The 72,089-nt window shown below is 36.5% G+C and overlaps 1 protein-coding gene and 1 long non-coding RNA gene across 5 annotated transcripts; both read right to left on the bottom strand.

The window, feature by feature from the left end:
• Positions 1 to 35,961: 35,961 nt before the first annotated feature.
• On the bottom strand, positions 35,962 to 45,170 carry LOC113316875 (protein TONSOKU-like). Of its 3 annotated transcripts, none has more exons than XM_026565031.1 (20): positions 44,655 to 45,169; positions 43,371 to 44,177; positions 42,745 to 42,921; positions 42,504 to 42,595; positions 42,261 to 42,359; positions 41,711 to 42,159; positions 41,567 to 41,610; positions 41,171 to 41,431; positions 40,925 to 41,072; positions 40,018 to 40,134; positions 39,714 to 39,814; positions 39,412 to 39,535; positions 39,122 to 39,234; positions 38,516 to 38,651; positions 38,223 to 38,327; positions 38,067 to 38,133; positions 37,789 to 37,909; positions 37,541 to 37,714; positions 36,727 to 36,844; positions 35,962 to 36,622 (listed from the first exon to the last, which is right to left on the bottom strand). In XM_026565031.1, the coding sequence occupies exons 1-20, from the start codon at positions 44,925 to 44,927 to the stop codon at positions 36,066 to 36,068; spliced, it is 4,083 nt and encodes a 1,360-aa protein (XP_026420816.1). In that variant the 5' UTR covers positions 44,928 to 45,169; the 3' UTR covers positions 35,962 to 36,065. The 3 variants fall into 3 exon arrangements, with proteins under 3 accessions (XP_026420816.1, XP_026420818.1, XP_026420817.1); XM_026565032.1 differs by having other exon boundaries at positions 36,066 to 36,622; positions 38,516 to 38,627; positions 44,655 to 45,168; XM_026565033.1 differs by lacking the exon at positions 38,223 to 38,327 and having other exon boundaries at positions 44,655 to 45,170.
• Positions 45,171 to 45,381: 211 nt separating this feature from the next.
• Positions 45,382 to 47,159, bottom strand: LOC113319553. 2 transcript variants are annotated; one of them, XR_003345619.1, is made up of 3 exons: positions 46,963 to 47,159; positions 46,764 to 46,877; positions 45,382 to 45,867 (listed from the first exon to the last, which is right to left on the bottom strand). It is a non-coding gene; the product is annotated as an uncharacterized LOC113319553 (long non-coding RNA). The 2 variants fall into 2 exon arrangements; XR_003345618.1 differs by having other exon boundaries at positions 46,968 to 47,159.
• Positions 47,160 to 72,089: the final 24,930 nt, after the last annotated feature.

The raw sequence follows: 72,089 nt of genomic DNA, 5'->3' as shown, positions 1-72,089 counted from the left end.
AACCATTCCTCACAATGGTTGATCAAATGGGACTCATAGACCTAGGATTCCGTGTAGACCCTTTCACTTGGACAAACAATAAACAAGGCCAAGACAACATTTTGGAAAGACTGGATAGAGCAATGGCAACACTGTATTGGCGTACCGCCAATCCTCACACAACAGTCACGCGTCTTCCGCGAATCGCATCTTATCATTCCCCCATCCTTCTGCACACCAAAACAATGGATTGGAAAGGACAAAAAAATTACAAGTTTGAACATATGTGGCTAACCCACCCGTATCTCAAGAAAGTTGTTGAATCATCTTGGTCTCAACAGAACGATTCAGAACCAGCTCTAAATCTCCAGCTAAAGCTAATCACAACTAGACAAATTCTTATGTAATGAAACAAGGGAACCTTCGGTCATCTCCCAAATTTGATTAAAAAATCCACAACTCAAATCCAACGTGCCCAGCGTCGGTGCGCGACTACATATGGGGATGATCTGGAGTACTGGATAACACAGGAGAAAGAACTTCAAAGTCAACATCTAAACTTACTTGAATGTCATGCAACATATGGGAAGCAAACATCCAGGATACAATGGCTGCAATCCGGAGACAATAATACGACGTTCTTCCACACGAGAGCAACTATCCATCGAAGTGGCAATAATATTCAGCAACTCCAGTATCCTCAGAACAACTGGGTAAGCGAAAAGGATCAAGTAATTCAGATCATCCTCGATCATTTCACCAACCAATACAAAACTCCTCCCACAAGAATAGATGAGGCGCTATTTGCGGGAATCAAGAAAAGATTAACGCCGGCTCAATGTGACAATCTCTCAGCAGAAGTCACCATAGCAGAAATCAAACAAGCTTTGTTCTCAATAAATTCTGAAAGTGCTCCTGGACCAGATGGATACACCAGTAAATTATTTAAAGTTTTTTGGGAAACCACACAAATTCAGCTAATAGCCATGGTACATAGTTTTTTTGAATCACTGGATATTCATCCTCTCATAAATCATACAAACATTACTCTCATCTCAAAAGTGGACACACCAACAAAACCTTCACACTTTAGACCTATCAGTCTCTGCAATATCACCTACAAAGTGATATCAAAAATTCCAGTCAATCGTATAAGACCCCTACTCCCATTCCTAATAAGTCCTTACCAAAGTACTTTCGTGCCACAACGGTCTATACAACATAGTAATTGCAGGAGAACTATTTCACTACATCAGAACTTCACCGATCACCGAAGATCCTAAAATCGCTATGAAACTAGATATTGAGAAAGCCTATGACAGTCTAGATTGAGGTTTCATCAAAAAAAACTTTTCCAAAGTAAGTTTTCCAACCATATTTGTGGATTATATTATGTTATTATGTATCTCCTCAGTCACCTACTCAATCAACATCAATGGAACCCCTCATGGTTTCATAACCCCATCAAGAGGAATCACTGTCAGACAAGGAGATCCCATCTTGTCCTATATCTTTATTATATGTGCAGAAATATTATCAACAAATTTGGGAAATATGGAAGCCAAAAAGAAGATAGGGGGACGTTGCATATCACAAAAAGCTCCACCAATACTACATCTTATGTATGCAGACGATCTTCTCATCTCTTTTAAGGCATCTCAAGAAAGTAACAACAATCTCCAAAAAATACTTCAGTCATACACCTCATCAGAAGGACAATACATCAATACCACAAAATCCACAATCATTCACCACCCGAGACTTCCACCTCATCATATAGAGTCGCTCCACCAATTCTTCAACATGCCAACCATAACAACACCCCTTATATAATTGGGAGTTCAATTTAAACATGGATATCTGCACCATTACTTCAAAGGTTGGCTCGAAAGGCTCAAGGCTGGATGAAAAAATGTCTTAATCATGCAGGAATGTTAGTTCTTATTAAAACATCCTTAACTCCTACAACTAATCATCTCATGCAATCGCAAATATTCCCCCTACATGTACACAACCAGATTGATAGGATAGCAAGAAATTTTTTCTGGGGCCATGATTCCTCTGTTAAAAAACTTCACCCTTTAGGATGGATTAAAATAAAAAAATTGATTGCCCAAGGAGGGCTAGGAATTAGGAAGAGTAGCCATCACAACATATCCTTATTCATGAAACGCTTATGGGACATCCATGAAAAGTCTCACTCAATCTGCACCTAACTCTTTACCAAGAAATACCTCAATCATCAACCTATTTTCCAAGGTACAATCTCCGTTTCTAATTAAACCAGCCCTCAATGGAAACAAATGGCATCTCTAATACCTCTCTTCAAACAACTCATATTTCACCACATGGGAAACGATTTAGACACCCCAATCCAAGCTAATTGGATACCTTACCATCAAACCCTTGATCCTTCCCAATGTTATCTGATCCAAACAGTAGCATACATCATTGACCTCGTTACCCATGATTGGAGACATGACTAGGTACCCTTCCACCTTCAGCGATCCAGCATATAATAAATATCCACCTACCAAGTGACCAACCCCCATAAAGAATTATTTGGCCGCTCTCAAAATCAGGAAAATCCACAACCACATCTGGCTACAATAGTCTAATCCAACAAGATAATCTCTCTCAACTAAACCCCCTTCCAAATACCAAATTTCTATGGACCTTACGATGTCCACCAAAATTTCATCTTTTCTTGTGGAAAGCTATTAATGAAGGACTACCAACCTTCTCTCTTTTACACCGTATCAACCTCACCAACTCCAATATTTTCCCAAGATACAGAAGCGCTCCAGAATCTGTTGTACACGTTCTTATTCACTGCCAAGTTGCATTAAACACATGGGACATGATGTCCAATCATCTAACAACACATCAACCCACCAACAATCACCAAACAATTACTATCACAACTCAAACAACAATAACCCAAATCATCCAAGGTCCTCCCCATTCTTCTACCATCACATCTGTTTGTTATCTCGTTTGGTCACTTTGGACAACCAGAAATGAACTCGTCTTTAGATAAACAACCTCCACTCCATAGGAAATTTTATAGCGATCCCTACAACAACAACAATAATTTGAATGGACAAAATAGATAACCCCACCAATTCTCCCAGGGGACCCACCATCTAGGATTACTCCAAACAACCTCATAATAACAAAAACAATTTTCGTAGGATGGATCAGAACAGAACCAGATTGGATTAAAATAAACACTGATGGAGCTTCTCGAGGACACCCAGGGATGGCAGGAGCAGGGATCATTTGCAGGAACTCAGACGCGAACACTTTGATAGTTGTTGCACATCCTTTAGGTATAACGGATGCAATCACAGCAGAAACGTGGGCGACTGTACTTGCAACTAGAACGACGATGGAAAGACAGTGCAACAAGGTGTTGTCTGAAACGAACTCGAAAAATATCATGTGATTCATAAAGACCCCAACAGAAGCACCTTGGTATATTGCAGAACTGATTTTCGAAATAAAACAACATATGCACCAAATCCCTTGTTGCGATATCCAACACTCGTATCGCGAAGGAAATCAAGCGGCAGACAGTCTAGCAAACTTCGCAGCGGACGGAATCCAAACAGGAAACTTATCGACTACGGTATGGGAATGTGCAATCCCACCTTGCATCAATCAAATTATTTTAAGTGACTCTAGGGGGATCCAATTTCTTCGTGTAATAACAATTTAAGTCTTTTATTTAATGTATGCTTCAAAAAAAAAACCAAGCTTTACTTCATCATATCTTCCTTGGTTAACCATCATGCCTCTATCTAGGGAGAAGTCAGTCAAGATACTCTTATGAGGTAATTCCCGAACACTTGGTATAATAAGCATCAAGCTCTACTACATCATCTCTTCCTTGGTTAACCATCATGCCTGTACCTAGGGAGAAGTCAGTCAAGATACTCTTATGAGGTAATTCCCAAACATTTAGTATAATCAAAACCATTAGGTGCCATTTTACAGTACATGGACACATGTTTAGAATTTTTACAAACACAGACTTATTAGGTCTACTATTGATTGCTTGTTCTGGTATCAATTGAAAAGCAGAAGGTACCAAGTGCACCACCAATTTTTCGTTCGACAACCTGTATGGACAAAACCTAATAAAATTGCAAGTATGTCAACTTAGTGATCCTTGACAATATATGTATATATAGTTTATAAATCAATATCCAAGATCAACCTAGATGTGAACCTGATTGTTAAGAAGAATATTTGGACGATCTCAAAAATCAATATCCAAGATCAATCTAGTCGTATCCAATATATTCAGATCTGAATTCTGCCAAGCAAAAAACTTGTTATCTATCTTTTAAGATACAAATTTTACAAAAAGCGAATCTCGTAATTGATCTTAATTACATGGACGGACGTATCTACTAGAATTGTATACGTACTACTTATGTAAATCCTATTATAAAGATACAAAAATATAATGCTGAAAAGGAAAAACACAAGACACCGGAAGTTTTGTTAAGGAGGAACCCGCAACTGCAGAAAAACCCAGGGACCTCGTCCATATTTGAACACCAAACTGTACTAAGCCGCTACAGACACTAGCCTACTATCAAACTTCGAACTGGAATGTAGTTGAGACCGAATTCATCCTCCAAGCATTTCAGTTACAATGGCGCTCCTTATTTCTCTTGAACCTCGTAAGGCTCTACGCAGTTGTTTTCCTTAGATGATGTCCTTTACAACCTAATAGTTGCTTCAGCCTTAATGAAGACTTTTGATACCAATCTGCCTCTAACATATAAGCCTTGAATTCCCCCTAGATCAATGATCAAGGCTTGGAAATCTGTTTGTAATAGAAAAACCTAATAAACCTCACAAATTCGAAACACTTACACTCAGTTAGCTGTGAAGCATGATTGGTATCAAAAGTCTTCCATTAGGCTGAAGTAACTCTTAGGCTGTAAAGGACATCATCCAAGGGAATCAATTGTATAGAGCGTTGCGAGGTTCAAGAGACGTAAGGAGTGCGACCGTAAATGAATTTCTTGGAGGATGAATTCGGCCTCAACTACATTCCAGTTCGAAGTCTGATAGTAGGATAGTGTCTGTAGCGACTTAATACAGCTTGGTGTTCAAATCTGGACGAGGTCCCTGGGTTTTTGTGCAGTTGCGGTTTCCTCCTTTACAAAACTTCCGGTGTCTTGTGTTTTCTTTTTCCGTATTATATTTTTTATCTTTATAATAGGATTTATACAAGTAGTACGTGTTCAGTTCTAATAAATACGTCCATATAATTAAGATCAATAACGAGACGCGCTTCTTGTAGAAATCGTATTTTGAAACATAGATACTTGGCAGAATTTGGATTTGAATATATAGGATTTGACTTGATTGATCTTGAGTATTGATTTTTGAGATCGTCCAAGTACTCTTCTTAACAATCAGGCTCACGAACTTCATTGTCTAGACTTTCAGAGTGAGAAGAGGTAGAGATATAAACTCAAGGATATCATTAAGTTGGTTTACTTGCAATTGTATTAGGTTTTTTCATACAGATTGCCGAACAAAAAAGTTGGTGGTTTACTTGGTACTCTTTCCTTTTCAGAATCAATATTGATTTGCTTTATAATTCCTCTACTTTGGATATCAAATTTTTTTATTCACGCTTCCGTTCTGCATTAAGGGGAACTTGAAAAAAAATTATATTTGTGGCTCTGTGACTCTTTCTTCTACTTTTATTTTTGTTCATATTTTGAGATTTATTGGGTTTGTTTGGTTATATAGCTCCAACATTCGCCATGACAAGATTATAAGACTAATAAGTTTAACAAATTAATATCTACATATACTGATGTCATACAAGATTATAAGACTAATAAGGTTAACAAATTGATATCTACATATAGTGATATCATCGATACTATTTGAGATATTTTAGCTGAAATTTATTTAGTATAGTTTGGATTAGACCACTTGTTTTTCATTTTTAGGATACTTAACCAGTTATGTCTATCTTAATGAGGTTAGCAGTTGGTTTATGTTTTTGAACTGAGTATGTACATTGTTGTAGTACATTATTATATCTCTCTACAAATTAAAAATACTTCGAATTTGCATTTAGTCTAAGGATATTTTTTCCCTGGACTTAGAAAATTTCACGTTAAAGGCTTGATTGAATTCATCCAGGGAAAAGATATATCCATTACCCTGAAGATTCAAAGTTAACATGGTGGCAGATGCTTATAGTTACAGCTGGGTGGGTCTCTACATACCGACATCAAATCTAAGGTAATGTCCCGTTGCAGATATATGTACAAGAATTTGATCTTGCAGTGATGCACGCAATCTGATTGTTTCTGATTGCAATTATACTGTTGTTTGTTGAATATTATTAAGGTTGTAATATTGAATTCACTTATTTGAAGAGGGTGAGGGTTTGTATTTCCTTCTCCAAATGCGTATAACAAATGAACATATAATGAAATCTATGGAGTGGTGAATTTTGTGATTCACTTTTGCACACCCATTGAAATTAGTGTAAATAAACAATATATGTAATTTGATTTATGTGCGATAATATAACATTTTATCATTACTTGAGGGTGTAAATCACGTGATGTAGTTGGTCGTCAAACACAACGAACTAATTTCTAATTCAGTTTCGGTATTGTTGGTTTGAATTAGACAATTTACGGCTTTAAACGTGATATATCTTGGTGTACAAATACATATATTATTGTTATTATTACATAGGTCTTTTGGTTGTGGATAAGAAGATGCTCTTTGTATCCGGAGATAACTAGGACGACATCATTGTATGCAGCTTATTTTGCAACCAAACTTTCACGTTTTGTGCAGTTTTAGTGTAACATGTATATGTAATAACTGGAACGGAAAAAAACATTTTTTAAACTCATCTATTTGATATTTCTTTTTCATAAATTGTATTTGGTTTTCTTCCCGGTGGCCATTCCAACTCAACCAATGGTCAGCACTTGTAATTTTTTTACAAAAATGTGTCTAAAATTTTGTTGACAAAATTATCAACACACCATCAATTTTGTGATGGTAAGAATCCAGCTAATCAATTCCACAAAAACAATTATCAGATTTAACCATAAGAAGATTCATTACAACATATATCAATTTTCGTGCCATTACAACACGGGCTAAGCTCTAGTTAACTGACAATAAAACATGGGATATAATAAATTGAATGTTTGTCTTGAACCAAGAAAAATAGAAAAGATAAAAAAAGATATTGAAATACCTATGCATGATATGGAAGACATTGCTCATTGGAATCTAAATACCATAAATTTACAGTTCATTCTCTTTATGATTCTATAAGTTGTCGCAACAACAACAACAACAACACAGTTGACTAGGGGAGAATCGGGAACCTGAACATCAAGTATAAAAATATTTATCTGGAAAGAGGCCTACGTTATTCTATTAACAGGTATGAGAGTTTCAGTATTTCTCGCTGACATAGATATAAAGTGTAGCATATACAACCAGGTAGAATAATCCTTAACCACCTCTTTTTTACATGTAACTTTACAGTTCATGTACATAATCACTTAAACTTTGACATGAATTATATAAAGAATAAGTGCAACATTTTCTATGAATGGTTAAATGCTTGGTTTAGTGATGAAACAAAGGTAAAGGGCATCATAGGATGGTCATAATTATGCAGCTTAATTATCTGGCACATATTCAAGGCTAGGTGTAGATACCATATTCCAAATTAGTGTCCTTCTAAGCCAAAAGGTCTAGGAGCACCGGATAATTGAGGAGATGGCACCACCTCGACCTGCAAATATGTAATCTTACCCTCAAAGCTAAGGATCATGGCATTGACTCTCTCAAGGATCCCAACTTCAAGATTCTATCAATGAAGTACAAATTATCTCACTAGCGTCCCTTTACTTATGTCCTTAGTTTTGTAATAAGTTTATCTCTATTTGGGTGTAGTGGTTAGATTTTAAGCAACTATATTTTGGCGCCGACTAAGGGGATTTCTCAACTCAACCTTATGCAATCGGGAAAACGCTAGTTAGTCATGTGTTTTATTTATTATGGTTCTTTATCTTTCCGTTGTTATTTAAGTTTATACTCCACATATTTACTTTACCATGCTTGTCTTTGCTTCGCCTAAGTTGTTTTAAGTTGTTTTAAGTCGTTTAAAAACCTGTTATATGTGTTTTACTTACATAAGATCATTGCAAGAGATGTTGTTTTGTAAGTTATCCATTCGAGGAACACATATATGAAAACTTACTTAAAAACCACAACTAAAATCTTTATAGATAAGTTATTTAAGATTTCCAACAAAGAACTACGAGTTGTCTTGTTGATATTCGTCCAATGCAAAACATTGTATCGAGTCTGAAAACGTGTAGGCATGTCCATAAAGCGTATCCGCTCTGAATATTAGGTTGGAATAACCTTGAGAAAACAAACGTTAGCATATGTGGTCAGTATACCTGAGCCAGTCAGTGTGGTCTTTATAATTTCAATGTGTATAAATTTTGTATTTTCACGATTATCTTGAACTACGGTTTGCTGACTATCTAACCAATAGCTATGCCAGTATCTAAAAACGTTCGGAGCCCCTCAGAAAGAGAAAATATAGTTTTCGGATCTGATCATTAAAATCTACAACCAGATACTTAAACATCTCAAACGGAACCATCACGGTTCGCACAAAATCCTTCCGCCTTTAAAGCGAAACAGTCACCTATGACGATGCAAACAATGCCACGCGATCAACCCGAAATAAGCACGTAGGATATCGGAGAAAGAAGGGAAGAATACTATAGAGGAACAAATGATAAGAGATCAAAGGAAAAAAAAAAATTGCGACAACGCAGAAGCAAGCAAATATGGATACCGGTTGACATTAGAATCAGACAACAAAAAATGACTCAATTGCAGCACATGTATCCAACATCAAAATCGACGCCATGTTAGGGAGACTGTTAGAGCATTGCTCGGTCGAACTCAGAATGTTGCTATCTCAAGCTTGTTATCCCGAGGTATCGACGGTGAAAATGCGAGGGTATAAAAACCACATCCAACAATTCGTTTGGCAATCTGAGAGGGCTTACTCCAATACACTTTCTAGAGAATCAACTAGACAGTCAGACTCAATCTAGAATAAAGTATATCAAAGAGTTTAATATCTCTAACTCTTAATTCAATCCGCAATCAACAAATAGAAATTTGCAAGCCCGATTGAATATAAGAGGAATTACTTGAACAGTACCAAAGACCAATGTTCAAGTGTCAATCAATGTAAATCAACAACCAAAGGTAGGATATTCTAATTGATTGATTTTAACGCACAAACTGTGATATTTCAATTATATAACAAAATATAATGCGAAAAAGAAATAACACAGACACCAGAATTTTGTTATTGAGGAAACCGCAAATGCAGAAAAACCCCGGGACCTAGTCCAGATTGAACACCACACTGTATTAAGCCGCTACATACACTAGCCTACTACCAATTAACTTTGGACTGGACTGTAATTGAACCCTAATCAATCTCACAATGATTCAAGGTACAGTTGTACTCCTTACATCTCCGATCCCAGCAGGATACTACGCGCTTGATTCCCTTAGCTGATCTCACCCACAACTAAGAGTTGCTACGACCCAAAGTCGAAAACTTGATAAACAAATCTGTCTCACACAGAAAAGTCTATAGGATAGAATAAATCTGTCTCCAACAGAAATATCCAAGAGTTTTTGTTCTGTCTTTTGATAAATCAAGATGAACAGGAACCAATTAATAAACCGGACTTATATTCCCGAAGAACAACCTAGTATTATCAATCACCTCACAATAAACTTAATCGACTAGTGAAACAAGTTATTGTGGAATCACAAACGATGAGACGAAGGTGTTTGTGATTACTTTTCTATCTTTCCTATCAGAGATATAAATCTCAAGCCAGTTTTCCAATTGCACTCAATCACGATAGAAACAACACGATCAGATCACACAACTACAAAGAGAATTGTTGGGTCTGGCTTCACAATCCAAATGAAGTCTTTAAGTCGTTAACCTACAAGGTCTCGAGAAGAAACCTAAGGTTAAAGGAGAATCGACTCTCGTTATGAAACTAGTAACACACAGGAGGTGTGGGGATTAGGTTTCCCAGTTGCTAGAGTTCTCCTTTATATAGTTTTCAAATCAGGGTTTGCAATCCAAGTTACCTTGGTAACAAAGCATTCAATAATCATTGTTAGATAAAAAACCTGATTCAACCAAGCTAATATCTTTCAACTGTTAGATCGAACTTAGCTTGTTACACACAAATGAAATGTACCCTCATTTAGGTTTATGTAAATGTACCTAAACGTGTACACCATGTTGGTTCACAAATAGTTAACCGAGGTTAGCCATATGATTATTCTCATATCAACCTTATTCATCTTAACCATAACTAGTTAAAATGACTCAAATGAAACTAGTTAAAGAGTTGTTCAATTGCTATATTCTCATGGATTTATACAAGAACACAATTGAAGCAAAATCGGTTTGATTCACTCGAATCGATACATGAACATTATAGCCACGGTTTGCAAAGATTGCATTCCTTATTGATAAATGTTTTAGGTTCATGTACAACCGATTTGAGAAAGCAACCACTTAAGTATGCGTACGAGTATGCGTACAACCGGATTTGAGTTTGTTTTAGTTTTCAAACTCAGCAGAAATTCAAGGACGTGAACTTTCTGCCAGTATGCGTACGGGTATGCGCACTTTAGGTAACCGGATGAGTTTGGTTTTGGTTTTCAAACTCGGCAGAAATTCACGGACGTGAACTTCCGCCAGTATGCGTACGGGACGCATACTTACCCAGTCTCCTACAACTTTTTTGTATATACACAAGTATGCATACTTTAGGCTCCCAATTTTGGACTTATACACTAATGTGCGAACACACTATGCATATATCCAAAGATGGTTACAGTATTCTAAACACTTTATTTCAATCATTGAAACATTCTTCTATAATGACAATAGCCGCTTTCACACACTATTAGCATCAAAGAAATTTTCAAGATATTGAAATAATCATTATCGAAACATTCCAAGTCTTACACCAAATGATTGTATCACACAAACCATGTAAGGTGTTACTCAGCAATTTTCTCATGATATAAGATGAACTTGGTCGAAGCGAAATCTTATCAACACATATGTCGAGAAATATGTAAGCGAGGTATACTCAGCTCGAAATCTCAAATGTGTATAGAGAAAACTATATCGTAACACGACTTATGTCTCAATATAGGAGATAGAGTATAAATAGACTTTCCAAGTGATAGATGAGTTTAAGTCTCCACATACCTTTTGTCGATGAAGTTCCACAAGCTCTCCTTAGTAGTTCTTCGTCTTCAAGTGATAAGCGCCGTGAAGTCTAAGCTCAACTACACAAACTATGTCCTAATCCGAGACATCTATAAATAGGCTAGAAATCAATACTTATAGTTTTGATTACTGACATTAACAAACATGCTTGAGATAGAAACGCATGCGAGTTCGACCGAGCAGTGCTCTAACAATCTCCCCCTTTGTCAATTTTAGTGACAAAACTATCAATACATATGGATTACAAAATAAATAAAACTTATAGCTTCTCATCCAAATGCTTGTTCTCCTTGGCATCTTCAACACGACTCGAAATCTTCGTCACTTCCAAGTACTCCATGATCCTAAAGGTTATAAGTTCAGCATCATAGTTGTTGAAGATCCTTAGGGATAATAATGAGAAAAAAAATGCTCTCAATCATTGTTATACAGTGTCATAGTATTATTACACGATATCAAAGTTCAATTGTATCACAATTTTGACAACAATACTATGGTCATATGTATCACTCCCCCTTAGTCAATACTTCATCTCGACATGAAAACCACTCCCCCTTACATAATGATCCGTAAACCATATGTATTTGTAGTATCACACTACACATTAATTCTCCCCCTTTTTGTCAATATAAATTGGCAAAGGTACGAAAACTAGTGGGATCCTCATGAAATTTTCATAGAAATACTTCATGACCAAAAGAGAATACCATAACAACTTATTTAGATGCCATCATAAAGCCGAAGCAAAATGCATTCATTAAGGAGTTTATAAAGATACAAGATAACCCCTATAATATTCCACAGCCGCACTCCCCACAAAGATTTGGCAATTACGCACAAGTTCAAAAAGAAATCTCCCCCAAAAATGTCATTCCCGAAAGAACAACAAAGGCAACCTTACTTTCACAAGAAAACAAGGATTTCTTTGGACATAACCAAATCACATGAAAACATGAATTTGAGTCCAAAGTATTCAATTGAATTATTCACAAAAGAATTCATGATTAATCAAACCGAAATGCACAACTAAATTAACCACAAGAAAACTCATGATTAATTCAATTGGAATTACACAACTAAATTAACCACGAAAAGTGATCAATTCAATTGGTTATGCTCATCATAAGAGAACTTATAGAGCAACAACTAAACTGACCACAAGAGAATGATCAATTCAATTGGTCATGCTCAAACATAAGAAAACTTATGGAGCAACACAGTATATGCACAAAAATGTGGATCGGAGATCGACCAATACTGCGGAATAGACAAGGATTCATTCTATTTTCCATCACTATTTGCACAATGACATACAATAGACTTAATCCTTGTAAACAAAAAGTTTTATCCTTTCTTCCATCAAAACAATGACATAAAAGGCTTTAACTTTTGTAATGTCAAAAGTTCATTTTGTCTTCTATCAATACTTTCATACCGACATGATAGAGATAACTTTTGAACAAGTATGGGCAGTCACAGGTTCACGGATGTAAACAACATATCCCGTAACAATTTGCAATATATAAAATCATAAAGATTAAAATTGCGAAAATCATCTTCCAAATAACTTAGAATCTAAAAACATTGAAGATGAAAATCGTTTGACATAGCTATGTGTACTGATAATAATGGTTATTCCAAACCCTAGTTATTCTTCTAAAAACATAACAGGAAGATTTACTAGACAATATAAACTCAGATGAGATTAACAACCATGGAACGGACAAGGGAAAGTTCATCAGTTGCTTTCTTTAGCTCCTCCTTCAAAAACACTAGATTCTTTGATGCAATCTCGAGATGTTCACGCGCGACCTCAAAATCTTGAAGAATATTTCCAACCAATTGAACAAACATTTGAATTGGGAGATCTTTTTCATGATCAATTGTTTTATTGCAAATAACGGGAATGGGATCATCATCAAGTTCAAAGGTTACTTCATCAAAGTTGGTCTTCCTTTTTGCTTCATTCCATCGTGCACTTACTCAATCAATCCCAGAAAAGCTCTTGTCGTTACCGAACTAGTATATGTATATCAAAGACTTGATACATATTTAAAGGAAAAATCCCACAAGAGAAACCAGGGTTTCTTGTAAACGTTTGGTAACAGGCCAGTGCACACAGATACAAGGTTAAGACCCAAGCCGAGGTCTATTAATGGATGGAGCAAATAAGTTGAGAAGATGACAGGAATCATTGATACAAGGTGACTCGATTGTCATTTTAGGAAGATAAACTAGTGTATCTTAAGAAGGTAAAGGTAAACAATTTTAAAATCAAACTGTTTGGAGCAAACTACATGAAGAGAGAACACTGTCATCACAATACAACACAGACCATTTGTCAAGAAGAAGATCTTCGTTGAGGGTTATTTGTATCTTCTCATTGGTCCATAGAGAGGATACACATAAAAGAATAGTCAAATTCTATACTGATGAACATGAATTTCATCAGTGGTGTTGACACACTCCTTTTTACTCTCCTCCCCTATACTAGAATTATTAGGAGAATGACAAGAGTTACCTGGATCAGTTGTTTTCTTTGCCTTCTTGATCTTGCGTTTGAGGCCGTTGATACTGGTCTTGAGTTCCGAGACACGATTATTAATGTGAATGTAATTAGGAATATCAGCAAGATCATTATTGAGGGAAAGAGGGAAGTTTGAAGATTTTTTCTTTCTTCGACACCTTTTTCTTCTTACAGGTCTTTCAGAATTATCAGTCATCCACAAAACACTGTTCTTTTTACAGTTGTAAGTAGAAGAAATGTTGTGGTCATAATCAGAAAAAGCCTCTATGCAGTCTTTTTCATGATTGTAGAATGAGTTTTTAACTAGACACTGAGGAAAAGGTTAACAACTTCTTTCGACATCCAAATAAGAATGTTGTGAAGTTTTTCATTCCGTATATGAAGGTGGCATCTTCTTTCAACATGACCTTTCTTTCCGCAATAATAGCAGTTGACAGGAGAGTTTTTATTTGTCCTCAACTGAGTCAATCTTGTACGCTCACGTACTTTATTATCAGGTACATCTACTGTAGTATAAGGGTTTTTTGTCTTAACAAAACTCATCTTACATGTATTTGGAGCTTCTATACCTTTATAGCCCAGACCACGTATGTGTATCACGATGTTGTTTGCAAGCTTCAAGCATAGATGATAGTTTTGTAGAGCTAGAATTGAACTTTTTCAAATTCTCTTCTAATGCCTTGATCCTTTTTTGAGCCGTACTAAGATCAGTCTCCAATTGTTTTTCCCGTGTGAGGAAAGCCTTTTCTCTGACGTTGGAACATTCTTGTTGAGAGACATACTTTGCATCGGTTTCTGCAAGCCTTTCTTTCAACACAAGGAGATTCTGACGAAGATCATCAAATTCAGAAATTTTTGAATCTTCGTTACGATCTTTAAGAGTAGCTTGTAATAAGCTATCATAACCCTTAAATACTTTTCTCAATTTTTTGTTTTCAACGCAGAGAGGAGTTAGAAATTCAGCCAAGCAGGATGTTGACTTCATTTCCTTTAGAAGACGATCAAAGAGGAGGATGTACTGTGACACTTCTTCTTCAACATATTGTCCTTTTTTTTAAATCGCTCCCATCATAGAGATCATATAATTGTTCCTCAAGACGAGCTTCCCAGTTAAGAGTGAGTTTAGACGATGAAGAAGATGTGACCGATTTCTCAGGCGTATCAAGATTTTTAGCCAAGATTTCCTGAATTGGTGATGCGTGTTTAGAGATAACACCTCTGTCCATATCAGATCGCTACAAACACAGACTTGTAAGGTCTTTAACGTGTTTGCCTGCTCTGATACCAATTGAAAATACGGGGGTCTAACAATCACACCCAAAAATTCGCTTGGCAATCTGAGAGGACTTACTCCAATACACTTTCTAGAGAATCAACTAAACAGTCATACTCAATCTAGAATAAAGTATATCAAAGAGTTTAATATCTCTAACTCTTAATTCAATCCGCAATCAGCAAATAGAAATTTGCGAGCCCGATTGAATATAAGAGGAATTACTTGAACGGTACCAAAGACCAATGTTCAAGTATCGATCAATGTAAATCAACAACCAAAGTTTGGATATTCTAATTGGATTCATCTTAACGCACAACCTGTGATATTTCAATTATATAACAAAATATAATGCGGAAAACAAATAACACAGACACCAGAATTTTATTAACCGCAAATGCATAAAAACCCCTGGACCTAGTCCGGATTGAACACCACATTGTATTAAGCCGCTACAAACACTATCCTATTACCAATTAACTTCGGACTGGACTGTAGTTGAACCCTAATCAATCTCACACTAACTCAAGGTACAGTTGCGCTCCTTAAGTCTCTGATCCCAGCAGGATACTATGAACTTGATTCCCTTAGCTGACCTCACCCACAACTAAGAGTTGCTACGACCCAAAGTCGAAAACTTGATAAACAAATCTGTCACACACAGAAAAGTCTATAGGATTGAATAAATATGTCTCCTACAGAAATACCCAAGATTTTTTGTTCTGTCTTTTGATAAATCAAGGTGAACAAGAACCAATTGATAAACCAGACTTATATTCCCGAAGAACAACCTAGTATTATCAATCACCTCACAATAAACTTAATCGACTAGCGAAACAAGTTATTATGGAATCACAAATGATGAGACGAAGGTGTTTGTGATTACTTTTCTATCTTGCCTATCGGAGATATAAATCTCAAGCCAATTTTACATTTGAACTCAATCACGATAGAAACATCAAGATCATATCATGCAACTACAAAGAGAATAGTTGGGTCTGGCTTCACAATCATAATGAAGTCTTCAAGTCGTTAACCTACAGGGTCTCGAGAAGAAACCTAAGGTTAAAGGAGAATCGGCTCTAGTTATGAAACTAGTAACACACAAGAGGTGTGGGGATTAGGTTTCCCAGTTTCTAGAGTTCTCCTTTATTTAGTTTTAGAATCAGGGTTTCCAATCCAAGTTACCTTGGTAACAAAGCATTCAATAATCACCGTTAGATAAAAAAACCCTATTCAACCAAGCTAATATATTTCAACCGTTAGATCGAACTTAGCTTGTTACACACAAATGAAATTGTTAGAGCATTGCTCGGTCGAACTCGCATGCGTTTCTATCTCAAGCATGTTTTTCAATATTAGTGATCAAAACTATATGTCTTGATTTCTAGTATACTTATGAAAAAGTCTCGGTCTAGGATAGTTAGGAATAGTTGAGCTCCAGACTTCATGGAGATTATCTTGCAAAGACGAAGAACTACTCAAGGAACCAGTGGAACTTCATCCGACCAAAAGGTATGTGGAGACTTGAACTCATCTTGTCACTCAAAAGTATATCTACTTTATCTCCTACTCTTGAGACAAAAGTCGTATAAGTATGATAGTTTTCATACATACACATTTGCTATTTCGAGCCGAGTTTACTCGCCTATCTTTTTCTCGAAATACATGTTGGTAAGCTTTCGCTTTAACCATCTTCATCTTTACCCGTGACGAAAGTCATGATAACGTTTCAATCTTGAAAATAGCTTTGATGACGATAATCAATTCTTTATGTCTAACGACTGTTATAACATTATAGAAGTATGTTTCAACGATTTAAATGTAGAGTTGAGAATATGTAACCACCTATGGATGTAAACATATAGTATGTTCGCACATTAGTGTATAAATCCATGTGCCGGAAACCAAGTGCGTGCATATGTGTGCATCCGGTATTGGTGAAGGAGACGGGTTGGGTACGCGTACCCGTACGCGTACTGGCGGAAATTCACGTCCGTGAAATTCTGTTGAGTTTGAAGTTTAGGAAATCAAAAAACCAGTCACCTTAGGTACGCGTACTGGCGGAACTTTTTCACCCGAAAAAATCTGCTGAGTTTGGAAATTAAAACCAACTCAAAATCCGGTAGCTAAGGTACGCATACCCGTACGCGTACCCAAGATAGTTATTTCTCAAATCGGTAGTTCATGGACTTAAAACAATAAATTATAAGGAATGCAATCTTTGCAAACCATGGGTATATTGTTCATGAATTGATTCAGTTGAATCAAACCGATTTTGTTTCAATTGTGTCTATGTATAAAGACCTAAGCAATTAAACAACTCTTGAACTAGTTCTTATGAGTCATTTGAACTATTTATGAGAAAGATGAATACAGTTAATATGAAAGCACTCATATGGCTAACCATTGGTCAACCATTTGTGAATCAACCAATGTACACGTTTAGGTACGGTTACTCAAACCTAAATGAATACATTTCATTTGTTGTGATAACCTAAGTTTCGATCTAACGGTTGAAAGATATTAGCTTGGATAAATCAGGTTTTTTATCTAACGGTGATTATTGAATGCTTTGTTACCAAGGTAACTTAGATTGCAAATCCTGATTTGAAAACTATATAAGGAGACATCTAGAAACTGTGCAAAACTAATCCCCACACCAACTGTGTGATATTAGTTGGTTTGATAGAGTCGATTCTCCTTTAATCGTAGGTTTCTTCTCGAGACCCTGTCGATTAACGACTGAAAGACTTCATTGAGATTGTGAAGCCAGACGAAACTACTACTCTTGTAGTTGAGCGATCTGATCTTGCCATTTTCTATCGTACGAGTTCAATTGAATAATTGACTTGAGATTATTTCTCCGATAGGGCAAGATAAAAAGAAATCACAAACATCTTCGTCTCATCGTTTGTGATTCCACAATATCTAGTTTCGCTACCATATGATTTAGATTATTGTGAGGTAATTGATAATACTAGGCTGTTATTCGGGAATATAAGTCCGGTTTATCAATTGGTTCTTGTTCACCTTGATTTTTATCAAAAGACAGAACAAAACTTTTAGGTTTATCTGTGGGAGACAGATTTATTTATCCTTGTAGACTTTTCTGTGTGATACAGATTTGTTTACTAAAGTCTTCGACTTTGGGTCGTAGCAACTCTTGGTTGTGGGTGAGATCAGCTAAGACAATCAAGTGCGTAGTATCTTGCTGGGATCAGAGACGTAAGGAGCGCAACTGTACCTTGAATCAATGTGGTTGATAAGTGCTAAAAAGTGCATATTTCTATATATTTTTCTTGGCATTTAACTCATCCTTTGTGCATTAATTCTACATTTTATCCCATATTCTGTATTTTCATTGTTTTCAAGAATAAATATTTTTATTAATTAATTTTGCATTTTTAGGTAATAAATAAAGTTAGATGAATTGCAGAGCGGAAAAGAGAAGAAAAGTAGTGAAAAGCCGGGAGGAATTACGCAAGGAAGCCGCGAAGAATGTTGTGCACAAGACCAAAAGGTTAGAACTGGGCTTGAAGAGGAAGAATTGTTCTTAAAGAAGATATGGGCTTGGCATATCCAAGGCCCAAAACCCTCACCCAGATCCATTTCCTATATCCATACCCGTTTCCCTTTCTAGCCGTCAGATTGGACACATCTAAATCTAATGGTCGCAACATCGCCAGTACATCAAAGTCTGAAGCTCCTGTCTAACACTACAACACCTAACTCCATCTTGCGCCGTTAATTTCGTTGTATTATACAATCCAACGGTCGCTACAAGCTCTTCACGTATAGCCGTTAGATCGATCTATCAATTCCACATCCAACGTCTGATATTCGCAAATCATCAAACTTGTTGTACCCGATCAACACCCAAACACCAAATTCCCTATACCCGAACCAAACACACCTTACCCAAATTTCCCATCGACTTCTTCTTCTCTTTCCCCTCACCTCCATCTGCAACTCCATCACCACCACGCCCTGACACTGCCACAACCACCTTCTCCACCTGCCATAGCCACCATCACCAGTCTACAACAACCCATCTCCTTTACCATCATTTCCCTACCACTCTACCCACCTAATTCATCGATTTCCCCTCTTTTCTCTCTGAAACCCTAGATGAGAAAATCAATGAATTAGGTCGAGTTAGAAACGCAATTGGAAGGCATGGAGAGGAGCAGGAGAGTCAGAAGAAGAATGGGTCGACGTACAGAAGCCATTATCAAAGATTAGGTAAACTGAATTTCAATTTTCAGAAACCCTAATTTACTGTTTTGGGGGTTTTGCTTGTAAAGTGTAATTGAGTATAAATAGATGCTTTGGGATGTTGTAATAGGTATGCCTGGATTAGCCGCTGCCGGGGACTCGGGTTTGTTTCTCTAGTAGTTTTATTAGCTATTTTTGCATTTCACTGCATAGCATTTGCATATGCATCTGCTTCACTTCATTTGCTGTTGGACCTGCTGTTCTGAACCAGTTTTTCCTCTGCTGGGACGCCACCAAGGAAAAGAACCAAAGCCCAACTGGGTTTTTGCAACAATATCAGAGCAGCTGGGCTGTGCTAAAAAGGTAAACCTATTCAAAGAACCCGAATTGTGGGCTTCCAATTTTTAATTGTGGGCTTGTAATATTAAAGCCAATTTTTGGGCTTTTTATTTTCTGTTGGGTTTGTAATTAATTTTTGTGGGCTTGTTTGTTTAATTTGTGGGCTTGTATTTAATTTTTGTGAGCTTGTTTAATTTGGACTGGTATTTTGTATTCTGGGTTTTTAAACCCAGCTGAGCTTGTAACCGATCACGCTAGGTTAACTCGTTAGTGGGCCGAGTACCCAAATTCTAGGCCGAGATTTTGGACTCAGTTTCACCAAACGTTTTCAAACCAGCTGAGCCAAAGCAAACACAAAACCAACAGTGGGCTTGCTCCCATTCAAAAACCAAATTTTATTTTCTTTTAAAATAAATAAATAAATAAATAAAATATCTCTCCCATTCAAAAACCAAAATTTTTACTTGCTCCCAAATTTTAAAACCAAATTTTATTTTGCTCCCACATTAACAACCAAATTTTTTTTTTTTTCTTTTTATCCCACCAAAACCAAATTTTTCCCAAAAATCCAAACCCTTTAAAAACCAAATTCTGAGCTTTGTACATTCTTTACTTAGCTTTTGAGCCAATCATGAATAGATCTTTTTCTACAGTTGGGGAGTACAACAAATCCCTTAGAGAACTTGCATATGGACAAACTTCACGTTATGAACCTTCCACGGACCATGATGTCAATAGTCATAGGAATTATTATGGACATTTTCAAAGTCCCGAGCCGCAATACATGAACCCTAATGACTATTCATACATGCATCATTCATCGCAACGTGAAAATGAACATTCTGCTAGAGCCTCACTCACACAATCATCACTTATGGATCAATTAGAAGCTCGAGTCGCAGCTTTAGAAAAGCAAGCACATGAGGAATCTGTCACATCTAACTTTCCTAGGCAACCTGAAATCTATCCTTGTCCCGCATGTGATGGCTTAGACCACACTATTGCGAATTGCTATATTTTCCATGAATTTAGGCGGACTGGAGAAATTCCAAGGTTTGTAGAACCTACAGATTATTATGATGGTGGTTATTGGGACCATAATCAACCTTTTCAAGGTTGCGATCAACCATTTATAGACCCTAACGACCATGCACCCATGTATCAATCACCACAAGGGGAGGACGAACAATTTCACATGAGCCCTTGTATGCAATCTATAATGGAAAACATCAATCTCCTCAAACAAAACACTGCTAGTTTAGAAATGCATACATTGAATGATCATAGCAGCATTGTTATCCCTAATGAAATTAATTATCAAAATAGTGTTTTTAACCCTACTCATGATAGTCATATTGAACATGAACCTAATCTAGAGGTAAATGAGTGGAATAGAAACACTATAGTTTTTAGGGAAGGACACTCTTGTTTTGTTGAGGATGATAATAATTATGATGTTATATTAGAAGAACATGTCTATACTGATGATGTTATGGAACCTTTGGGTTCAAATACATTAGGCTTCTCTGCCCAGACCTTAATGAATGATATCTCTTCTAGTATTCCATATGATGTTTCCATTGAATTGCCGATGCATGAGGACAAATCTGTTGATGATGTTGATGATTCTGATTGTGAACTTGCTAATTTGATTGATGATTGTGAGCATGATGTGACATGTGTAGATGATTTAGGAGATTTTGATTTGATTGATAATGACGTGCCTATTCTCCTACATGAGTCACAATCTGATGGCCTTCCACCCAACCTAGATTTGGTTTGTACCAATATTGTAAAACCAATTTTTCTGAGAATGCCTAATCTAGGTTTGGAACTGTGTGCTTCCCAAGTCCTCTTGGACCATTTTGCATCTAAATATAATATCTTTGAGGAACCACAGTTGGAAATGGCATGTTTGCCCGTCCATAGCAAAGTACACTTTGAGTTAGATCTTGTGCATGAGGAACCCCCAAAACTGCGCGATTTTGTTTTCAAAATTATATCTTCTGTAAAATCCAGGTTTGGGGGTAGCTCATTTGGTTTCACAGCTTCACGTGCTTTTCTTTCATGTGTGAAGTTGTTGAAACCGCTACACTTTGTCTTTTGGGTTGATCCTCAACTCTTTAGACTTTTGGTGTATGGTGAATTTTTTGTATATAATCAAGTAGATAAATTTTAAAACTTTTGGTTCTTTTGTATATATTTTGCTAATCCAATATGATCTAAGTTGAAAATGTTGGATTCTAGCCGGTGAATAATGGAGTTCGGTTCGTGTTTTCGAAATCGGGTATTCTCTCTCCTTTTACTCTACTAGCATGTTCCTCTTCATATGTTGCATTATAATTTTGTTATCTTTTGAAACATTGAGGACAATGTTTAGTTTAGGTTTGGGGGTATGGAATGGATACCATGATAATATGCTATAATTGAAAACGAACTCCTTCTTTTGAAAAAATCGAAAAAATTCAAAAAAAATTAAAAAATGAAAAAATGAAAAATCATAAAAATGGAGCTCATTCACCTTGAAAGTTGATTTGTGCATATATGTTATATGTAGGGTTCTTAGTCTAGAACGATAGGGTACCCTATTCTAGCACATCTCACATAGTGATAAGAAACTTGCACGCGCACGATCTACCAATACATGTATGCCTCGTACTTCAAGGTGTTCTATCGGAAGTACGATTGCCAATCACTTTAGAATACTGAACGAAACTTGACTAGCTTGTTCTTTGGTTGGTTGGGATAGAAGGTGGAGGTTACATTAAGAAAAACAACCATCGAATTTACTGGGTGCATCAAAAAGGGCTACCTCTTGCAAAGTGTCATGTAATTTTTTGTTTCCTTTTGTATATGTATCAAAACTGTTTCCTTATCAAAAAAAAAAAAAAAAAAAAAAAAAAAAAAAAAAAAAAAACGATGTATATATCAGAAAAAATATCAGAAAAATACAAAAAAAAAAAGTAAAAAAAAAAAAAAAAAATCAAGTATTTATCAATTCCATCCTCTCTTGTTCCAAAAAAAAGAGAGTAGTCAATGTAAATAAGCCATGTAAAGAGTCATTTGTTGTTTCATTGTAATAAGCAAGGAGGGTGTATGCCATTGATGTACAACGCGAGTAATTGTGAAATACCTCCAACTCATTCACAATTCTCGTAAAGTCCGGACAGCTAGCTAGATTTCGACCTCGGTTCTTAGCCTGAGAAACTATCTCTTGGTGATTAGTAGTCATAACATCCGATCTTTCTTTACACATGTGTAGATACACTTTACACTCTTATCACATGTCTTTAGTGTTATCAGTGCTAGGATTGTGCCTTTGACAGCTAGATTGACATATTCCTCGGCTGTGAGCTTAAGCTGTCATGCACATGTCACATTTCATGGAATCTGAGCTCATATTTTGTCTTAAGGTTTTGTAGGCACACCTCTGGTAAACCTTCACGAGACTTCACTCGTCCACTAGGGACACTTAGTGGTTTAAAAGGCTTAGTGCATACGCTAAATGCATTCGAGAGACCAGCGACAGTGGTATAGTTAGGATTTCCCTAGTTTTGTTTTACTTGAGGACAAGTAAAATTCAGGTTTGGGGGTATTTGATGAGTGCTAAAAAGTGCATATTTCTATTTTTCTTGGCATTTAACTCATCCTTTGTGCATTAATTCTACATTTTATCCCATATTCTGTATTTTCATTGTTTTCAAGAATAAATATTTTTATTAATTAATTTTGCATTTTAGGTAATAAATAAAGTTAGATGAATTGCAGAGCGGAAAAGAGAAGAAAAGTAGTGAAAAGCCGGGAGGAATTACGCAAGGAAGCCGCGAAGAATGTTGTGCACAAGACCAAAAGGTTAGAACTGGGCTTGAAGAGGAAGAATTGTTCTTAAAGAAGATATGGGCTTGGCATATCCAAGGCCCAAAACCCTCACCCAGATCCATTTCCTATATCCATACCCGTTTCCCTTTCTAGCCGTCAGATGGACACATCTAAATCTAATGGTCGCAACATCGCCAGTACATCAAAGTCTGAAGCTCCTGTCTAACACTACAGCACCTAACTCCATCTTGCGCCGTTAATTTCGTTGTATTATACAATCCAACGGTCGCTACAAGCTCTTCACGTATAGCCGTTAGATCGATCTATCAATTCCACATCCAACGTCTGATATTCGCAAATCATCAAACTTGTTGTACCCGATCAACACCCAAACACCAAATTCCCTATACCCGAACCAAACACACCTTACCCAAATTTCCCATCGACTTCTTCTTCTCTTCCCCTCACCTCCGTCTGCAACTCCATCACCACCACGCCCTGCCACTGCCACAACCACCTTCTCCACCTGCCATAGCTACCATCACCAGTCTACAACAACCCATCTCCTTCCCATCATTTCCCTACCACTCTACCCACCTAATTCATCGATTTCCCCTCTTTTCTCTCTGAAACCCTAGATGAGAAAATCAATGAATTAGGTCGAGTTAGAAACGCAATTGGAAGGCATGGAGAGGAGCAGGAGAGTCGAAGAAGAATGGGTCGACGTACAGAAGCCATTATCAAAGATTAGGTAAACTGAATTTCAATTTTCAGAAACCCTAATTTACTGTTTTGGGGGTTTTGCTGTAAAGTGTAATTGAGATATAAATAGATGCTTTGGGATGTTGTAATAGGTATGCCTGGATTAGCCAGTGTGTCCAGAACTGTGAGTTCTGTAAAAAAATTCCATTTTATGCTCTGTTTTATCCTTTGTTCTTCACTGTTTTGCTATCCAGGTTTTTCCATGTTCTGTGTATTGTTCAGTTTCTCCATTTGATGTAATGTGCTGTTGCTATCCATGTTATGTTTCATGTCTCCTGTTATGTTATGTTTCTGTAATATTTGTATCATGTTCTGTACTGTTTCTGTTATGTATGTTCTGAATCCCAAATGCTAGGACTAGATGAAATTATGAACCAGCTGAGATAGTCTTCATCATGTGCAGCTCATGTTCAGTGTTGCTAAGCCCTTAGACTAGTTGTGCTTTAATCAGACAATTAGCACTTTGGTAATTATCTTAGCTGTGAGTAGAATATCCCTTAGGTTAATGGTGGATTCAACATCCTAGTGTTCTTTCATCACTCTTGTTTACTGTCTCCCTTCATTGATGTTTTCTCAATAGTTCACTGTTATGTTTAGTGTTTAATGTTTAGTTCCTCAAATGTTAAGTTTGTTCACTGTTAGTGGTGGAAGTTTAGGTTAGAATTCATGTAAATTGAGCTGATTGAGAAATGGAGGAATTTAGTGTCCACTGTTGCTTGTGATTGATTGTGCTGTTAAAAGACAGTCAATGCTAGGAGTAAAACAGTTGGACAAGCTTCTTCTCCTTCCATTCCATTTATGTATGCCCTGGAACATAGGCAGGCTAAAACCTCCACCTAGCTCCATTAGGGACAAGGATTTAACCAAAAAACAGCCACTGCCTAGCATCTTTCATGTTCTTCTTTGTTGTCTATCTGTTTTTGTGGCTTCTTATCACTGTTTTTATAGCTGTTTTTATAACTGTTTTGTGCCCTGTTCTTCCTTTGCCTTTGGCCCTTGGCCATTGCCTTTGATTTATCACTGCCATGCCACTGTCACCTTTAACTCACCTTGTGTAGGCCCTGTTTTGCTCTCTTTGCTTCATTGTGTCATTGTCACTCATTGCATTTAGATTAACTAGTTTAGGAAACTTCAATACACCCCAAGTCCCTGTGGAATGACCCTGTCTTGCACACATTACTACAATTTGACCTTGTGCACTTGCAGGTATCACTGTAGGCATCCATTTATTGTCTTATTTTCACATCTTTAAATGCCTACCAGTGGTATTGATTAGGGTTCAACTACATTCCAGACCGAAGTTAGTTTGTAGTAGGCTAGTGTCTGTAGCGGCTTAATACAGTGTGGTGTTCAATCTGGAATAGGTCCCGGGGTTTTTCTGCATTTGCGGTTTCCTCGTTAACAAAATTTCTGGTGTCTGTGTTATCTATATTCCGCATTATATTTTGTTATATAATTGAAATATCACAGGTTGTGCGTTTGTATCGATCAATTGTGAAATCCAACCTTTGGTTGTTGATTGGAAATTGATTGATCCTTGGATATTGGTCTTTGGTACATCCAAGGTTATTATCCTTGTATTTGATAAAGACTCGCATATTTCTATTTGCTTGAGTAAAATATAATCAAGAGAGAGATATTAACTCCTCGATATACTTTTCTCTAGATTGAGTCTGATTGTCTAGTTGATTCTCTAGAAAGTATATTGGAGTTAGTCCATACAGATTGCTAGTCGAAATATTGGGTGAGGTTGTTAGACCCCCGCATTTTCAATTGGTATCAGAGCAGGCAAACACGTTTAAAGGCCTTAAAAGTCTGTGTTTGTAGCAATCTGATTCTGTGGACAAAGTAGTATATCTTATATATGCATAGTCTATGTCTTCCCATACTTTTGACTATGTCAAGTGTCTTGGTTTTTCCTCAAAGGATAATTCCTTAGTTGATTCTTCCGAATCCAGAGAAAGAAACAAGATAATTGATAAGGTGTCAGAGGAAGAAAGGAATATCACCAGAACGAAAGAAAATCCAATTGAGACAATTGATTTTCATAATCATTCTCAACTCTTGGATGAATTTGAGAAGTCTCTTAGTCGAGAACGTGAACTCTATAAGATTATTGAGTCATTTTCTAACAATATTAAAAAACTCACCAGGAGAATATGCTACAACAAGAAAAGATTAGTATCCTTGAGAATATTGTTAGAGAGGGAACATTTAGAGAAAAACTTTCGATTGAGACACACTTCTCTGATCTGAACAAACTTCGTGTTGAAACCGAGAATATTGTTGCATCTCTTCACCTAGCCCAAAAACAGTATGTCTCCTTAACTAAGGAAAACACTATAATGAGAAATTCTTCTGTGTCACCTGCTGAGTTACCTGACTTGAAGAAAAACTCACCAAAGGAAGTCCCTACAAAATATAAATGGAAAACTTCCAAACGGGACATGGGTTTGAATCAGATATCCTTCAACAATTCTCTTCCACGAAATTGTTCCTTCTGTGGGAAAAGGAATCATAGTGCTAAACATTGTTTTGCTAGAAAGAAACAAATATCCGATCTTCAAAATCTTCTTCTATTTACCGTCAATCGAGTTAATCATTTGGCGGGATCAACAATGGATCTCACTCCCACGGATAACCATAATTCTCATAAAAATATTTTTAAAAATCACTCTTTTCAAAATCTTTACCGGAATCGTGGTTTTACTCATGGTGTAAACTACATCACAAAAACACAGCTTCCCAGTGTCTATGAGAATAAAACTGGTAGATCTAAGTATAGAAGGTGGAGACCTATCTCAGTTAATCCTCTAGAACCAATAATCTCTACAGGTCCTAGACTTAGTCATCAAAAGGTTCCATTTAATGGATTCTCTCAAAGGATTGTAAGAAACTCCTATGGAGTTAAAAATAGTCAAAGAGAAAAAAGGAATACAAAAAACAGACTGACTGATGATATCCCTATTTATCTAAACACTCATGGTGAGACTATGTCTCATCATGTTACCTAACTATAGGTATTCACATCCTTGTGTCTAACTTGAGAGTCACAAAGATGTTTGTTTATGAGATGCTCAAGTCTTAAGGACGGTTATCATCCATTCTGTTGATGTCTGTATCTAATGTATCTCTTTTGCTCTATCTAACTTTTCAGATATTGAGCCTTGTTTAAAAGAGACATTTGAGAAACAACTTGTATTTCCTTTTGGGTCCTTCTTGTTTCTAATATATTCTCCAGGTCCACGAACGTCCAAGTCTTCTCTAAGGATATCTAGGGTTTCTATCAAGAGTGTCTTCCTTGATTGACAACATATATATACCTTATATGCCAGAAAAAGTTGTCCATGGGAACCTTTGTTCAACCTCAAAAAGAATTAAACATTGAGATGGAAGAAGACTTCAAAGGATGTGATTCAGCTCAAGATCTGATTTTGAAAAATATGCTTGAAAGAAAAGAGTATAACTCTTGGATAGGAGAATCTGTCAAGGATTTAATCTTCGCCCAAACTGAGGTTAAGAACGAGCTTGATAACCTTCAATTGCAGATAAACCAACTCATTGATGGACAAGCGAAAATCCTTGAGTACCAAAACATCTTGATCAGGAACCAGAAGAAGGTCATCCTTGATTGCGTCAAAGCCAGGCATCTTGCTCGCATCGTTGACCGAAAACTAATGTTCTAACTCTTGAACATGGCGTCTCTACGGTCAATAAAATCAAGGATATCAGTGACTCCTATTTTGATGGACCTTTTTCAAAGGTATGAAATAATCAAAGAAAACTGAGTTATATGTCTAGTAAATCTTCTTTTCTTGTTTTGTTTAGAAGAATAACTAGAGTTTGGAATAGCCATTATTGTGAGTACACATAGCTATGTCCAACGTTTTCATCTTTATTTTTAGGATTATTTATTTAAAATTCTAAAAAATTGTTTGGAAGATGATTTTTGCAGTATTAATCTTTATGGTTTTATATATTGCAATATGTTATGGGATATGTGTGTTTGCGTCCGTGAACTGTTATTGTCCCATATGATGTCAAAAGTTATCTCTTTTATATGTCGATATGCGAGTATTGATACAAGATCGATGAACTTTTGACAAACAAAAGTTAAGCCTATTATGTCAATTATTGATGGAAGATAGGTTAAAATATTTTGTTTACAAGGATTATGTTTATTGTATGTCATTGTGCAAATAGTGATGGAAAATAGAATGAATCCTTGTATATACCGCAGTATTGATCATTCCCTGATCCATATTTTATGTGTATACTGCAATGCTCCATAAGTTTTTCTTGTGTTGAGCATAAGACGATTGAGTTAATCATTCTTTTATGGTGAACTTAGTCGTAGCTCCGTAAGCTCTCTTATGTCGAGCATTTCCAACTAGATTAATCATAGATTCGTTTATGGTTATTTTGGTTGTGTATTCCGATTAAATTAATCATGGGTTCTCTTGTGGTTAGTATAATTGAGAATTTTGGATATATAAAATCATTTCTTTATGGTTTTTGGTGTCCAATAAAATCCTTCTTTTCTTGTAAAAGTAAGGTCGATCTTGTTGTCTCTTGGGAATGACATCAAATGGGGGAGAGTTATTTTTAACTTGCGCTTAATTTCCATATCTTCATGGGGAGTGCGGCTGTGGAATTATTTAAGGGTTATCTTGTATCTTTATAAACTCCTTGATGAATGCATTTAGCCTCGGCTTTATGATTGCATCTAAACAAGTTGATATGTACTTTTCTTTGGTCTTGAAGCGTCTTCGTGAAAATTTCATTAGGATCCCGTTTTCGTACCTTTGCCAATTTTTTTGACAAAAAGGGGGAGAATTAATGTGTAGTTCACACTACAAATACATATGATTTACGTGCTTTACGGGTCATTATGTAAGGGGGAGTGGTTTTCATGTTGAGACGAAAGTATTGACTAAGGGGGAGTGATGCATATCACCATAGTATTGTTGTCGAAGTTGTGATATGAGAACTTTGATGTTGTGTAATAATACTATGACACTGTATAACAATGATCGAGAGCTATTGTTTTCTCATTGTTATGGCTAAGGAACTTCAACAACTATGATGTTGAATTGAACATCTATGGAATCATGAGAGTACTTGGAAAAGACGAAGTTTTCAAGTAACGTTGAAGCACCAAGGAGATCAAGCATGTGGACGAGAAGCTACAAAATTTTATTTATTTTGTAATCTATATGTATTGATGGTTTTGTCACTAAAATTGACAAAGGGGAAGATTGTTAGAGCATTGCTCGGTCGAACTCGCATGCGTTGTTGTCTCAAGCATGTTTGTCAATATTAGTGATCAAAACTATATGTCTTGATTTCTAGTATACTTATGACTAAGTCTCGGTCTAGGATAGTTAGGAATATTTGAGCTCCAGACTCCATGGCGATTATCTTGCAAAGACGAAGAACTACTCAAGGAACCAGTGGAACTTCATCCGACCAAAAGGTATGTGGAGACTTGAACTCATCTTGTCACTCAAAAGTATATCTACTTTATCTCCTACTCTTGAGACAAAAGTCGTATAAGTATGATAGTTTTCATACATACACATTTGCTATTTCGAGCCGAGTTTACTCTCCTATCTTTTTCTCGAAATACGTGTTGGTAAGCTTTTGCTTTAACCATCTTCATCTTTACCAATGACGAAAGTCATGATGACGTTTCAATCTTAAAAATAGCTTTGATGACGATAGTCGATTCTTTATGTCTAACGATTGTTATAACATTATATATGAATGTTTCAACGATTGAAATGTAGAGTTGAGAATATGTAACCACCTATGAATGTAAACATACAGTGTTTTCGCACATTAGTATATAAATCCATGTGCCGGAAACCAAGTGCGTGCATATGTGTGCATGCGGTATTGGTAAAGGAGACAGGTTGGGTACGCGTACCCGTACGCGTACTGGCAGAAATTCACGTCCGTGAAATTCTGTTGAGTTTGAAGTTTACGAACTCAAAAAACCAGTCACCTTAGGTACGCGTACTGGCGGAACTTTTTCACCCGAAAAAATCTGCTGAGTTTGGAAATTAAAACCAACTCAAAATCCGGTAGCTAAGGTACGTATACCCGTACGCGTACCCAAGCTAGTTATTTCTCAAATCGGTAGTTCATGGACTTAAAAAAATAAATTATAAGGAACGCAATCTTTGCAAACCGTGGGTATATTGTTCATGAATTGATCCAAATGAATCAAACTGATTTTGTTTCAATTGTGTCTATGTATAAAGACCTAAGCAATTGAACAACTCTTGAACTAGTTCTTATGAGTCATTTGAACTAGTTATGAGAAAGATGATACGGTTAATATGAAAGAACTCATATTGGTAACCATTGGTCAACCATTTGTGAATCAACCAATGTACACGTTTAGGTACGGTTACTCAAACCTAAATGAATACATTTTATTTGTGTGTGATAAGCTAAGTTTTGATCTAACAGTTGAAAGATATTAGCTTGGATAAATCAGGTTTTTCATCTGACGGTGATTATTGAATGCTTTGTTACCAAGGTAACTTAGATTGCAAATCCTGATTTGAAAACTATATAAGGAGACGTCTAGAAACTGTGCAAAACTAATCCCCACACCTCCTGTGTGATACTAGTTGGTTTTCTAGAGTCGATTCTCCTTTAATCGTAGGTTTCTTCTCGAGACATTGTCGATTAACGACTGAAAGACTTCATTGGGATTGTGAAGCCAGACAAAACTACTTCTCTTGCAGTTGAGCGATCTGATCTTGCCATTTTCTATCGTACGAGTTCAATTGAATAATTGACTTGAGATTATATTTCCGATAGGGCAAGATAAAAATAAATCACAAACATATTCGTCTCGTCGTTTGTGATTCCACGATATCTAGTTTCGCTACCATACGGTTTAGATTATTGTGAGGTGATTGATAATACTAGGCTGTTATTCGGGAATATAAGTCCGGTTTATCAATTGGTTCTTGTTCACATTGATTTTTATCAAAAGACAGAACAAAACTTTTAGGTTTATCTGTGGGAGACAGATTTATCTATCCTTGTAGACTTTTCTGTGTGATACAGATTTGTTTACTAAATTCTTCGACTTTGGGTCGTAGCAACTCTTGGTTGTGGGTGAGATCATCTAAGGGAATCAAGTGCGTAGTATCCTGCTGGGATCAGAGACGTAAGCAGCGCAACTGTACCTTGAATCAGTGTGAGATTGATTAGGGTTCAACTACAGTCCAGACCGAAGTTAGTTTATAGTAGGCTAGTGTCTGTAGCGGCTTAATACAGTGTGGTGTTCAATCTGGAATAGGTCCCGGGGTTTTTCTGCATTTGCGGTTTCCTCGTTAACAAAATTTCTGGTGTCTGTGTTATCTATATTCCGCATTATATTTTGTTATATAATTGAAATATCACAGGTTGTGCGTTTGTATCGATCAATTGTGAAATCCAACCTTTGGTTGTTGATTGGAAATTGATTGATCCTTGGATATTGGTCTTTGGTACATCCAAGGTTATTATCCTTGTATTTGATAAAGACTCGCAGATTTCTATTTGCTTGAGTAAAATATAATCAAGAGAGAGATATTAACTCCTCGATATACTTTTCTCTAGATTGAGTCTGACTGTCTAGTTGATTCTCTAGAAAGTATATTGGAGTTAGTCCATACAGATTGCTAATCGAAATATTGGGTGAGGTTGTTAGATCCCCGCATTTTCAGAAATGTACCCTCATCTAGGTTTATGTAACTGTACCTATACGTGTACACCATGTTGGTTCAGAAATAGTTAACCGAGGTTAGCCATATGATTACTCTCATATCAAGCTTATTCATCTTAACCATAACTAGTTCAAATGACTCAAATGAAACTAGTTAAAGAGTTGTTCAATTGCGATATTCTCATGGATTTATACAAGAACACAATTGAAGCAAAATCGGTTTGATTCACTCGAACCGATACATGAACATTATACCCACGGTTTGCAAAGATTGCATTCCTTATTGATAAATGTTTTAGGTTCATGTACAACCGATTTTAGAAAGTAACCACTTAAGTATGCGTACGGGTATGCGTACTTAAGTAATTGGATTTGAGTTTGTTTTATTTTTCAAACTCAGCAGAAATTCACGGACGTGAGCTTTCTGCCAGTATGCGTCCGGATACGCGTACTTTAGGTAACCGGATGAGTTTGGTTTTGGTTTTCAAACTCAACAGAAATTCACGGACGTGAACTTCCGCCAGTATGCGTACGGGTACGCATACTTACCCAGTCTCCTACAACCTTTTTGTATACACACAAGTATGCATACTTTAGGCTCCCGATTTTGGACTTATACACTAATGTGCGAACACACTATGATTTTATCAAAGATGGTTACAGGATTCTAAACTCTTTATTTCAATCATTGAAACATTATTCTATAATGACAATAGCCGTTTTCACACACTATTAGCATCAAAGAAATTTTCAAGATATTGAAATAATCATTATCGAAACATTCCAAGTCTTACACCAAATGATTGTATCACACAAACCATGTAAGATGTTACTCGGAAATTTTCTCATGATATAAGATGAACTTGGTCGAAGAGAAATATTACCAACATGTATTTCGAGAAATATGTAAGCGAGATATACCCAGCTCGAAATCTCAAATGTGCATAGAGAAAACTATATCGTAACACAACTTATGTCTCCATATAGGAGATAGAGTAGAAATAGACTTTCCAAGTGATAGATGATCGGTATTCTCAATATATCTCTTTGAGATTTATTTTGATTGAGTGTGAATCTAAACTTGACTACTTTGGTAGTTATTGGATAGATTGATCTAACCAGGCAAAGGAGTTTATTAGATTAAACGGAAGATCCTTTGTGTATGACTTGAGATATCTTTATCTTAGAAGAATCGAAAAAGTTGTTACCAAACAGATTTGTTGTTCCTTACTGTTTGGAATATGATCCAAAGGAATTGTTTCAGTGCATGCACTCGTTGAAGTTGGAAGCGCAGGGATACTGAAGAAACTAAGTGAACTAGGGGTAGTTGCTTGGTCTCAACTATACGAAGTTTGTGTAGATTTTGTATAGCGGCTCAATTCTGGACTAAACCAAGTGAGTGGTGTTGATACATTGAAAAATGAGCTGATAGAGTTTTTCACATAAACCAAATTTTCTTAGATTTTCCAAGAGAAAAGTCACATTCTAATCTGTCGAATGCTTTCGACATGTCCATTTTTAGAGCAAAAAGACTCTTCCTTCCTCCTTTATTCTTCATAGCTTTAACCAGTTATTGAACCATTTATTCTCAGAAATCAGTCTACCTGGAATGTATGTAGATTTCATTGGAGAAATGATATCCACCATATGCTTTTTAAGACGAAAAGCAATGATCTTGGAGATTAACTTGTAAATTGTGTTACATAAAGCAATTGGACAGAAATATTCAAGCTTATGAGCCTTAGAAGTTTTAGGAATTAAAGTGACCCTTTTTTATTGTTGAGCTTTTTGAGAAGAAAATCCGAGTGAAAGAAAGCTTTAATCATCTTACAAACATCTTTCGTGACTACTTGCCATTGTGATTGACAAAAATCCGGAGGGAAACCATCCGGACACGGTGCATTCCATGGTCCCATTGACATTAATGCTTGGTAAATTTTCTGATCATATGGGATAGCATTATTTTGATCTTGAGAAATACTGTTGCAGATATATTGAAGAAAATTATATTATTTGTTGAGCTAGAAGTGGTGTTGATCTTTTGGAAATGAGAGAGAAGCGGATGCTCAATTGAGTCTCTATCTTGACGCCATGTTACATTCCGGGCCTATGGAAGTATTTGGAGTTCTTGTTCATATCGTTATACAAATGGTTTCTAGATTTCTGCTTATTTGAAGAAGCTTGAATTTCATTCGGGGAATCAATCTCTTTCTCAATTTTTAGGACTTCAATGGTGTTATTTCCTTGCACATTTATGTTTCAAGTTGTGATAATGAAGAGTGTTGATGGTTGCTTGAATATGACCAAGAGTACATTTACTCCATTTTAGACAAAAAATGTCTAGTATTTGACAATTTATCAGATAAAACATAAGTTGCAGATCCAAAACTATTAGATTTCCAAGCATTAACAATTTCATTCTTGCATGCATCATTTTGCAGTCAGTGTTCAAAGAACTTCTAATTCTCCCTAATACTATTGTTTTAGTATAGAGAGAAAGAAGAGTGGGTGAGTGATCTGAACCCATTTTGGGAAGATGAGATAGTGGCATTAGGATACCTAATTGTCCATTCACTATTAATGAGAGCTCTATCCAATCTGGATTTTATTTTACTTATTCCATGACTATTACTAGTCCAAGCGAAAGGGTTTCTACTAAAACCCATATCATGCAAGTTAAATTCTCTTATGTGCTCAAGAACTTCTAGAAAAAGTAGAGTTTGAACTAGAATTTCTTTCTAACATGTGCATAGTAATATTCAGGTCTCCTATGAGGACCCAAGGGATAGAAACTGAAGAACTTAGATTCCTAATGTATTGACATTGCTCGGGTTGGTCAGTTCTATAAGGTGTACCATGCAAGATAGAAACCAATCACCCTTTGCAGGGTCATTGTTAACTATTGCATGTATCATTTTATCAGACAAATGGACAACATCTAACTTAAATACATCCTTCCAAAGAAGAAGAATACCTCCAGCTTGACCTCTAGAAGGGACATGACTCCTCTCCTTGGCATTCTTCGAAAGCTAGTTAGGTTAAGGATCCTATCATCAGTTAGCTTACACCTTGTTTGTTTGTAGCTGACTCGACATCTGGGTCTGAGTCAACCCCTGACTCGCGCCGAGTCAGCAGTCAAGACTGTTTGGTTTCTACTTTGAGTCAGATCTGACTCGACCTCTGACTCAGACCTAACTTCTGACTCGGACCCGTTTGAGTCAATAACAAAATACCCGTAACTCATGGGATCAAACCACTGACTCACATATTTTTGAGTTAGTTGAGTTAGATCTGACTCACAACAAACATATTGAGTCAGATCCAGATGAGTCAAGTGATTTCACTCAGATCCAGATGACTCATATCCAGACGACTCAGATGAGTCAAGAGTAAACAAACATGGTGTTAGTCTGATAGGAAAATGATATCAGGAGAATGAATTGAGTATAGATAATGCAAATGATCCCTAGTTTCTTTTCCTAAAAAACGATGGCAGTTCCAATTGATGACCAACACCATTACAAACTCCATTTACATACTTACACACAAGACCATCGAGGGTTTTGACCCAACAAACACAAACACCTACTAATTCTAGACCACTATCCTGCGGGCGAGAAGCTAATTTTTGTTTTACTAAATTCAGTTTGTGCAAATTATCATTCTCAAGATTAACTTTTGGTACTAAAGTTGATTCACCCAGTATATCATGAAAGAATCCCCAACCTTCAGCTTGCATTACATTTCTTATTTCTAGCATGTTGAAGGAATCGCATGGCTGCTCTGAATCTCCCTGCAGGTATCTCTAATTGGAACTGCAATTTTAGAGTATGGTTGGGGTCTTTTCATGCATGTCGTGAGAATATATATCTCCAGGCTCCAAGTTCCATACGTATTAGTTTATTGCAAACCAGTGTGGAAGATATTCAAAGAGTTTTACTTATAATGCCTAAAATTTTGCAAATGAGCTGCAGTTTGCTAGAACATGATAACACAACGAGAAAGAACATTCCAATTTACATATATATCAGTCTCTTTTGCAGCAAACCTTAATCCCGCAACATGACTTTCCTTCCACAGAAAAATGAATTGTCTGATCCTTAATGTGCCTCCGTGCCAACCCGCGACCTGAACTTGAAGACCATGATGTATATAAAGTTTCTGCGACATCAGTCGTGAATCCATTATTACTGAGGACAAGTAATTTCAAATGTTTCGCGAAAGCGATGGAGGAAGAAAGTTCTTCAATTAATTGACTTCCTTGAAATGAACTGTTCTTTTGGCAAGAGCTGGTGCAACTATTTTCAAATCCACCCGATAAGACTGCCTTCCCCTTTGTTGGAAGATCTTCTTCACTATCAGCAACTTCAAGTTCAATTTCAGAATTAACTATACATTCTTCTTTTTCTTGATGAGTAACCTCAACTTCCTTCAGTGAACAGCTATTGGGATTAACATCCAATGATTCAACTTCTGCTTGTAAGAATTTCAAGCTACCTTGTGTTATCAAGTCGGATTCCGAAGTATTATCCTTTTTTGAATCACTATTCTCTTCAAGATTGAGTTCTTCTAGAACTTGATTCTCTGAAAATGAAAAGCATAACACGGGTTGGTTTTTCATTTCTATGGGGAGTAACAACAAAGAAGTCAAGTTGGGGGAAAAAAACGACAACTGTTGAAGTGTCTACCTGTTAGAGCATGCAGTATTCTAATAATTCCAGCAAGCCCAAGATTGCACTTGTTAAGAACCAGATCTTTCAAACTGCATTCTGGGCTCCTTAGTAGAGACACCAAAGCATCGGCACCCTGCTTTCATGGATACAGGAGGCTTCTTAAATTCATAACTCGGGGGGAAGAGAGGCTTAACCCCCAACAGTGTTAAAAGATGAAACCCGCAGATAAGTTCAGCAAAAATAGAAGAGAAAAAAACAGCTCATACTGCATATTGACGTCCACAAGAAACAAACAAATGTGTAGTGTCGTTTACAACAAATGAAATACTACATGATGAGATCATTGTCAACAATCAACCACATTTTCCATGCCTGAAACTATACCGTTCTGGTCACCAAATGTTTCAGCTACTTGACTTATATTATACAATCTAATTCTGCCAAAAAGTATAAAAGAGACCCTGCCGAGGACAAACCCTACTATTAGAAGTTTGTATATGATTGAACCTTTATAAAATCTAGTGTTGGAACCATTAAATAGAAAGATAAAATTTTACAGGAAATTATGACAGCGAGTGCACTTAACTAAGAGAGTCAAGGACTAGGGAGAACAAAATGCAAAATATAAACAAAAAAGGGGTAATTTGGGGCACATATTTCTTCTACATATTAAACTAGTATGCTAAATTTTGCAGTAGTTTAGTCCAATACTGTTAGTTTGCAGCACTTTCAATTCTTCCTGAAGAAACCAACTCATTGCACTTTGCAGGGCAAGCAGATATAGTTAAACGTTTTAGAAACACAGCACCGGAATCAAAGAGAGACAAACCTGCTGTCCAATGGGGTTTCCTCCAAGATTTAACTCCAGAATACCCCCGATTAAAGAGATATTGGTGCACAATCTCTCAGTGTGACAGGATGTTATACCGCAAAATGATAAGTCAAGAGTATTAAGCTCTTGAGGCCCAACCGATAGTGCTTTCGCCACCTCCAGTGCTCCATCCTACATTGACATTTTAATATTTCTTTTCTCGAATAAAAGGAAAAAAGGCAAATGAACACGAAAGAATCACTCACAGCACCAATATTTGTGTTCCCAACAATCAAACTTGACATGCATGATGTTTGCATGAGTTGGCATAAGCTGTCACTCACGGATTTGCTTAACTTTATACCACCTAGATTTAGATCCGAAAATCTAGAGTCACGTAAATGATTCAAGTATCAGTTTATTACAGTTACAATCACTAACAGCACCAAATTATTAAAGCAAGGTTTAAGAAAAGGAAATATACAAAATCATCGAAGGATGTCTGGGAAACAAAAGTAAAAAAAAAAAAAAAAAAAGTTTAAACCTCTTCAATGTAGCAAGCTTGCTCAGTAGACTAATCATCGCATTTCCAGAGATTGGGTTGTTGTGCGCTGAAATAGAGGCATTTTGTTAAAAGATGGCGTAAATATTAGCTAATCTGCTGCGAAGTACCAGTCATTGACGAGATTGTGAGCAATACCTATTGAGAGATGAGACAGAACAGAACCAGAACTTAATGCCTCTGCAACCTTTTGAATTGTTCTAGATGTAATAGAACATCGTTCTATGTTCAGGCTATAAAGGGCTGAAGAAGATAATATCAGAATATGAAACATACAGTGCTTTTGGCATAAACACCAAAGATGCTAGAAATATAAATTGCATTTTTTATTTTTTTCCTATACGACTTGCTTTTGTGAATGTAATTGATGTTCAATAAATAAACCAGGTAACCAACAGTCGACCATACAAAACAGCGGAATAGTATCATACCTTTGCAGCTTCCTAAGATGGTTGAAAGGTATTCCCCACATCCATCTGTTAGCCGATTCCCTGAGACATTTAGCACTTCTAATCGCGCAAACAGCACAGGGCATTCACAGATCTGGTGAAGAGAAATATGTAAATGCTGTCATGGAAGTGATTGAAGAGCATTTAGTATTTTGGTCACTAGGAAATAACTTAAATAAGTGGACTTTCCACCTGGTTTTAATACTATTAGAGGTGCTTTGACATCTTTAGCCATATGTAACAGGGACATGAAACTAATCCGGCTCTCTAATGCGCGAAGATTCTAAGAACCAGGGGTAGCCAGTACTTGCCAACACCGACTCTCGTGACTGACAGATGTTCACACTTCAAAGTAAACTTGCACAGATATTCTAGGCATCGTGTATTTGTGTGCATGTTTGTGATGTAGAGCATAAGCGTGTGAAAACATGATATTAGTAACTATAGCTTCAGGTTCACACTACTGCATTTGATCTTCTTAAAATTTGAATAATGATCAAGTAGATCTAATAAATACGAAATAGAAAATGCATGTGTGAAGAGCTGAAAATATGAAAGTTAGACGAATTAAGATCACAATCAAATAACCTGAAATAAAGCAGTTGGACCAAATCGGTTGCAGTGCAAGTCCAATGTCAAGCCTCCATATTTTTGGCTTGATGAAACAAAAATCTGCTGAAGTTTCTCCATTGTTTCATTTCCTGGAAATCATAAGCAGATGATAAATGGCTTATTAAAAACGTGAGAGACTATATGTTTCTTAGAAAACTTTGTAGCAAAGCAGTACGAATTGTGAAAAACAATAGAGAGAACCAACAAATAGAAATATAAAGATCGAACAGAAATAAATAAAGATCGAACAGAAATAAAAACTTTACCTAATTGATTATGTGAAAGGTCCAACAATGCGATTGCCTTATGCTTGTTTAATGCATTTAATAAGGGTGCAACTGATATATCTTGCAGTTCACATTCAGATCCAAGGATTTCATCTTCTGATACCTGGGAAAAAATAAAACTCAAGGCAGAGACGTAGAAGTTAAACAAATAAACTGCATCATCAGTGTCGTGAAGATTTCTCCATCTTGTTTGTTTATACCTTTAGTCCCACGGCAATAACTGAGAGCATATTTGTATATATATTAAAGGCTTTGAAGCACTAAGTATAAAATAGACTAACCTCTAAGTTGTATAATTTCTTAAGCAACTTGATACTGGGTGCCTCAGACAACTTCTTGCACCAATCAATATACAACTTTATCAAGCGTTTCTGGACCCATACTGCAAAACCAGATACATCAGATACACTCACTGCGGCAGCAATGACATCAGATCTATCAGATGCACTCAATCAGAAATACGTTTATAGTTTTATACAAAAGCTCAGTACGTGTAACTACGTATTTTATGCACCACTTAGAGATGCATGAAAACTTTTATGGATCAAACTTTCATAGATTTAAACAGCATGACATGAACCATACCGTCAATAGTTACTTCAATCCAGCCTTTTCCCCATATATAATCCTTCAATGTGGCTGGTTCCAAGGATTCTAGAACTTTACCACCACACATCATATGCCGAATAACAGGCAATAGACCTGATAAGGTACACACAAATTGTAAAGTCGAACTAAAGATGCTCCTTTGGCCAATTAATGTAAAGGAAGATAAAAATATGTCAAGAATTCAAATACCACGGGTCATATACTGAAGATATGTGTAGAAGTAGCTAGTTATTTTCTTTGATCTACACATCTATTACTGGTTGCAACAATGGGTTATATACTTAATGAAACTTATAAAATGTTGGCTCAGGAATTATCACTTCTTCACGTGCTAGGTAAAATATTGACTCTTTAACAAGTTTATGAACTAGCCAAGCCATGAGTCCATGACCATCGGAAACTAAAACAAAACAGAACTCTCCCTTTGAAGTTAACATCAAGCTTTACTATTTGGAAAATAAGAGGATATGAATGAATTTAAAAGTAGGACGTATAGAACTTGTACCACTGGCGTAAACCTCTACCATCTAGTTGATCAATCTAAATCATTCTTAAAATATTCTGCCACATCCCATTTTATATTTACTATTTGGAAACCCTCTGCCTAACCTTTTCACTTGCTAGCTTTACATTCTTAACTTTTCTGCTTCTTGATCATCTGTCTCCTTGTAGTGATAGTTTTAATGTCATCATATTCTTTTTTTACCCATTGCTTTCAGTATTTCTAGTCACCTCTTAGTCCCTCCTTGTGACACGCAGATAACAAATTTTGTAGACACAAACACAATAATGGCAATCAAAAGAGTTATTTTAATAATCTTGAAGGCGGTGATGAAACTTACAACATTCTCATAGAAAATGAAAAACTGGATAATAAGCATACCTTTGGACCTCTTCTCATCAGACAGCTGTAAATAATATAGACAGGCAACTTCAGATTTGATAGATTCAATGCTTAGCATCTCACCAACCATACAAGAGAATGCATCCAGATGTATCACTTTATCATCAATTCTAAATGTGATATTATACTGCAATCAGATCAGAAAACAGAATCTCAGAAAAGTCTAATGCAAAAGTCTGGAGTGAGCATCCAGGAAGTGATTATCAATTACTTGTTACAACTTACCAACAAATTGTCATCAGAAAAATCTGCAGGATTACGTTTTTGAAGAAGGTTATCAGAGATATGATCACCATCAGCTTTAGACCCACTCGTAGCAAAATGTGAAGCATCATCAACTCCCTTGTCGCCGAAAGATCTGAAATATGTGTCATTTCTAACCACGAGCTTAGAGCTCCCCAATTTGTAAGAAGAATTACTTTCTTCATGATTTATAGGAGTGGAACCACTATGTATGCCTTTGGAGGCAATCCGATGGAAGCTTGCCTGGCGGAACCAAATCAGCTTGTCACTAATACAACAAATAAGTTGCTCCACCCTCCTTAATTCACACGAAAAACGACACAGGTAGAAGCATTGTGAAATGTGGAGCTTGGCTTAATTCGCTACATAAATTGTTACCTGAACTCCGTTGGCAAATTCAGACTCTCCATCATTCTTCCTAGCTGTGAGAAAACAAGTCATGAGCTCACCAAGTTATGTAGACAGTAAAACAATTTAAATCCCAAATAATAGCAAGAGGTGATATCTGTTAAAAGAACTAACAATCATAAGAAGTTGGCAAGTTCTCATCTGGGATATGACATTTTTCTCTTGAATATTTGGACTCGTCCCCGCCATCACTCTCATCATCAGAAATGACTAGACGTGCACGTTTCCGACCACTGAACATCTTCTGTTTACCTGTTGAATTACTCATACTTTTAGGGGAACTTTCAGTTGGAGTAGTTAAGGGTCTTTCTACCGAGGCAACTTTTTGTTTGGACAATGTTTTTCTGGGTCGAAGTAATGAACTCAAAGGGACATCATCTTCAGTGGTATTGAGTGATTTTGATCTTGTAGAGGCACATTCGCTGAACTCTGGTGAATTGCATTCATTAGATGGGCAATCATACTCTTCTGTATCAGTTTCATCACACTCACTAAGTGGATCTTCTTCTTCATGGTTCGCATTTTGAGGCTTTTTCATTTCTTGAATTTTGAGCTGCAACTTCCTGGAATATAGAATATTTACTTAGATAGAGTACAACATCGTGTGGCCTAAACTGTGAAGCTTTAGCTAGTCTGTTAGCAGCTTAGCATGAAGCAGAATTACCTGGCCTCTTCAACATTGTCAAACCTTATCATGTAGCTATAATGCATATTTTCAAGTGCAGAAATCTGTACTTGACGCACTTTGGATTGAACTGCAATTCTGCACAGTGTTGAATGTGAAAAAACAATGTATAACTTTTGAACCATGAGACCGCTGGTAACATAACTTGTTCTTGCCAGTGGAAGTATCAATTCTTGAATAAAAAAGAACTAAGAAAGCTACATATAGAGTGGAAATAATTGCCTATAGCCTTCTTTAAATGCCTCCAGTGCACCAATCCAATCACCCTGCGAGTCCAAGACATCTCCAATGTTAATCTTGGCTAGTGCTTGCCCCTGAAATTACTAACATCGGATAAGAATCCACTAAAGATTAAGTTAATTTATGATATACTGATTAAGCATAGATAAAAAAAGATCACTTGATTGGTAATATTATATCTGGACTGTATTTAACCAATCAAATAAACTTCAGACTCACTAACCTCCAAGTTCCTAATAGACTTGGATGTGTCCCAACTCTTTCTGTACCATTTAAGAGCTTTCTGGAAGTTCCTGAGCTTATGGTATGATTCGCCAATGGCCAGAAGAGAGTCACTCAGCATTTCCTTATCACCGAGATCTCTTGCTATTTTTTTCTTCTTTTTCGCAAAATCTAGATGCTAGAACACAAGAAAATGACATCAAATCAGGAAATTCTGTCCCCGGAAAACAGAAATGCTTACAAACCCCCAGTGTTGCTGTACTGTAATTATCCACAGCTTCTTGAGCTTCTGAGACTGAGAGGAGGAAGAGAAGGAGGGTCTCCTCCAGGAAAAACAAAGACTAAAAGAGAAATCAAAGCTGCAGGTTGTTCAGATCAAAAAAATTCACTCCAAGGATTCTCTAGCTTATTCTTAATCTGGGCTTCAAGTTAAGATTGCAACCAACCAAATGCTTAAGTTGCTTAAGTTTTATGTATAAGATACAATAGAGCATCTTGGTTTTAAAGTTAGGCTTGCACCCAAACAGATGTTACTTTGAATTATATTCATAAGCTATACTAATGCAACTTGCTTCAGGTAAACAGGCAGGCGAACAAAACGAGTTAGAAAGTAAATGTAAAACTTACTTTGTCCCATGAAAAGATTCGGCTGGAATTTTCAATGAGGGTGTCGAGGCACTTAACCTGCTGGAGAAGACACTTTCTTTCGTCGGGTTTACCTCTAGCAATGGCTGTGCCTGTGTTTCTGCTCAGCTTCTTGAGGTTCTGCACTTCTTTCCCCATGTCATCCCACACTCTCATAGCAGTCTCAACAATGCCAATATTTTCTTGAATTTGATTAACTAGAGCATCCTCATCTTCCATGGACCTTGCAATGTCAAGAGCTTTTTGATAGCAGAGTTTAGTATCTTCAAATCTCTGATCTTGATAATATAATTCCCCTAGATTAATATATCCCTTTGCCTCTCCTTGACGATGCCCAATATTTTTACAAATAACAATGTCCCTCTGTATATGGTCTTTCGCTTTTTCCCACTTCCTCAGCTGAGTGTAAAGGTACCCAAGGTGGTGGTGAAGCCGGCTTCGCCCATCGTCATTTTCAGCTACTTCTTCCTCATCACAAATCCTTAAGCCTTCCAAAAGGATTCTCTCGGCTTCTTTATAGTTATCAAGATCCATTTGGAGCATGCCAACGTTGTTGTGAGCATTGATATATTCCTTCAGGAAGGATGAAGATTCGTTTGCTGCTCCGTTTTCCTTCAGAGCTCGGGCAAGTTGCATGGCTAAATTAAAATATTTCTTGGCACTCCTACGTGATGAATGGTCATCATCAGATTTCATAAACATTTCATGATAAGTCCGACCAAGTTGGGTGCTTGCCCTTTGTTGCTCAATAAGGTCACCAGAATCATTAGCCAGCTCTAAATGTTTTTTCTGCAATTTAACACAATAAAAACTATATTTATCGGAAAAAGAATCAAATGAGGTATTTTCTTAGTTTAATGTTTGCAATCGCATGAGCGTTAAATTGTATCTCAACTTTCAGATTCTCAAAACTCCCTATTTAATGTTAAAAAGCATTGGTTGTCACTTAAGTGTGCACATAAAGATTTCATAAGTTTGCTCTCTGTACCATATGATTGTTGTATCCTAATCAACATTTGAATAGTTAACCACTATAACTAAATTCCTTGCACCAAATAATCAAGCAATTCAACCAGGCATTGCAAAAGTAAGCTAGGTCATATGTTTGAGATGATGAACTAGAGAAAGTTTAAAAGCCTTCGCGTTATAATTTTGTGACATACAGAAACAATTTAAAGATTGCAGTGCAAATTATTATGTCAAGAGGAGATTCACAAATCACCCCCATATGGTTTACTGAATCTAAACCGAATTTTATGGTTTTACCTGATAAACCTTGGCTTGTTTGTAATCTTGAAGACGGAGATAAATTTCACCAAGGGATTGACAAGTAGGAAGGAGTTGTTTTTCAGGAAGGTATTTCATAGAGAGTTCGTAATCGATTCGAAGCCATTTTAATGCTTCAATGTATTCACCTCTATTCTTTAAAATGTCTCCTATTACATTTGCCCATCGAGCTTCCTCTGGTCGGTTTCCCACACTTGATGCTTGTCTGTACGATCTCTTTGCAGAACTGAGTTTTAAATCGTCTTTCGCCATCTTCAATTTCTGAAGAAGGTTCGAGTTTTTTCACCAATTGAAAAATCCTAGAACTAGAAATGTTTTCGAGGGTTTTAAACTATGCCGCCCAAAATACTCCCTTTTCGACTATTTTCCCGCTTAGGCATCAGCCGACGTAACACACGAGATTTTTTGTCCATCTCGAACCTGAATCTTGTCCTTTACCAGGCGGATGAGTCCATCTCGAACCTAAGGTCTCGACGTCTCGTCATGAAATTCTTGTGGACCGTAAAAACATACGAGGAATACGGAGATACAGGTGAATTCAGAGCATCACCAATGCTAGGAGTGGAGGTAATTATATGTGGAGGTGTTATTTATACCTTTTTGTTGTGGGTCATTCACATGTCGCCAAAGTTAGACTTTCTACCTCCAACTTCATCTCCAATGTCAAGGTATCACTGCCTAGAATTTTCTTACGTGTTAAACAATATCTCAAAAAGCGGAAAATAAATTGGAAGAAAATTTTCCTCAAATACAGTTCTGGGTTAGATAACTGGAGGGAACTTTTCCCTCCATAAAACAAAAGCTTTAACTTAGTCCAATGTAAAAAAATTGATACAAAATCTACAGTCGCTACCTATTCATATTCCTCACTTCACCCCTAAAGTAACCGGGAATAATAAGATTGTGACGTCGACTCCTATCGCGAACAATTGTGCGTCTACCAAAAGTAGATCCACCATGAAGTCGCTTGTTATCCATTATCGCCGTTATAAAAAGGATATGAGTAATTATTTCAACAGAACTCTGGGAAGATTGTAACTCATCTTCGACCATCTCATTCATGTCTAATAATCGTTTGGTGTAAGTGGACGAATCTTTGCTATCACAATCAGACATTAACTATCATCGGAGTCCCAGACGGAGTTGTCGGAGTGGGACAGTGAACATGACCGAGCCATAAATTAAAGTGCACCTGTTAACAAAAAAAAAATTGAGTCCAATGTGTCGATGTGAAGACAATGTAAAAAATTTAGACCCGTAGCAAGAAAAAAGCTAATTCTTAATCATTGTCTAGCCTACCAAACTGTGAAATCTTGGACACAAATTTGATTAATAATTTTGTTTCGTAATTGGTTGCATATTATACTTCTTTGATGACACTTAATCAAAAAAGGAAATTCATCAGTGGAAATGTAAAAACAAAAAGAAGAAACTGGTGAAATCGAAGACGGGATTATTAGTTCTCGTCTAACTTATATATATTGTGGAGCTAGATCAACTCAGACAAAACATACACTCCTGATTTCTTTTTGTTTCTTTTTTTTCTAACTTGCCGACTGAAAACAAAATACAATAATAATCATAACAAAAGCTACATAAAAACATACAAAAGGGGACCAAGATCACCATACCAGAAGTAGGCGTACAGTATGGTAGTGATGAATGGAGATGTGTTAATTGGTTCTTTAGATCATTTTAATTGAGTGAGAGGTGGTCGTGGTATTAGTTGATTAGATTACCCTTAGCAAACACAAAAACCAGATAGGCAATTACAATATTATGAGAACCCATTTCTATAAAACCTTATATTAACACTTAATACTTGTTAAAACCTTCAAGGCACTTCTTTGATGCATTTTATCAAACAGTGATTGAGCATTGTATACAAAATGTCGAGTGTTTCAAATTATATCAAACAAACTATAAGCAAGAATGAATATCCATCAATTCTGAGATTTCATGAATCGTTATCATTGTATGACAATCTTTGCAGACGACTATACATGGAAATGTGTAGAGTAATTGAAGGTTTTAGTTTCCAGAAAAAAAAATAAAAAAATAAAATAAAATACACAGACAAAAACTTACTCACAAGTGGTAGTTTGAAAGATGAAGCTTTGAAATGATGTAGAAGTGACGAAGAACCAGATCGCTTCTGAATTTCTTTTAAGTTAAATGAACACGATGGAGTACATGTTCAAGCTAGCCATTAGATTAAACAAGGAAGTTAACAAACTAATCAAGCATGGAAAAGAATGAATATAGAAAAACATGATCAAGATTTTACCTTACCTAAAAGCTTCAATCGTTAACAGTCAAAAAAAGGATTTTGATAGGAAGGGAAGAAGAAGCTATGTGGCTTTGAGATTATCACCGAGTATTTTTCAATTACGGAAAAAACAATTTTTGGAATTGGACCTGGTGTCATATAGAAGATGAAGATATGACTTTCTGGTTTACCTTTGCTCGTGAGATGGTAGTCATGTCATTGTCATTTATTGACCTCCATCTAGCATTGGAGATAAATTTTTGGTTAAAAAGGTGATAAATCCTATGTGTCATATGTTTTTATTACCCCCACCCCTAGCATTGGAGATGTTCTCATAATCTAACTATTGGTGGGTTTGTTTGCAGAATTCACCGTTTCCAGGAATTTAATCCCACGTGATTACAAATTCTGGGAATCATGTAAATTCCTTGTGTGTTTGGTAAATCAATACAAATTCCTAGGATTTATAGAGTTTTCTTGTATTAAAGTCTTTGTACCGTTTGGCATTACCCTCAAATTTTAAAATTGTATATATATGGGATTTAGAGTTAAAAAAAAGTGGGTCCATAAATCCCTTGATAAGTTTTCCAACAAATCTTAGGGGGGAGGGTCGGACTCCATATGGAGGATTTGCTGGAAAACTGAATCCCGTAGGAAACGTGATTCCAAGGATTCGGGTAACCAAACATACAGAGAGAAACATAATTCTACTAAATCCCCTGGACCCATGAATTCCACCTTTAAAATTCTACATCCAAACCCACCATATATGTTTTTCACAGGAAACCAGGATTAATAAAGGACGACTTTAATGTACTACTAGGAGACAGAATTGTGGGGGATTGATTTTCCTGGTTGTTTGAGTCTCTTTGTGTATCGACTTCCAAGCTAAGATAATTTATGAATCAAGCAAAAATGTTCTCAGTTCATATACTCTTGTTAGAGCAAGGGCTATGGAGTGAGGATCCTCATTCATTTTGCTCACTTTGCTCTAATTTGATGTTGTTATGGGCAGTGATTGAGTACACTTTCACCCAGAATCACTTGCGCACTCATTGAGACGAGTGAGTGGTGGAAAGTCTCCACTGAACGGCTAATCTTCATCCGCCCAAGCAAAACGGCTGAAAATGTGCCGCTCTGTAACAAAAAAGAAGGAGAAACGGCTAAACATTAGCCTCCCAAACTTAGTTTTAGAATTTTATTAATTTTAAACTCTTGGATACGGGACCCACAATTAGGTTTTATTATTATTAAAAGAAAAAAACCTACGAGGAGGCACATATTCAGCCGCTTTGAGAGAATTTTTTCTCCCCAAGCGGATAAACATCAGCCGTTTAGTCTTTGAAATTAGGTTTCCACGGTCACAAAAACATTCTTTCACTCGGTACTCACTCAATTGGCAGTGAATGAGTGTTAAAAACACTCATTCCATAACCCTTGCTCTTAGGAGTTCATGTAAGTATGTGAGAAGTTCATCTTGAGATTACATAGAAGAATATACACTATGGTCCTGGGTACCAGAGGGTACCAGAACCATGTATAATGATAGTTCATACCAAGTATGTCATATGAACGTATAAGCAGTATCGTGTTCATTTAAACACTTAAGACTTGAACCGTGATGCACATACACAATTTTTAGTGATCAAAGATGTCTTAGAGGTCTTCATGAGAGTTGTAACAAAGATGTCTTAAAGGTCTTCGTGATGCACATATTTGTGAAAATAGTTCATGAGTGTCTGCTTAATTAATTCGTACTGGGTAGATATGCGAAAGGGTATGCATACCTGTGAACCGGCTCGTGAATTCAGATAGCCAGCGTAAGAGTACTGGGTATGCATACTCTTAGGCTATTCACGAACTCAGCACCACCCCAACCCCCACCCACCCCACCCCCACCCCCCTCCACGAATTCAGAACTCCATCGTACGCATAGTGGTGGAATGCGTACCTACATTTTGGAACTTCAGATATCTATGGTAAGCGTACTGGGTATGTGTATATACCCTGAGTCCAAATTAAGTAGTTCTGAACTCTCTTTTGATATTTGAAACATTCTCAATCTCCATAGATATAAATATCATTGCTTGGGAAATTTCCAAATAATCCATTTGAAATAAAAATAGTTCTTGAACAATAACCTGTTTTGAACCAAGATTGCTAAGAATCCATGAACATACATCGCTGGAATCATATTTCGAGATATTTAACAAGACAAGCTTGACTCAAAACTTCTTCTTTGCAATATGAAATCTACTAAAACTCAAACGACATGGTCTCATATAGATAAAATGGTAATTTTGTGAGTAAATAAATTGGTTCAGTCTTCACATACCTCTTTGTTGATTAATTTCTGTGAATATCTTAGTTTGATCTCCGTCTTCAATCTTTTAGGGTTATTCAGTGATGTCTGATACTCAACTACCATACTCTAATCCTAGTCCTAGACTCGACTTTAGTAGACTAGAAATCAAGATATAGTTTTGAGCATCTATAACATTGACAACAAAATTGAGATAGCTAAGCTTACGAGTTCGACCGAGCAGTGCTCTGACAATCTCCCCATTTTCCAATTTTAGTGGCAAAACTAATAATACATATGAATTAAAAATAAGTAGATCTTTCAGCTCAAAATTCATTGTACTTGATCTCCTTGGTTATTCAACACCGTTTTGAATTTTTCGTTCTTCAAGTTATTTTATGGTTCTGCCTATGATCGTTTCAGCTCCTTTGTTGTTAAAGATCCGTAGCAATAACAACTTACGACAATACTTGATTATAGATTTTATAGAATGATAAACCACTCAACTCAATGGTTGTTATACTAAAACACGGTACTGTTACCTTCCTCAAAATTCAATTGCACGATAACTTTGAAACAATACTACGGTGATATGTTCTCCCCCTTAGTCATTACTTACTTCTTTTGCATAATAGGTAAAAACCTATTGATTATCATTCACTCCCCCTTACATAATGCTCTGAAATGACATATGTTATAGTAGAATAATACTAAATAATTATCCCCATTTTTGTCAACCAAATTGGCAAAGGCGAAAAACAAGGGATCATAATAAATTAAACGAAAGAGTTATCAAGACCAGATATAACATACCAGCTTTGATTTAGAAGATTTCACCAAGTAAACTTAGCGTCTTCATCAAGGAGATATATAGGTACAAGAATCTCTTACAATTCCACAGCGACACTCCCCATAAAGATATGGCAATTAAGCACAAGTTCAATTTGAACTCACCCCCATTTGATGTCATTCACAAAAGAATAACATGAGTGACCTTTCTCTAATCATAAGATGACACAGGTGTATACCTACTCCCTTTAAGGAACTTAGAAATCCTCAAGCTAAGTTGAGGGTAGAATCTTATACTAGAAAGGAGTCCCTTGGCAGAATTCCTAGTTTAGGAAGGAATACTGAATTGGGAAGTATTCTTAGTTTAGGAAATAAATTCCTACGAGGGTTAAGAAACCTAACCATAATAGAAATCCTTGTCGGCTAAGTACGATAAAATGCTATATATATATAGGGAAGTTTGACTTATAGCTAAACACACAGACCTAGAGAAAGTTTGTAGACAAACACCTATGTTATTATCAAAACAAGCTTAGCAAACAGTTTAAAGATAGGGTTATTTAACGTTTGGTACATAGCAAATGTCCAACACGTAGCTTTAATACCCAACATTTGAAATATTAAGGGTTGGTACCTTGACTAGATGTTGACCGTCAAACACCATGCTTTGACTTGATTCTTTATTATTTTCTTTTAATAAGTACTCCCTCCGTCCCACCATTAAGTGACCTATTTACTTTTAGATTTTGTCTCACCATTAAGTGACCTATATCACTAAACAAAAGATATTTCTAAAATTATCCTTTTAATTGATTATAAGAAATATAAGAAATATGCATAATTTGATAGGCATGTTTATATTCGTTACGTAGGTGTTTTAAAATGCTTTTCAATGGTATGAAGTTTGCGAACATCCGTGATGTAGTTTGAGAGATAAATCATTTCAAAAATTCACTAGTTATTATCAATAAGGGTATAATTGTAAAAAATGCTTTAATATACTCTTTTCCCTTGCTTGCCTTAAAAATTGTGCAAACTTGAACTAGGTCACTTAATAGTAGGACGGAGGGAGTATAATTTTAATACTAAAGCAATTGAACAAGTATAATTTTAATATTAAAATAGTTAATTTTCTAATTTACCCTTACCCACGACTTTATTTTCTTCGTTAGAAGTAACCTCTGACTCATTTTCAATTCCTTTCAATTCCTTGTGGAATATAGGAGACCGGAACACATCCAAAGATATTCGTCGTTTACTCTCTTCTTTGTCATGTTACTTTCGATTTCTTCTCTTTCTTCAACTCAAACCAATTGGATTAATTTCTTCATACTCAAATCTATCATCACCATTTCATCTCATCTTCTTTCTCCATCATAATCAAATCATTATAACTGTGACCCCAAGACCCCAATTATATCCCCACCATAATCAATCCCAACCCTAAATCCATCTGCCCCAAAATTCTCAAATCGTGAAATACGATTATTTCAATCATGATTAATCATATTAATAATCTCCATAAAACCCTAAAATACAACATCAAATAAAAATCTGAAACAAACCCAGAAAAGAAAGCAATTAATGTGTTGATTAGATTATTTCAACCGTGATTAATCTGAAAAGAACCCAAGAAAGAATAGAGATTGTTTACGCTGGTGGTAGTGGGCAGCGATGGTGGGGAGCGGCGGTGGTGGGTGATGGTGTTTCCGGCAACCCTTACCTCAAAAATCCGTACAGTAATAGTGATGCCAAGAATATCGTTGTTTTGTTTTTTTTTTTCTTCTTCTAGAGAGAACCGAATTTGAACCAGAGAGATTTGGAGTGGTGTTGTAGTGGTGGATGGAGATGGTCATCGGGCTACTGCTGCTCCAGAGAGAACCTAAAATATTGATCTCTTTATGCATTTAAGTCCTTTCAAACTTGTATATATCATTCCTTGTTGCTGCTGCTGCTCTGGTCATCAAGCTATTGTGTTGTTTCGCAAATAATGTTTGGTTAAATTTTGATCTCTATCGTGAAATCTATAGAAGTCTAGGGGTAAATACGTAAAAGTCCAATTTCTGCTATTAATAAAAGAATGATAAAATAGAAAGTCAAAATTAATTAGGTCAAACCAAGAACTTACCGGTCAATGTCTAGTCAAGGTACCAACCCTTAAAATTTCAAATATTGGGTACCAAAGCTAGGTGTTGGACATTTATTGGGTACCAAACGCTAAATAACCCTTAAAGTTATCCACTATTTAGAGAGATTGTGAGAGTAACAAAAATAAAATTGTAATAGTTTTCTTGTTCATAATCTAGAGAAGATAATTTTCTTCGAATATGGTTTTCAGGGGTTTTCTGTTTTATAATTTTCGTCTATCATTATTCTGAATTCCTCTTTTATAATAGTAGTCACCAAAGTATACAGACCATAAGTATCACAAGAGAAGGATTTTCTTGGACGTTAACAAATTTACTCGCTAGCTGCGAACAAAGTAGATTTGTATCCCAAATTTTTTCTCTCTTGTCGCCAGTTACGAACAAAGAAGTTAAAAATAGTGATCTTAATGTTAGAGGCACTAAGATACATTACTTTCATGAGAAAAATAATCATCGTCAAAAACTATTATCTAGGCCAGTTACGAACAAAAAGGACATTAAGTTATGCGATATGACTCAATATAAGAATTATATCTTCTATAACCATTAATTTACGGATGTAGATATTAAAGTTTTCGATCTTATCCCCTGGAAGTTACGCATTGAAGGAGAAAAGGCACAACTACGACCATTTTACGAAGTCCGTGCAATGTATTCATAAAAGTGTAATCGTGGGAAGATCAATATAGCAATTCTCATGATCGTTTACTCTTTTTTTAGCCAGTGAAAAAAAACACAGAGTTAAAAGCTTAATTATATGAGAACATATGAGATATCCGTTCTAATCACCATAAATATGATAGAAAATAACAAATTTTACAAGATAATAAACTTCTATGAATTTGACACATTTAACATATTTAATTGAAAGATAGGATCATTCAAGGTTAAAATACCATCAAGTACACATAACCATCAACTGAAAATAATCCAGAAGAGGTACAACATAAGTTAAAAGACAACAAGGTAACATAACATAAAAGAAAACACTCGTGCAGTAAACCCTTCAACTTAGTTATACTCTTCAACAATTTTGGACACTTCGATGACGAGATCAGGATGCTCAGAAACCGCGAAGTTGACTTAATCCTCAAGGCAGGCCACTCTGCTCTGAAGTGATGCAATTTCAGGGTTAACTTGATAAAAAACTAGAGTGATTTCTCTCTTCATTTTGTCGATGTTTTCTTGAGTCAGACGCTTTGGTCTTCCAATGGAGGATCCAAAGGGAGCACTGCCAAAATGACTACAAATCCTAGTGATGAGACAAGGAAAGCTAGGATTTTTTCTTAACAAGTTCATACCAATCATTTGACGAAATGATAGGCCGGAGAAGTCAATGTTTGCTCCTTGAAGTAGTAAACAAACTCAACCACAAATCTGGTTCACTGATTAATTCTTATTAATGGTGTTGGGAATCAGATTAGCCACGACCAGTTTCCCGAAGGAATTTTGAAATAATTCAACATCATTTACCAATATTTCTCCATCCTTCCAGTGAAAATTTTTCCCGACCAGAAGCATGGGCACATTATTTGGTGGCGGTCTCACATTCTCTGGTTGCGGAATAGAAAAAACACCATCATGAGGTAAAGCTAATAAATCGGTAATTACGCTGCGGTCGACAGAATGGTCTTTTCCTTGATAATTGTTTTAAACCTAAAGTTGCGAGTGTTCGCATAATATATGTTAGCATAAAATAGACTAAACATTTCAGCATGAGCATACCTCATGCATGATGAACATAACCCATTCATGCTCATTCATGAATCGAGTAAATTCATGAACATCAACTGAATCATTATAAATTCTTTCCACAACGGGTTTACGCTTGACGTAACCAAGGTAGACATTACGAGCATGCTTGTTAATGAAATGTAATTGTAGACTAGCATCAAAATAAAGTTCACGAACATTATCAATTATGTCGGTATTTCTACTACTAGAAATTTCCACGATGAATTCTCTTCTTAAATAAAATATAAGGCAACGTTTAACAAGCGTTTCAAATACGTGGGTTGCTCCAAGCTTACACATTACAATGTTTATACACGTAGTAGTCGTTATAAGCAAACTACGACATATATTGCAATGCATAAGTGTTTTAATTAGCGTTATATAAGAAAACTACGACATATATTGCAATGCATAAGTGTTTCAATTAGCGTTACAAAGCGGGAGCGTGAACCAGGCAAAGATGCTTAGCCTTAGTCGCGGAAATTGACTGTTTATCACATGCGACATGATTAAAGGAGTTTAAACGACAAACTTTGGTAGGCCATAACTATCTTGTCTGACTGAATTTGGAAGGTGTGTTTGGTTGAATATGGAAGTTGAAAGGTCGACCAAGGTGGCCGCCTAGGATTTAATCTTTGTCCGGCCAAGTTGGATGGGTGAGTTTAATTTGAGACTGACCTAGTCAGTCATGGTCAGCCATAACCAGGGTTTTTGTTATTTTTTCTCTATACATTAGATATACTTATTCCAAGCTCTTCCAAGCTATTGTTCGGTCAATTGGAGCTTAGATTTTTTGTGTGACACAAAATTGAGTGCATTTTGTGTCTGACACAAAATTGAGTGAATTGAGCAAATTTTGTGTCAACCCAAAATTGAGTACATTGGGAAATTTTTGTGCCTAACACAAAATTGCCAGTTTTGTAGTATTTGTGTCTGGCACGAAAACTACTTGATTTTGTGAACATAGCCGCTATACTTCAATTAAGTATTTTCGTGTGTAGATTTTCATGTCTTTTCATATAAGCTTGTTCAAACACTGTAATAATAGCTATATCATCTAGCTTATAATAGATATGGATGCTAGGCAGTTTTAGGAATTCAGTCATTGGATATGACACTAAAGAGAACCCAAATTTTCTCTATATTAGTGGGCAATCCATCTAGGAGCTTGAAATTCATTGTGTAAAAATCATAGAATATCTGGGAGTATTCCTGAAAGCACCAGCACTATTATAATATTTTATATGTATATAAATATTAAATCATACAATAAGTACAGTTGTACATATATGTATATTTCATGACTTCATCTTGGTGAAACACATAGATATAGCTATACATATATACAGAGAGGTAGGCACATATGCCTATTATTGAAAAGACGAGGATACCCAAATACACCACAATGTTTTATTTATCAACCTATAAGTCCTTTACCAAGTGTGATCGACTATGGACTAAGTCAAGACAATACAACAACTTCGGTACACACTTTGTATGGTCGTTTATGGATACGAGATCGAGACAATACAACGACAGGATTACTTGTATGATTGACTATGGATTCAAGATCGAGACGATACGAAAACGAAGTGATCAATTGATAATAGGTTCGGTGATAACCGAAACTCTATATGATCAATATCAAGTGTTACAGATTAACATACAAGTGCAATTTACTTTAAATTATATAAAGCAAATATAATTGTGGAATAGTAAAATAAATGGCACAACAACATTTTGTTAACGAGTAAACCGCAAATCCAGAAAAACCCCGGGACCTTGTCCGATTTTGAATACTCTCGGAATTAAGCCGTTATACAAAATCTGATACCAACTTCGTATAGTTGACACCAAGTAGACTATCCCTAGCTACTTAGTTTCCTCAGTATCCCTGCGCCTTCGACTTCTAGAGTCACGCACGTGAATCACCAATCCTTTAGATGGTATTTCAAACAGTAAAGAATAAATCTGTTTGGTAACCACTCTATTCAATCTTGGTAATAAGATATTGATTCATTGACAAAGGCTCTTCTGTTTAATTTAATAAACTCCTTTGCTTGGTTAGATCAATATATCCTTTGATTATCGAAATAATCAAACTATAGATTTGCAATTTGTTAGAGTATAGGTCGGTGATAGGCTTCTAAAAGGTCCTAAAAATTATCCCCGGCCAAAAGCTTGGTGGGCCCGGAGAAGTGTATAAAATTAAGCGCAATAAAAACGGGGGCCTACAGTAATACCGCAAGTGCACGGTCGTCGGTTGTAGCTCGTGCAAGTACGGGTCGATCCACAGAGATCGGGTGTGTTTTGGAAGTGTTTTAGCTATTTGGGTTCCTAAATTGCTATTGGGCTATGAAGCCTTTTGGCTTCAATTGGGATTGGTAGTGAACTAGGCTTTGGCCTTAACTGGGCTTCAGAGGCTTTTGGGTTCAATGGGATTGAGCTAACAGTGGACTGTGGCTGGACTTGAGGGTCTTTGGCTTAGTGAACTGTGGGCTTGGTGAGGAAGCAGCAATGGAGCTGCAGCAGACAACAGCTGCAGAAGTGGGGTGGCAGCAACAGCTGCAGAAAGGCAGCAGCAGCAGCTTGGCAGAGGCAACACAAGGAGGGCAACAGCAACAGCAGCTGCAAGAGAAAGAGCTGCACAGCAAGGCCAAGAAAAAGAAGTAGCAATGCAGCAGTGGTAGCAGACAATGCAAAACAGCAGCAACTGCACAAGCAGTGCACAGCAGCACTAGGAGTGGTAAACAGTGGCTCTAGGCCAAATTGGAAGCAAACCAGAGAAGCAACAGAGTTGCAGGGCAGGGAAGAAACAACAAGACAAAAGCAATGGAAAAACTAAACAGCAAAAACAAAACAGTGAACAAAAGCGAAACAAAACAAGAATGAACCAAGGCCTAAGGCCAAGGGCAGGGTTGTGGTGAAGCTGAAATGAAGCAAGGCTAGGCTAAGGCATTCAGGAGGTATACTAAAAGAATGGGAAGAGAACTAGCTTGCTATAAGCACTAGTTTCTCCCAATGCACAATCAACACTGCAACCTAAGCATACACAAGGAATGGCAAGAAAATCAGCTTGCTATGAGCACTGATTTCTTCCATTGCACAATTAGTTCAAAGCTTCACAGATACCTAGCCTAGCATTCCCTCAATTGTGACAGCAAAACAAACATGACAGGAACATTAACAAACATCAACAGGAGACAACATAACAGAAGCAGTGAAACTAAACAGAACATTAACAGGAAATTAAAAGGACATTGCACAAACATTATGAACATAACCAACTGAAATTAACAATGAACACACACAAACATCTAACACATTAACAGGATACATCATAACAGGACACAAGTAACATGAACATGAAATTTTAGCTGAAATTGAAAATTAACATCTAACAGAAATTAACAGTTAACAGGACATGAAAGTCCTGGATGTTGGCTACTCCAAGCATGGTTTTTACAACACACCCATACTACATATTTATACCCACAGACAATTAGGGTTCTACCCAATTTTCCCCCAAAATATCAGTAGCTAGGGTTGGTGATTACTCACCCAATTTGACACAATCACTCCATTTTGATGTCGACCCATGCTTCTATTTTTTCTCCTGTATCACCTCCATTCATCAATTGCTTCTCTAGCACACGTTAATCCATCAACCCATAACCTAGGGTTTAGGTTAGGTAATAAGTTGATGGGATAAAGGGCTAGAATGATGGGGGGAAGTTTTCAATCACGTGTAGGATGATGACGGAGGTGGTATGGTGGTGGACATGGTGGTACGGCGGAGCGGCAGTGGAGTTGGTGGTGGAGCAGTTGCAGAGGAGAAGGAAGGAAGGAAGAAAGAAAGAAAGAAGAGAAGAATGGGTCGAGTTTAGGGTATAGGTATAGGTTGCTAGTGTGTGAGGCGGATCCATCGAGTCTTGATGTTCTGTGACTCTGAGCTGCGAGATGCGAAGATGGTAGGTAGATCGGACGGTGATGCGGAGGCAAGCGAAAAGCGACCGTCAGATGAAGGGATACAACGAAGTTAACGGCTCTAGATGGGGTTAGGTGTTGTAGTGTAAGGCGGAGATATCAAACTTTGATGAACAGCAAAGGAGCGACCGTTGGATTCAATACCATCTAATCTGAAGGCTTGGAATTTCAGCGCTGTGGTGCTTGGCAGAGACTTCAGATTTTGATGCTCTATGAAGGAGCGACCGTCGGATGCTTCTGAGAACTGATCTGATGGCTGAGAACGGAGGCGTTTTTGTGTGTAGAAAATGAGGTTGTGCGCACCATTCTTCGCGGCTTCCTTGCGTAATTTCTCCCGGCTTTTCACTACTTTTCTGCTCTTTTTGCTCCGCAAGTCATCCAGACTTTATTTATTACCTAAAAATGCAAAATTAATTAATAAAAATATTTATTCTCGAAAACAATGAAAATACAGAATATGGGATAAAATGTAGAATTAATGCATAAAAGATGAGTTAAATGCCAACAAAAAGGGATAGATATATACAATATTTGGCACTCATCAAATACCCCCAAACCTGAATTTTACTTGTCCTCAAGTAAAACAAAACTAAGGAAATCCTAACTATACCACTGTCGCTGGTCTCTCGAATGCATTTAGCGTATGCACTAAGCCTTTTAAACCACTAAGTGTCCCTAGTGGACGAGTTGAAGTCTCGTGAAGGTTTACCAGAGGTGTGCCTACAAAACCTAAGGACAAAATATAAGCTCATATTCCATCAAACGTGACATGTGCAAAACAGTTAAGCTCACAGCAAAATGGAGATGTCAATCTAGCTTTCGAAGGCACAATCCTAGCACTGATAACAAAAAAAGACATGTGATAAGAGTGTAAAGTGTATCTACACATGTGTAAAGAAAGATCTGAAGTTATGACTACTAATCACCAAGAGATAGTTTCTCAGGCTAAGAACTGAGGTCGAAATCTAGCTAGCTGTCCGGACTTTACGAGAATTGTGAATGAGTTGGAGGTATTTCACAATTACTCGCGTTGTACATCAATGGCATACACCCTCCTTGCTTACAACACAAAAGATGACTATTTACATGACTCTTATTTACATTGACAATTCTCTTTTTATTTTTGGAACAAGAGATGATGGAATTGATAAATACATGATTTTTTTGGTATTTTTCTGATATATATATATATATATTTTTTTTTTTTTTTTTTTTTTTTTTTTTTTTAAGGAAACACTTTTGATACATATACAAAAAGAAACAAAAAATTACATGACACTTTGCAAGAGGTAGCCCTTTTTGATGCACCCAGTTAAATTCGATGGTTGTCTTTCTTAATGTAACCTCCACCTTCTATCCCAACCAACCAAAGAACAAGCTAGTCAAGTTTCGTTCAGTATTCTAAAGTGATTGGCAATCGTAACTTCCTATCAAACACCTTGAAGATCGAGGCCATACATGTATTGGTAGATCGTGCGCGTGCAAATTTCTTATCACTATGTGAATTGTGCTAGAATCAGGGTGCCTAAATATCTAGACTAAGACTCCTAATAAAAATACATATTTGCACAAGAGTCAACATTTCAAGGTAAATGAGCTCCATTTTTATGATTTTTCTAATTTTTTAATTTTTTTGAATTTGATTTTTTAATTTTTTTTTTTTGGAAATTTTCAATTTTTTCAAAAAGAAGAAGGAGTTCGTTTTCAATTATGGCAAATTATCATGGTATCTACTCTATACCCCCAAACCTAAACTAAACATTGTCCTCAATGTTTCAAAATATGGAAAGAATTAAAATGCAACATATGGAAAGGGACATGCTGAGTAGAGTAAAAGGAGAGAGAATACCCGATTTCGGCGAAAGCAGAATTAAAACTCCGTTATTCAAGGCAAAAATCCAACATATTTCAGCCGAGATCATATTGGATTAGCAAAATATATACAAAAGGAACAAAAGGGTTTTTAAGAAATTTTATCTACTGGATTATATACAAAAAAAATCACCATACACCAAAAGTCTAAAGAGTTGAGGATCAACCCAAAAGAAAAGTGTAGAGACATGGAAAGTTTCAAAACACTAAAATTGGACTTAAATGGGAGAAAAATAAAACTTTTTTTTTTTTTTTTTTTTTTTTTTTTAAGAAAGAAAGAAAATAAAGAAAATAAAATTTGGTTTTTTGAAATGGGAGCACGCCCACTGTTTGTCCTCTAATGGAATGGAAGGAAGGCCGCGGCCCACGAAACACTAAGTTTTAATTTTGAAAGTTTAATTTGGCCCAGTTGGTTAAGGCCCGACGTTTGTTTTAAAACTTTGGTTTCGAGGTCCACTCTTGAGTGGAAGCAAGCCCATAATCAGTTATAAGCTCAGCTGGGTTTAAACCCAGAATACAAAATACAAGTCCAATGGAAGAATTTAAACAAGCCCACACAAAATAAATACAAGCCCACAAATTAAACAAACAAGCCCAAAAATAAATTATTACAAACCCAAAATAGAAAAATAAAAAGCCCAAAAAAATTGGGTTAATTATTACAAGCCCACAATTAAAAAATTTGGAAGCCCACAATTCGGGTTCTCTCAATGAATGGGTTTAGGCTTACCTTTTTAGCACAGCCCAGCTGCTCTGATATTGTTGCAAAAACCCAGTTGGGTTTTGGTTCTTTTCCTTGGTGGCGTCCCAGCAGAGGAAAAACAGGTTCAGAACAGCAGGTCCAACAGCAAATGAAGTGAAGCAGATGCAGATGCAAATGCTATGCAATGAAATGCAAAAAATAGCTAATAAAACTACAAGAAAAACACAGCACCAATCCCCGGCAGCGGCGCCAAAAACTTGATAGGCTTCTAAAAGGTCCTAAAAATTATCCCCGGCCAAAAGCTTGGTGGGCCCGGAGAAGTGTATAAAATTAAGCGCAATAAAAACGGGGGCCTACAGTAATACCGCAAGTGCACGGTCGTCGGTTGTAGCTCGTGCAAGTACGGGTCGATCCACAGAGATCGGGTGTGTTTTGGAAGTGTTTTAGCTATTTGGGTTCCTAAATTGCTATTGGGCTATGAAGCCTTTTGGCTTCAATTGGGCTTGGTAGTGAACTAGGCTTTGGCCTTAACTGGGCTTCAGAGGCTTTTGGGTTCAATGGGATTGAGCTAACAGTGGACTGTGGCTGGACTTGAGGGTCTTTGGCTTAGTGAACTGTGGGCTTGGTGAGGAAGCAGCAATGGAGCTGCAGCAGACAACAGCTGCAGAAGTGGGGTGGCAGCAACAGCTGCAGAAAGGCAGCAGCAGCAGCTTGGCAGAGGCAACACAAGGAGGGCAACAGCAACAGCAGCTGCAAGAGAAAGAGCTGCACAGCAAGGCCAAGAAAAAGAAGTAGCAATGCAGTAGTGGTAGCAGACAATGCAAAACAGCAGCAACTGCACAAGCAGTGCACAGCAGCACTAGGAGTGGTAAACAGTGGCTCTAGGCCAAATTGGAAGCAAACCAGAGAAGCAACAGAGTTGCAGGGCAGGGAAGAAACAACAAGGCAAAAGCAATGGAAAAACTAAACAGCAAAACAAACAGTGAACAAAAGCGAAACAAAACAAGAATGAACCAAGGCCTAAGGCCAAGGGCAGGGTTGTGGTGAAGCTGAAATGAAGCAAGGCTAGGCTAAGGCATTCAGGAGGTATACTAAAAGAATGGGAAGAGAACTAGCTTGCTATAAGCACTAGTTTCTCCCAATGCACAATCAACACTGCAACCTAAGCATACACAAGGAATGGCAAGAAAATCAGCTTGCTATGAGCACTGATTTCTTCCATTGCACAATTAGTTCAAAGCTTCACAGATACCTAGCCTAGCATTCCATCAATTGTGACAGCAAAACAAACATGACAGGAACATTAACAAACATCAACAGGAGACAACATAACAGAAGCAGTGAAACTAAACAGAACATTAACAGGAAATTAAAAGGACATTGCACAAACATTATGAACATAACCAACTGAAATTAACAATGAACACACACAAACATCTAACACATTAACAGGATACATCATAACAGGACACAAGTAACATGAACATGAAATTTTAGCTGAAATTGAAAATTAACATCTAACAGAAATTAACAGTTAACAGGACATGAAAGTCCTGGATGTTGGCTACTCCAAGCATGGTTTTTACAACACACCCATACTACATATTTATACCCACAGACAATTAGGGTTCTACCCAATTTTCCCCCAAAATATCAGTAGCTAGGGTTGGTGATTACTCACCCAATTTGACACAATCACTCCATTTTGATGTCGACCCATGCTTCTATTTTTTCTCCTGTATCACCTCCATGCATCAATTGCTTCTCTAGCACACGTTAATCCATCAACCCATAACCTAGGGTTTAGGTTAGGTAATAAGTTGATGGGATAAAGGGCTAGAATGATGGGGGGAAGTTTTCAATCACGTGTAGGATGATGACGGAGGTGGTATGGTGGTGGACATGGTGGTACGGCGGAGCGGCAGTGGAGTTGGTGGTGGAGCAGTTGCAGAGGAGAAGGAAGGAAGGAAGAAAGAAAGAAAGAATAGAAGAATGGGTCGAGTTTAGGGTATAGGTATAGGTTGCTAGTGTGTGAGGCGGATCCATCGAGTCTTGATGTTCTGTGACTCTGAGCTGCGAGATGCGAAGATGGTAGGTAGATCGGACGGTGATGCGGAGGCAAGCGAAAAGCGACCGTCGGATGAAGGGATACAACGAAGTTAACGGCTCTAGATGGGGTTAGGTGTTGTAGTGTAAGGCGGAGATATCAAACTTTGATGAACAGCAAAGGAGCGACCGTTGGATTCAATACCATCTAATCTGAAGGCTTGGAATTTCAGCGCTGTGGTGCTTGGCAGAGACTTCAGATTTTGATGCTCTATGAAGGAGCGACCGTCGGATGCTTCTGAGAACTGATCTGATGGCTGAGAACGGAGGCGTTTTTGTGTGTAGAAATTGAGGTTGTGCGCACCATTCTTCGCGGCTTCCTTGCGTAATTTCTCCCGGCTTTTCACTACTTTTCTGCTCTTTTTGCTCCGCAAGTCATCCAGACTTTATTTATTACCTAAAAATGCAAAATTAATTAATAAAAATATTTATTCTCGAAAACAATGAAAATACAGAATGTGGGATAAAATGTAGAATTAATGCATAAAAGATGAGTTAAATGCCAACAAAAAGGGATAGATATATACAATATTTGGCACTCATCAGTCGGTTGAACCCACCAAGCGTTGGTATGTCAAGTTTGGCTGTCATATTTTAGTAAATCAAAACTCATTTAAAGAGTCGCTTGATTATTTATTAGAGTCAACTTCGTATAGGTTAGCTAGAAAGTTACTAGGATATAAGATTTACAAGTATTACGTGAAGACTTGAAGAATGAGAAGAAGTAACGACCTACAACGATGACATCATCCTTCCTCTTGAGGTTAGTAATATTTGACTTGAACTGTTTCATTCCTAACGTATCTTTCAAGTCGTGCATATTGAAAACATGACTGCGAAGTTGTGAATGATTATACTCTAGTTACACATAGTATTAAGGAATTACAATACGAAGTATAACGTATATCTTTTGAACTTCGTATATAAGACATCAACATAATCGTATGAATGCTATTGTGATTATGTGTATGGGTATGGGTGAAGATTTCGTCCTAGGAAACAATATTTTACATTCGTTTAAAGGAAGTACAATTCATAAACTTGTTTTATGAATCGAAAGGGAAATCGCTAGGCTTATTGGTATTGTTATTCATTGCAAATCTTTGGATTACCAATATGTGTGTTTAGTATAACCACTCATAACTTGTTTATGTATCTTGGTAAAACTATTCACAAGGCCTGACTTTTGTATTGGTATGACTTTTATTAGTGAAACCGATCTTAAGTAATCACCTGAGATGGTATGATCGATATGTTATATTTGGTATGACCAACTCTAGACATTGGGGAACCGACCCTAGTAAGAGGTGCAACCGATCACAAGCAAGGGGAATCGATCCTTGTAAAAGGCACAACAAGTCTTAGATATTGTGACTGATCCCATGACTTGTGCAACCGAATACAAGTTAGATACCATAAATATGTGGTAACCGATCCTAGTACCTAGTCAACCAATTTTTGGAAAGCTAGTGTGACTAATCCTAGTACCCACATGAAGGTAGAACCGAAACTTGTTTTGGTAGAACCGTGAAACCCATTAATGGTGATTTGATAGGATAATCAATCACATAGTTCTTGGAAGTCAGATGAACCAATTCTAAACTTGTTTTGGAAGTGTGGCAAATCGGTTCAAAGATTGTAAATATGAAAAAGGATTTACAAAGTAAAGATGTCGACATACTTTGAACATGTGCAGTAACTCTTATCTTTTATTGTTCAAAGATATTCCTTAATAGCTAAAGGAGAATCCCGGTTCGAAATAAATTGAGAATCTTTTAATTAAGGTTTTTAGTTTTATATGCTTTTAATTTCAAGCAATTAAAATGCATATCTTTAGAAAATAAAAATTGGTACTGTGCATTTACTAATTGGAGATTTTCTACTGATATTTCGGTCAATATTTGGACAAAGCATTTCCTGGAATTATGGAAACCGAATTTGGAAATATATTGGTGTCCAAACTTCCTTGGTCTATAAATATTGAAGTTTGCATTTTGAGCAAACTAATCCTCAGAGCCAGCAAAACTACCTAGTTGTGTTGTTACTGGTGGAGCCATCTATTCGGAGAGGAAAGTACCCTAATTAGGCGAAATCTCTTACGACCGCTAGTTTTAAAGACTTCTTTGGGATTGGGAAGCTCTACGAGTACCGTTGGTGGGAAACTAGATAATTGCAGTTTATTATTAGTTTTCAATTGATTTGATTGACTAACGGTTGTTGAACTTTGGTTGCACCTAGTTTGTTTATGCTTGAGAATCTTCTCTTCTGATATAAGATTCACTCAAACTAGATCGAAGTTTCGACGGGGATCTTTAGACTGTTTGTAGATCTAAAGACGTCTTGTGATAATCCATTGTTAACAGACTCCGTTCTGTGTGTGATTGATCATAAGAGATTCAAGTTGATTGTGTGCAGGTGTTTATTGAAGATCTAAGAAGATTTGAAGACAAAGAAAATTTCTGATTTGGGTTCATAATCTTTGGTGTTTATTGAAGATCCAACTATAATCGGTTTATCTTTGTGATAACCTTGATTGATAGTTGAGTAGATCGGCATCAATACAATTCTTTGTGATTCAAAGTATTGATTGCATAGTCTAAATAATTTCTTTGGTAATTGTTAACATATAGATCTAAGAACCTGACAAAGGAGTTTATTGGGATAAACGGAAGAGCCTTTTGTCAAACTCATATCACGTTGTTTGAAAAAAGTTGTTTCCGAACAGATTTGTTGTTCCTTTACTATTTGGAATACGAACCAAAGGAATTGTTCCAAGTGCGTGACTTATTACAAGTTGGAGGCGCAGGGATACAGACGGAACTAGGTGAACTATAGGTTTAGTTGCTTGGTCTCAACTATACGAAGTCGGTTTAGATTTTGTATAACGGCTTAATTCTGAGAGTATTCAATTCTGGACTAGGTCTCGGGGTTTTTTTGCATTTGCGGTTTCCTCGTTAAGAAAATCTTGCTGTGTCTTTTACTTTTCTATTTCCGCAATTATAATTGTTTTATTATAATTAGAAGTAAAATACACAAACGTTAATTCCTAATTACTTGATAGCTATCCTATTGTGTTTGGTTAAGACCGAACCTCATATAAGGTAATCATACTTCGTTGTTGTATTGTCTCGATCTTGTATCCATAGTCAATCACACAAGTTATCTTGTTGTCGTATTGTCTCGATCTCGTATCCATAAACGATCACACGAAGTGTGAACCGATTAGTTGTTGTCTCGACTCAGTCCATAGACAATCACTTTGGGAGAAAGGACTTATAGGTGGAAAAGTTTTAGATTGAGGTATATTTGGGTACCCTCGTCTTTTCAATTGGTATCAGAGCAGGAAAACACGAAAAGATCTAACAATCTGTATTTGGTGCGATCTAACCTATAAGATATGGGCCAAAGCAAAGTTAAGAGGGAGTGAAAACTGAAGAAAGGCTCAGTTAACGTATTACAAGATATGTACTCAAAAGGAGATTGTTCTTCAATTTCAGATTGCTCAATTGATGAGATCTCTAACGAGATATTCTTGAGTTCTATACTCGAGATCGCTAATGGAAGATCAAGTGTGAAAACTTCTGAAGTAAAAGAATTGAGTAAACAATTTCTTCTCTGCTCTAATGAACTTCTTTCAACACTTGAAAGAGAAAGAGATTTAACTCTAAAGTTTGAAAATCTCCATGAAGAGCATAAATTGCTAAAAGAAGAAACCACACAACAAGTTTGTGACTACGAAGAAAATATGAATATTGAACGTCATCATGTAGAAACTTGTGAAAAAGATCTGGAAAATCTCGATAAAAGATTTGTCTTCTAGAAAAATAGCTTGATGACTCTAAAATGAAATTGAAATCTCAACAAGAGTACTTCAAGGAAAAACAAAGAGGTCTTCTTTCCACCATAAATTGTTTAGAGGAAACTCTTAACTCTGCTCTTGATGAAAATAAATCATTGAAAGAGGAAATCTCTATGATGAGAAAAATTAATGAGATCTCAAACAACTTATCCTCATTGTTGGAAACAAGAAGAATTCATGGGGACACACGTGGTTTAGGATATGAAGATAGTAATACTGTAGTTCCTAATAATGAAAGAAAGTTTGTCAAATCCGTGTGTACTCAAACAGAGGACTCTCCAAAAGAAAATGCTCAACATAGTTGTGGAGAAACTAGTAGGGATAAACAAACAATTGATGTTCCTTCAAACCAGAAGAAGAAGGGTGATAAAGAAAAGAAAAGACCGAAGCCAAGAAGAGTACAGAAAGTTAAAGGAGCTTTCAACAACCTTGCACAAACAGGTAACAACAAACATTTCAACTCTTATAATACCACATGTTGTTTTTCTTGTGGTAGTAAAAAACATGTTCAGAAGATGTGCAAGATTCATAAAATGCAAAATGATCTCCGTTTTGTTTCAAAGGAATTGGGAAAGATAAACTTTGATCCTCGACTCTTAACAAACAGAGTAAAGGACTATTATGTTGATTCCTGGTCTACCCAGTATACACCAAAATCATTTAAAAAGGGGCATAAGAAAAATGATTTTAAACGGGCAAGATTTGTCTCTCATCCTTTAAAATGAGCAATGTCTGAACCATTCCTCGATTATGATGATATATCATGGAAGAGAAAAAAATAGTAAAAAATGATGCACTGTTTCATAAGAACAGATTTCCCCGTACCCAAACACTCCCTGTGTTATAGAAATCTGTTTAAATGGGTAATTCCAGTTATTTCCTCTTAAGTAAGATTTCCTAAAAATCTTCAAATGATTTAAATAAAAAGTTTCTTTTTATAAGAGGTTAAAAATCTTATAAGAACTTAACTCATATTCGAATCTTTCATGGTTTTTAATAATGAAAGACCTAAAGAATGTTATATCTGATTTGATATACTCCTGCAAATTTCATGATCTATTAACTAGAAAAATTCACATAATTCTTTTAACTGAGAATAAGAGACCATACAGTGAATTTGTGGGAGAATATTGTATCCAGGAAGTGGAAAGTGTTTTGGATTCCTCTAATAAAGGAAGATTCGAAATCTGTTCTGATTTGTGCTCATATCAGATCATGCCCTCTCTTACAGAAGTAAGGGCTGCAAGTCTATGTGAAGGAGTTCTTGAACTAATAGGAAGAAAGAAACTTCTGAAGGAATTATCCTCAGTTGCTCAGAAGGAAATTATTTTTCATGTTGTTTGCTGGGCATCTTATAGAGATTTTCATGATCTTCAGATGATTACCTTTCACTCTGCAAATCTGGAACTGTTTGAAGAAAACCTTGAGGAAATCATGGAAACTGAGGATAATAAAGATGAATAAGGTTAAACTCTTGTCCAAAAATTAATCAAGGAAAATAAACATCAGTTTTTGATTTCTTTCAATAATTGTATAAGGTCTATTTTGAATAAAACTATCTTATTATGAATAAAATTATTAGTTTATAATTTTTTTTGTGATAGTTTTCGATTACGTAGCATGTGCTTGAATGCTTTATCTTATTTCTATGTATGTCTATGAGATGTTTGATTTCGGTTTTCATAACCTTAATACTCGATCTCATATGGTTTGAACCCTTATGGTTTGGGTGACTTTTTGGTTTAGCAAGATTAAGTTTTAGCCCATGTTGGTAGGCTTTATCAAAGGATCATAAGGGGTTCCGATTGAAACTAATATGTGCAAAAGTCACAATATGTTGAATCATTTGGTTTAACATAAAAGCATATGTGTTTCGGGGTTTCAACTTTTGTTATGCATTAGTTAAAACCGATTTTCAACCTTTCTCTGGTAAAGGTTGGTGTTTCTTGTTGTTCTTTTGTCTTGCAAGAGGATGACATCACTGTGATATTCCTCCACGGAAAGATGCAAACAAAAGGAGAAGAGGATGCAGAATTTGAGGTAACGAATTTGTTAGTTAATCGTTTTCCTGTTTAAGAAAAGCCTGATTTTATTGCATATATTTATTGCTTTTGTTTAACAAAATTTCGGTACAATTGATGTTTATTCCATTATTTGTGTATGAATGTGTGTGTGATTCAATTGTTTCCGGTTAAGAAAAACTATTGTTATATGCTTTATTGTTTGGTATCAATTTTTTAGGCTTACAAAATTTCGGTGCAATTGCTTTATTGTTTGGTATCAATTGTTTCCGGTTAAGAAAAACTATTGTTATCTTGCTTTATTATTTGGTATCAATTGTTTAGGCTTACAAAATTTCGGTGCAATTGCGGTACTATAATGTCTATGTTTGTTTCAATTGCTTCCGGTTGAGGTAAATAATTATGCAAGTTGATTTATTTGGTTTGTATGAATTGTTTATGGCTTAACAAAAAGGTTTTCGGGATGAATTGTTTAGTCCAATTCGATTCCGGATAAGAGAAACTAAGTTAATTCTGATCTTAGTTAGATTTATCAAAGTGGAGGTTTCGGTTATTCAAGTCTAATCGAATGCCTTGACAAGAAATGTTGTTTAACTAACCTAGTACTTGTCTTGTTTAAAAGTGAAAGGTCTAAGTTATTATTTGAATAATTAGAACCTTGTAGATGGTGGATTTTCGACAAGGGATAAAATTGTAAAACCATAATTATACGTGCTTCTGATCTAGTAATCAGATGAGTACTGAGGCTCATGTCTCTTATCGAAGTATGAAAGCTCATGCCACACGAATCTCTGACTGAGAATATTGTCTCTCAGAGTATATGTAGATGTGTAGTCTCTTAGCTGAGGCTACAACATATCTCATGAATACTGAGCAATTTCAGTAATTACTTCTATATAGAATCGAAAGATTGGACGGCTCCTAGATAGATTGCCTGCTAGTATAGAGCAATAACGTCTTCAGGATGTAACAATGTTTTCCCTGACTATATAAAAGAAATATGACGCTTCAACAAGCTCATATCACTCAATTCCTGAATAATTAATGCTCCTAGACGATCGTACTAGTATAGAGCCTTCAATTAATTATTCCTAAATCATTAGATTCATTAACTGAATCCCTGGAAAACATTCTAGGTTTTTCATAATATTTCGTTACTTCAATTCATGGTTCTTCCCAGCAGAATTCCATGGGTTAGTAATAAATATTAAACACACGGGCATCTGAGCCACTATCGAGTAAGCCCCTACCAAAATGGTGCAAGTGTACTCAACAATAATAATGCACTAACGAGCACCTGAATGCACGAACGAGCATTCCAAAACATGAAGGAACGATGAACCTATGCAAAAATAGGAAGAAAATAATAAATAATAAAATATTAATCAAGGCGCTGGGGGACTGGGCCCACCGGCCGGCCGGTCGTACACCCAATTTTATATTTTATCATATTTTTATTATTTTCCTCAATCTCATGAAAATTCCCTCATTTGAACAAAATTCCTTCGTTTCAAGGAAACTCCTCAATTTTATGGTGTTTCCTTCGCATCAAGGAAATAATAAATAATTAGGAAAGGTGTGCGGGACCAAGCCTACTAGCCGCCCGGACATGTCCTAGTTTTGTCCGGTCCCAAACCTTGCATTCATTATTATTTTATTATTATTTCCTTCATCCCATGAAATTCCTTGATTTCATGATATTTCCTTCAAATCATGGAACTAATACATAAAATTAGGGAAAACTCACGGGACCGGGCCCTAGCCGGCCGACCATGCCCAAGCCGGTCCCACACGTCCTTATTTTATTATTATTAATATTATTTGTTTCCTTCATCTCATGTAAACTCCTTCACTTCAAGGAAAACTCCTTAGTTTCAACAAACTCCTTGATTTCATGATATTTCCCTAAAATCATGAAAATAATATAAAATTAGGAAAAGTGCCGTGGGACCGGGCTTATTGGTCGGCCGGCCATGCCTTGGCAATATCCGGTCCCACACTTCATGATTCCTTCATTTTATTATTATTATTTCCTTCATCTTATGAAGTTTCCTCAGTTTCAGCAAAATCCTTGATTTCTTCATATTTTCTCAAAATGTTGCTCAAATGCACATCAGAAAATATCAAAATTCTCAAGACTGAGACACGGACACTATGGCGATGCGAGCATATTACCTTGAGGTCGGATCTTTGTCTTGTAAGAGGCCAGTCCCATATACTTTCATCATTTGACCTAATTTGTTCACATTAGGTTCAAAACTTTTCCAAACGGTTTTGGAATTTCATAAAACGATCGTCAGTCGATCTCGTGACCAACCAGGGCCGGTTTTCATGACCCCTTGGTCGGTCCTTCATCTCTTCATAATTTATTAGGTTTTATCACGTAAGTTTCAGATGAACATTGTTTGAATAAATGATAAAACCAGCATTTGATCATCTTTTCACCAACTGGTCTTCATGAGACTTTGGTATTTTGTTCATTCGAGCGCCTGGGCGCTACATGGTCGATCCATCATCCCATGTATCTGGTCCCTCCTTCACTCCTGGTTGATTTTCAATAAATCATCAATTGATCAGCAATTAATCAAAATTAGGGTTTCGAATCCAAAGCTCACTAAAACATAGTTCTGGGCAGATTCAAACACTAATAATTTTACAATGATCCTATGATCAACATTTTATTAATTATACTCGGTTCAGCTGCCAGTATCTTAAAATAATATTCTATTTGGTCATGTTACCAATAATTCATCAAACGAGCAACATTTTCTCAAATGAGCAATATTTGATCAGACTAAGGAATATTGGTTCAACTATCAATATTCAATGATCCGTGGGTAATATTTGCTCACCTTAACTATCCACATTTATTCGAAAATTATACTTCTGTCTCAACAGACACGTTCAATTCATGAGTCCCAGAATATTTGTTCGACTCAGCAATACAAGGAATCATCGTCCCATGAAGTCAGCAACTGACTAACTAAATACACGTCTGCCTTGCAGACTCCATAATCACGAGACATCAATCGTATTACATGGGGGGATATTAACTAGGGTTTTAGTCTGGCGGTCTGCGGCACGTGCGTTCATACACACGATGAGAATGTGAGCAAGTCGTGCAATCAGTTGAAGAAGTTAGCAAAGTAGCGGGTAGAAAATCAACCAAGTCTCCGCACGATGAGCAACTGGTTTTAACACGATTTCCATTTCCCCACTCTTTGACTCCAACTGTCATACTTCATGGGATCAAGGTGTTTACAATTATAGCAATATAAATAAGTCTCTGAATCATGATTGAAAAAAGACAATTTTTTCGTCAAACAGACAACACGAGATTAACAACTCAACGTATGAGCAATTACTCTCAGTAGAGCAAATTCAATCAATCAGAGCTTATCTTATTTATTTACGCAGAATACACAACACACCTACAATCTTCGATCACCATTGATCTCACACATTTCTCAGCTTCCCTCCTACAGATCGACCCATCCTCTCTTGTGACTGAATTGACTCTGGAACGGCCATTGTCTTGGTTTAGTCCGGAGTCCTATAGATTGATCTCTCGAACTTAAAGCACTCCCTTCTTGCAGTGCATCTGTGTGAGGTTAAGCATTTCACT

The sequence above is a fragment of the Papaver somniferum genome, chromosome 10 (assembly GCF_003573695.1).
Source record: "Papaver somniferum cultivar HN1 chromosome 10, ASM357369v1, whole genome shotgun sequence".
Classification (NCBI taxonomy): domain Eukaryota; kingdom Viridiplantae; phylum Streptophyta; class Magnoliopsida; order Ranunculales; family Papaveraceae; genus Papaver; species Papaver somniferum.
The sequence above is the reverse complement of the archived record's forward strand: the minus strand, read 5'-3'. Positions and strand labels throughout refer to the sequence as shown.

Excerpts from the sequence above, each read along its gene's own strand:
- LOC113316875 (XM_026565031.1), bottom strand. The coding sequence starts at position 44,927 with ATGGCGAAAGACGATTTAAAACTCAGTTCTGCAAAGAGATCGTACAGA. Across the intron at positions 42,596-42,744 it reads AGTCTATTAGGAACTTGGAG|GGGCAAGCACTAGCCAAGAT; the intron begins GTTAGTGAGTCT and ends TAGTAATTTCAG. Across the intron at positions 41,073-41,170 it reads TTTCTGATGACAATTTGTTG|TATAATATCACATTTAGAAT; the intron begins GTAAGTTGTAAC and ends ATCTGATTGCAG.